The 72089-nt window shown below is 41.0% G+C and overlaps 1 protein-coding gene across 1 annotated transcript; it reads left to right on the top strand.

Moving 5' to 3' along the window:
* The first annotated feature begins 23822 nt into the window (after positions 1–23822).
* Positions 23823–71614, top strand: ndst3 (N-deacetylase/N-sulfotransferase (heparan glucosaminyl) 3). The gene is made up of 14 exons (XM_085355941.1): positions 23823–24829; positions 35250–35337; positions 37656–37810; positions 39130–39315; positions 46289–46417; positions 59655–59837; positions 60370–60466; positions 61317–61440; positions 61920–62094; positions 62504–62674; positions 63202–63311; positions 67938–68040; positions 69116–69226; positions 71585–71614. The coding sequence occupies exons 1-14, from the start codon at positions 23831–23833 to the stop codon at positions 71612–71614; spliced, it is 2661 nt and encodes an 886-aa protein (XP_085212067.1). The 5' UTR covers positions 23823–23830.
* The last annotated feature ends 475 nt before the right edge of the window (positions 71615–72089 follow it).

Here is a 72089-nt window from a genome sequence, read left to right as displayed (position 1 = left end):
TCCACACTATTAAAGTCTACTATGCTGTTCTTGATAGTTTCTTGCTTTCTTGCTTCACTGCTTCTCTACTCTGACTTCTAATGGACTCCAGGAAATTTACCCATATGGAAAAGAAAAAAAAAAAAACCCTCATATTTCAAATGTTTATGTTTTCACATATAAGTCTTATAAGACTGTTTGTCCCTGCTATGAATTACTTTAAGGCATTCATCATATGAACTCACAGCGATACATAGCTGTTTCATAATATGTGGCAAAAAAGTCAAACTGGACACATTTTGGGTTAAACCATAGTACAAGGCTGATGGGGTCGTGTAAACACGTGTGAACCATTAATTTGATTATGCTTTACTGCTTACTATTGTGCTTTGTAATAGATTGTATATGATTGTATATACTTTAGGTGACACCTCAAGTGTCACGAATAAAAGGCCACAGCTGAGCATACAGGGAGAGCAGAATTATTAGGCAAATGAGTATTTTGTCCACATCATCCTCTTCATGCATGTTGTCTTACTCCAAGCTGTATAGGCTCGAAAGCCTACTACCAATTAAGCATATTAGGTGATGTGCATCTCTGTAATGAGAAGGGGTGTGGTCTAATGACATCAACACCCTATATCAGGCGTGCATAATTATTAGGCAACGTCCTTTCCTTTGGCAAAATGGGTCAAAAGAAGGACTTGACAGGCTCAGAAAAGTCAAAAATAGTGAGATATCTTGCAGAGGGATGCAGCAGTCTCAAAATTGCAAAGCTTCTGAAGCGTGATCATCGAACAATCAAGCGTTTCATTCAAAATAGTCAACAGGGTCGCAAGAAGCGTGTGGAAAAACCAAGGCGCAAAATAACTGCCCATGAACTGAGAAAAGTCAAGCGTGCAGCTGCCAAGATGCCACTTGCCACCAGTTTGGCCATATTTCAGAGCTGCAACATCACTGGAGTGCCCAAAAGCACAAGGTGTGCAATACTCAGAGACATGGCCAAGGTAAGAAAGGCTGAAAGACGACCACCACTGAACAAGACACACAAGCTGAAACGTCAAGACTGGGCCAAGAAATATCTCAAGACTGATTTTTCTAAGGTTTTCTGGACTGATGAAATGAGAGTGAGTCTTGATGGGCCAGATGGATGGGCCCGTGGCTGGATTGGTAAAGGGCAGAGAGCTCCAGTCCGACTCAGACGCCAGCAAGGTGGAGGTGGAGTACTGGTTTGGGCTGGTATCATCAAAGATGAGCTTGTGGGGCCTTTTCGGGTTGAGGATGGAGTCAAGCTCAACTCCCAGTCCTACTGCCAGTTTCTGGAAGACACCTTCTTCAAGCAGTGGTACAGGAAGAAGTCTGCATCCTTCAAGAAAAACATGATTTTCATGCAGGACAATGCTCCATCACACGCGTCCAAGTACTCCACAGCGTGGCTGGCAAGAAAGGGTATAAAAGAAGAAAAACTAATGACATGGCCTCCTTGTTCACCTGATCTGAACCCCATTGAGAACCTGTGGTCCATCATCAAATGTGAGATTTACAAGGAGGGAAAACAGTACACCTCTCTGAACAGTGTCTGGGAGGCTGTGGTTGCTGCTGCACGCAATGTTGATGGTGAACAGATCAAAACACTGACAGAATCCATGGATGGCAGGCTTTTGAGTGTCCTTGCAAAGAAAGGTGGCTATATTGGTCGCTGATTTGTTTTTGTTTTGTTTTTGAATGTCAGAAATGTATATTTGTGAATGTGGAGATGTTATATTGGTGTCACTGGTAAAAATAAATAATTGAAATGGGTATATATTTGTTTTTTGTTAAGTTGCCTAATAATTATGCACAGTAATAGTCACCTGCACACACAGATATCCCCCTAAAATAGCTAAAACTAAAAACAAACTAAAAACTACTTCCAAAAACATTCAGCTTTGATATTAATGAGTTTTTTGGGTTCATTGAGAACATGGTTGTTGTTCAATAATAAAATTATTCCTCAAAAATACAACTTGCCTAATAATTCTGCACTCCCTGTATGTGTTTCTCTAGTCTTGCTTGTCACAACTTCTGACTAGCTCAGAGAAACGTAGCCCTCAAATTTGCACACACCAAGGACAAAGAACTAAAGAAAAATAACACAAACATAAATACGAAGGCAGTGCCCACAGTCAAACACAGACTGCTTATATCAAACACTTCATTTGCGCTCTGACAGCTAAGTACATGTCTTGGATGAAAAAAACTGACAGTTCAAGGTGTGTGATGTGAGCTTTGAGCACTGGATGTGTGTGTGTTTATGTGTGAGAGAGAGAGCAAGAGGAAGAGCGTGAGCCCACATGTGTACGTGTCTCGTCTTTTGCGTGTGGTCTAGGTAGGGGGTAGCTGACAGGTGTCCCTTCTTCTTAGCCATGCAATTTATCAACCCTCTGGGGGTAGCAACCTTTGCCCGAGTGCAAGTGTCCAAAACTCTCATGCTTCCCTCTCTTTCTAAACAATTAAACAACAAAAATAGATCAAACATTTCAAACCAAAAACCTTAGGAAGATAATAAGTCACTCTATAATAACAAGACCTGTTTTTTTCTCCCCTGTCTCTCTCTTATTATCCATATGCAGACAATGGCAGCGAATATATTCTAACAAGAAAAAAAGAGGGGAAAAAATAGAAAGAAAGTCACGGCATGCTGAGCAGCCACAGAGATTTTAAATCTTTTGTTCTTTCTGGCTTAATAATAAAAAGTGTTTCAGGGCTCGCTATGAGCCAGCTGTCAGAAATAAACCACGGCTATCAATATCACTCCCCAGATATCATTATTTTAGTTCTTTTCAATTAATTATGAGAGCGTGGTAAGACGGCACTTTAGATCTCATTTCAGGGCCTAAATTGGTTTGCGAGCATAAAAACCTTTATTGTGTGTGCCCCGCGGCACATGCACTGGCGCACAAAACAGTGTGAAGAGTTTAGTTATGGAAGTTAAATGTGGAATTTTGCAGCTGCAGATCACAACTTTTTGCCAGATATCAATCAGTTTATCATCGAAAGTTTTTTTTAGGTAAAGCTCTTAATAGTTTGTTTCACTGGATGATTTTTTTTCTTTTCATTGAAATGCACATTCCTTCACTTTCTCCTTGGTAACAGTAGCTTTCTCTGTGGGGAGCTCCTTGCCACCACCCCCGCCACCCTCCCACACTGTTCCCCTACCCCTCCAGTGCTATTCATTCAGTGCTGCTGTACCAAATCAGCCAGGGGTGAGGGCTTTGTGGGGAATGGGAGTGGGCTAAAGGGTTATGAGGGAAGCATGAACCATAGAGAATAATACAAGAATAAAGGCAGGCTTTAAGATAAAGATCCTATTTTTTTTTTTCTTCCATTTTTTTTTTTTTTTTTTTTTTAGCTTCTCTTGTGTTTTTGTTGCTCTGGCTTTGCTGTCTTCATCTGCTTCATCTCTCTCTCTCGCTCTCCTCTCCCTCTCCTTGGCAGTGGACGGAAGGAGTCAGGGTGATAAATAGGTGGTGTCCGATGTGCTTCTCCTCTCCTGTCGTTCTTCCTCTCCTTCTTTTCCACTCCTCCTCTCCGGATTCGGCTCACCGCACTCCCCAGGCTTACAGCGTGTTCATTCCTGTCAGCAAAAAGCGAATCACGGGAACAACCAGATCTACTGTGCACATGTGCGCACACACACACACACACACACACACACACACACACACACACACACACACTTGTCGGCACACACACAGGAATGAATGAAGAGTCACACACAAACATAGGCCACAGAAGGCCTGATGAAATAGGCCAATGGTGGTATGCTAATGTGTAAAATGTACTCTGATGCATAGAAAGCCACAGTACTTAGCAGTTCTTGTAGAAATACACTCACAGCCACAGTCTATTAGTGTTCACAATGCACATAGTCTGGATGAATTAGCATCACCAGTGGCCAGCATTGACACTGCAGATAACAATTTATCTCAGGCATTTTCATGCACACAGGACAGAGGTGTTTGGGTTATTTTGAAAGAAATTTGGAGAGAAAGAAAGAAATTAGGAAAAGTTGATCCGTAGTTAGAGCCCTGAAGCTAGAGCTCATGTTAGCTTTATTCCTCCTAACACCTACGGACATGTTTCCTTCTACCAGCACCACATATTTAAACCTTGAAGATGGATCAGTCAAGAAGAGGCCCCTTGAATCTTCCACCTGTGCAACTCCTATCAGGACATCTCAGAAAAGACCAACATACCATACTCTGTTTTTGAGTTTGCACTAACACAGCTTGCAGTGTCAACGTACCCTCTCAAAACATCCCCATTGTAGTGCACTTCCCCTGACCTCATGTATCAGTGGAGTTTTATTGAAGAACAATTGGTGTAAGCATCCCCTCAATGGTGCCATGCATCACTTGTTGTATAATTGAAGAGGCTGGGTGCCTTTTAATGATCCCCTGGCTGACCCTGGGCCTGTATTTGCATTGTTTTTCGCTTAGCACATGGCTAATAGCTAGCCTAAAGGTAAGCCGGCCTTACTAAGGATCGAACACCAATTTCCTCCACGCCGAGGGCGAGCTCACCACATCATTTGAAACATAAGAGAAAAGGTGCACGCTCACTCACGTAGCCACCCATTCTCTGCACTGCACAACAGACTTCCGCAGACATGTGCACAAACACACCGTATTACTGCACCTAGCATGTGGCCTCAGGGTGTGTTAAATAGGAACAGTGAAAGGTGCTATTTATTTAGATGATAAGCGTGAACCTGCTAATAGAAGGACTATGGGAGGTAGAACTGTGTTTTTTTCTTCCCCTTAACCTAGGTAGACTCCTTTAAAGAGGTCACAGACGGTGAAGTGCAAAGACAGAACATGGCAAAATAAAACTGAGTACAAATAAAACAGGCTAACACATCGACATGCCACACCCGCTGCCATGCCATTCTTTCCCCAGCCTGAACATGTCTTTAAATTGGGTTATAAAAATGTGTATCTATTGGCCTTATATGAGAATCCAATCTTCCACGAGGAGGGGGCGAGCAACAGAGCAAAGTGATAAAAAACAAATAAATCAATTTAGTTGCCAGATTTATTTTCCGATCAGAGGGAGCAGTGAGTGATAAAAACTGTATTACACCCAATGCTAAGCTTCGCTTGCATTTTTTATTTATGTGAACAGAATCTGTGTGTGTGAGTGTGTGAAATATGTGTGTGAATATATTTGTGCGAGATCGCTGCCTTTGTCGGCGGTGAGAGAAATGTTTTTGTGTGTGCGCTTAAGGTAAGTCACCTAGCAGATGTACAATGTCATAACCAATACACTGTAAGAGCCCACTGGGTTCCATTTAACAACAAAGAAATATCTACTATGGTATGTGCACAGATATAAACAATGTTACAGCTCCATCCCTGGCCCACTGCTGCCCTTATGCTGTGTCTATACTTCACTCTCTTTGTGGTACTTATTATTGGAAAGTCAACAGGCATAAAAGGATAGGGAAGCCCAGCCAATGTTTTCGAGTGTCATTTGGCAGGTGTAGTGAGGAGGATATTGGGAGATGGGCAACAAAAAAATCGCCTCGATTCACAAAACTACATGGGAAATAATTCACTTGGACTGTATGTCTCTAGGCACTCAGCATTTAGAATGGGCTCTGCCACTTTAATTGAAAGGGAAGGGGGAGACAGGGAAAGAGAGGGAAAAGCTGTTACAAACAAGAGCATGATTTATGAAATCCATCCTTCTGTTCGTCCGAGCGAGCTCATTATGTATGCGCAACGGAGAGAGTGTGAGAAGACGGATGAGTCGTCCCCGTGGCGGAGGAAGAGGAATGGCAGCGCTAAACTCCGCCGGTAATCAACTGGTGAAATTAAACATCAAAAAAACAGGAATGATTGTGTGCGGCAAAGCAATTTGTCTGCAATTAGGGACCAGTCGCATAACTCACGCACAGGCACACATAAACACATTCAGTCTTAATGGAACAAGACATGTCACTGGGTGTGTCTTTGCGTGTGTGTGTGTGCAGAAATACGGCGCAGGGTAACCATAAAAATAGTAAGTTAATAAACTCGAGAGACATTAACAGGATCTGGGGCAATTGGTGAACAGCTACGTCATTTGTCAGCAGCTTTTATTGAACGCTTTCTGAAAGGCAGCTGTATTTATGACCTTTTGGCTGTCATTTGTTTACACTAGTTTAGGAGAACTCAGAAAGGGCGTCAAAACATAGCTATATGAAAACAGCTTATATGAAAATGGCAGATATAGTGAAGTTATTTCATAAGGCGTAATATCCGTAATGGCAGGGTCAGCGTCGCCTTTTCTCACAGCTTAGGAGCTCTCTTTATTCCTTGATTGCTCTCAGCAGCTTTGTGCTTAGCTCTTAAGTAGAAACTCTTAGTAACGCTTAGTGCCATTTAGGAGGACTAAGATAAGATGCTTTGTGAATGCCACCATTTTTGTGAAAGTGTTTTATGAATGTATCCTGCATCAGTATTTGTAGAATATCCAAATTACCAACACTCACATATTACCGTAGCAGAGCGTGTTATTTAGTTGTAACTAGATTTCCTTTTAAGGGCATTTTGCAAGTTGTGTAGTTTTTAGCAAACAGGTTGCCAGCTCTCAGATCTTTAGCTTTTTAACTCGAGTGTCCTGCTCATGAGGTCTCAGATCTCTTATTTGTGAATCAAAAACAGTTAGACAAAGTTGCTGGAGGTCCTAGGCCCTGTTTGCACGTATGAGCCAATAATGAATATAGCCTAATGTGTTTGTGTTGTTTTCATAAACAAGACTTAAAAAGCGTTATCCACAGGATCCGTGTGTGAGTCAGAAAATCAGAATACTCGCACAAATTAAAGCACAGTAGCAATAATTTCCTTAATTACTTTTAAATCTTCATTATTCTCAAAACACAGACATGATTGGTCAGAACCCAACGGTAAATCAAAATCTGTGCTTTTCAACACCTCAGAGCTGACACGCTGGTTCTACGTTTTTTTATTTATTTATTTTTATTTTATTCTTTTACACAGTGTCCATTTCTAACATTGAGTCCTAAACTCCATTAAAGTAGTTTTAGTACTGCTGCTAAAAACCTGATCATTTCTCAGTTTTCTGCCTTTATTCAAAATATAATTTGTAGTAGAGATTATGCCACATTAACAAAAAAAAATTACAGACGTTCGCCTTTAATTCACAAATATCATTGCATTAACGTTGTTTAGGAACTACAGCCATGTTTATGCATTTTACACCCCATTGTAGGGGCTCAAAATTTAATTGGACAATTGACTGACAGGCAGTTTTATGACCAGGTGAGCCCTGTTCACTTGTTATTTCATTCCTTCCTCTTAATATCCAGTCGTGATACTTACACAGTACTTGTGGATTGTTTATATTTTCCATTTTGTCTTCTGTATGATCCTTGTTCTGTCATTTGAGTTTGATATTATAAGTTTAGAAGTCTTGATTATTTGCTAATACTCTGTTTGGTTTCTTTATTGTTTAATCTCTATTGTATACGGTGAGTCTTTGGTTCTTTGGTTAGTTTCAGTTGCTGACGACTTTGTGGAGTTTGTTTTTAATTAGCTCCTTCTCTCTTTTTTTGTTTCTCCATCCATCTCATCTTCATTTATCTTTGTCTCCCACTGTTTCCTCATCTCATTCTTCATGTGTGGCAACTCTTATGTTCATGTTCAGTATATTTCTTATAGGTTATTTCTTTCTTGTTAAGTTTCTGTTTTGATTTCTCTGTCTGCTTCCTTTAGTTACTTCCTGTTTTTGCTTTGAAGACTGTGCTCTTCTGTCATATCATGTGTAGTTTTACTTCATGCCTCTGTCCTCTCTGATTCTCAGCTGTTCTTGTTACTGACCTGTTTTCTGTTTGCCCAAATGGCACTAGTCTTCCTCTTTTTTTCTTTTTTTTTTTGTAGTACTCTATTGTATTTTCTCTGACTCTGTAATCAGAGTATTTCTGCCTAGCACACCCGGTGCTTCTGGATTTCCTTATTCTCCTTTTTCTGAACTCTCTGCATTTGGGTCGAACATCAGCTAACTCCAGAACATGACCATACAAAGAGTTTACAATGAAGAACAGGGAAGATTAGACTTTGTCTACCTAACTACCTAAAAATGTTTGGACAGTTCTAAAACAAAATCTTGACAGATGAAATAAAGATTAAGAGAAAAGTTTGGAGACGGAGAAAAACAATCTAGATTCAAAGCATTAACACATTTTCTGTCAAACATGGTGGAGACAGTGTTATGACATGGGCCTGTATGACTTCCATTGGATCTGGGCCATTGGTTTTTATTAATGATTTGACTGCTGATAGAAGTAGCAGTACGAACTCTGAAGTTTACAGATCTGCACTTTCTGCTCTCTGCTGCAAAACCGATCGGACACAGCTTCACAGTGCAAATGGATAACGACCCAAAGCAAACTGGAAAAGCAACCCAAGAGGTCCTTAAAGCAAAGATGTGATATTCTTCAATAGACAAGTCAGTCACCTGATCTCGTCCCAACAGATCATGCTTTTCAGGTATTAAATACAAAACTGAAGGCAGAGAGACCCACAAAGAAGCAGCAAGTAAACATGGCTGCAGTAAAGGGCCTGGCAGAGCAGAGCCCCACATTTTTCTAGTACCATAACTTGCTAGTTATAAATATTAGCATCACACATCCAGTAATTGCAAAATCTGAAAAAATAATCAAAAACAATCACTTAATAATAACAGGATATGCGGGACATCATCAAAGTGACTTTTTTTCCTCCATTCAAAAACTCTCCCTCACAGCATATATAGGTATTTTGTAATCACTGTAAACAATTTGCAGTGTGAGTATTTAAGAGAAACCATTTTCACGCATGCAGTGCACCCTGAACATTTCTCATCATTAACTGGCCGATCTGAATGCAAAAGTCTGAATCTGATATAACGCAGACTTTAGCACAGAGTTCATGTGAGAATACAGCAGCTTAAACGTCTGGAGAATTCACAGTGACAAAGTGGCCATCGGTTGTCTTCTGCCTGCTGCATGCTCTATGCGAGTGCCGCCGTAAGTGTCTCCAGTAGAGAAAATCAGATCCGTGTGATGTGTCTAATGAATTTGCCGTCATGTAATTTCATATTTTCTTCCTCCCCTCTTAATCATTGATTTTGCCTCCCCACTAAGCTTTAACAAACTCCTCTTTTTGTCTTTCAGATCTACTCCTGAGGTTAGTACTGACACATACTTAATACTAAGATATTAGCTGGCTGGGAACCAGCCAGTCAAAAGTTTCCCGGCCGTTTTCTACATACGATACCACTTTATTTCCTGTGCTAAAATAGTTTTCAGTTTTTATATAAATCAGGTTATGTCTGGTCTTTAAAATGAAAACTCCCGACAAGCCTCTTTGGGCATTTTGAGAATTACACACACCCTACAAAGCAAATCATATGAACATTCACGTATACTGGAGAAGCCTCCTGCCCACTGGAAAAGTAGTTGCACAACAAGGTCAGCATATCCTGTCATTTGTTATTCACATTGAATTAACCACTGCTAGTCGAGGCTTATATCTCTGGTTTGCTTCGGAAAAGGGTCGCGATAGGAACTGATGAAGTCATGCAGTCACGCAGCAAATGTGGGTGTCTGCATCACTTCCAAATCTTTCAAAGTTAAAATGAGTCCACAGAGTTACCAAAAGTCTCCATTTTAGGGATCCTAAAGCACTACAGCTACATGGATTTCAAAGGTTTTGCATCTCACACAAACATATTAGGGTCGAGTCAAACAAGACCATCACATTCCTCTGTCCCCTGAACAGAAAAGCACTTCTGTTCAACCCACAGGGGTGCTATGAGGGTGGGGGGCTTCAAGCATCTGATGATTTGTGTGAAGTGCTCGCGCAGTATGTTGGCTCTTCACCTCATGCCAAGAAGCAGGTGAAATAGAGTTGACCCTGATGCTGTTTTGCTGCAACATGCAAAGGAAATGGAATCTCAGAGGGTTCATCAAGATCACACAAACCATAGGGCCGAACCCGAAACCAGATCTACCAAAGTCTCTTTTTTTGGACAATACCCGAACCTCTCAATCTCTATTTACCCCTGCTGTCTTCAATCTATCTTTTCCTCCCTACCTCTGACCTTTTCACTTTTGAGATTCTTCATACCAATCTGCTCTTTCATCATGTCGTCTATTCTTTCTCAATCCCACCATACTACTGACCTTTCAGTTTCATTCTTCCTACATTTCTCTGCCTCTCCTTTCCTCCTGGTCTAGGCTGTAATTCAGCTTGTTTCAGGGCCAGTTAGGCAGCCAGTGGAGTTAATCTGTCTTTTCAGGTCATAAATCACTGCTTGGCGTCTCTCTCTCTCTCTTCCTCTTTCTCTATCTCTCTCTCTCCCTTCTTCTCTCTCTCCCTTTTCCTTGCTCTTACCTGCTGCTCAGACATAGAGTATACTTTGAGGTTATTGTGCCTGACAGTCAATGCTGGTGTTCTTTGTATGCATGCTTGTGTGTGGTTATCACTTCTTTAACGTCCAACAGATAGAGAGTGAAACTGCATACTCTGGAAGTGCCACAGCCAATAAGAAAAGACTGTTAAAATGTCAAGACCAATCAGAAGTGATGCAACTCTGTGTGTGTGTGTGTGTGTGTGTGTGTGTGTGTGTGTGTGTGTGTGTGTGTGTGTGTGTGTGTGTGTGTACATCAGCCTTTTTGCAAACACAGCAAGAGCATGCTCTGGTAACAGATGGAATCTACTGGCTGAAATTTCAATCAAAAGCTGTGCAAAAAGAAAAACATTTTGAGGTTAAAGACATGCTCTGTGCACGTGCGTGCCCATGTGCGCATTTCTCTGTGTGCACGCCTGCATGTGCTTGCTGACATGTGTACAACCGAGCAGGTGCATGGGAAACTGTTGGCCTCTACAACAGACAAAACCACATCAGGAACTAGAGTGGCGGAATTGATGGGGGAAGAAACACAGAAGAAAGAAGGGGAAGGAGAGAAAACAGATTAGCGTAGCAGGAGGGAGGAGAGAGAAAGAAGGGGAACGCAGGAGGAGAGTAAAGTTGAATAGCAGGAGGGTGGGAGTTGGAGAGCGGGTGAATGAATGTGTTGTGAATCTATTGTGCCCGGCCCCTGAATGGAGTGTTAGTAAGCTAAGTAGTAACCGGTGATTTACTGCTCCAAGTCCATATCAGCTGAAGTGGCCAAACAATGCCCTTTCGCAAGCAACATTTACCAACTAGAAGAACCGTGTAGGACTGACTGAAAACTGAAAATCTGGGAGATTTTAGTGACTTTTCCAGTGCATTGTTTAAGTTCTGAATTCCATAAGAGAACTGATGGAAGATGAAGAGGTGGTTATCATCATATCAGCAGTGTTCACATGTATAACACAGCTGGATTTGTGTGCATTTAGGGTGTATCCCTGGCAGTGGGGATTGTATTTTGCTAATTATATTTTCAACCACACATTTCTCTCGCTCTTTCTCAGCTTCTCACTTTCTCTGTCAGCTTTTCCCTCACACTCAGTAAAAAAAATTGAAATGCCAGTAATTATGAGCAAAACCTCCCAGCTTGGGGACCCTGAATTCAGACCTAGCCATGACATTAGAAAAACAAGCCCTGTGACGAATGAGAGAAAATAGACAAGTAGCAGTGTGTGTTCATGTCGGTGAGTGTGTGTGTGTGTTCATGTCGGTGAGTGTGTGTGTGTGTTCATGTCGGTGAGTGTGTGTGTGTGTGTGTGTGTGTGTGTCCTTAGCTACATGTCTGCCATTCTTATTTGTTGAGAAACGGAGATTCAGTTGACCACTCTGACTCTGTTGCACTGCAGAATTGCAATAAGGAACACACACACACACACACACACACACACACACACACACACACACACACACACACACACACACACACACACACACACACAGAAACACTCACTCACACAATCATTCATCTAATCTCTAGCTCCATTCCTTACTGCACTGCATTGTTGCTCTGCATATATAGTAGACTGCAACCAAGATAATCTGCATCAGAGTTTCTGCAGGAGTGTCACAGGAAAGGGACACTCAGAGAAACATGATCTCTTTCCACACGGAAAAGCACACACAAGTGCTGCATGAGCAACAGTTGGCTCTAACTTGCCACCAGAAACCCCACAAGACCTCCTTTCAGAGACCCCGGAGACCTCAGCCTCCATCCTAATACTCCTCCATCCCTTTCCAATTCATCCTCTCCTCAGTTCTGTCCCTCCCCCTCCTCTGCCCTTCCCGCCCCAGCGAGTTCTCAGGTCTGACAGAACAGTTAATCATACACTCTCTGCAGGGTCTCATCCTAGGTGCGTGCATGAGGCGAGGGTGTGTGTGGGTGCGTGCGCACGTGTGTGTCTGTGTGTGTGTGTCCAGATGTACACCTTCATTTTCAGCAAAGCAGAAGATTCATCTTTCTCACAGCTATTTTTCTCGTTTTATTTCACTTAAAGAATCCTTATGTCCCACGCCTTCATGAACAAGCACATGCAACTCAAACAAAGTTTTTCTTTTCAAATACCGGACGTTACAGCGGAAAAGAAAAGCTCGCCGTTTGGTGAGAATTTCTCTCTGGCTTCCTAGCTGATTGGTTTCATAATTAATCATTCATTTTCGTTTCATTCACAGCTACAGGAGGTTGTTGATTAGATCAAAGAAAGAGGCTGTTGAGCTCGATTCCTTCCACGCACTTTTTCAGAATTTCTGCGAAATTCCACTCAGAGTGAAACATGAAAGCAGCGCATGAGTAATGTTAAATCAATCAATCAATTAATATATAAATAAGGCCTGCATATATTCTTTATCAGGCTGTTATAGTGGCAGAGAGAGTCGGCCGCATGTGTTTGCTGTGAAGTGATTTCGGCGTGTGGTGGAGTGCGCCTTTAATCGGAAGCAAAATGATGTGAAATCTTGTCTGTGGAGGAGGGTGGAGGATGTGGAGAAGTCCTACTGTCTCGAAAACAGAAAAAAAAAACCTGTTTAAAACGGAAACCTGTTACTTACACTGAACGTTGCCACCTTTGCGCGTAGTGCGCGATCTCCAGCAATGCATACCAAGTTGTTATAGGAGGGAGTTGTGAGGAAGCCTGTGTTTTATTTGAATCAGCTCTTGCAAGACTTGGAAAATATCTCAGCTAGTGAAGTGTGAACCTACTGGGCTTATGCTCGACTTTGATGCGTGAAACTACAAATGTGGTGCGAAATGTGTCTCTTTCAGTATGCGGGTTCGATTTTAAGTGGACTTTTATTGGCGCTGTCAGCCAAGAGAGGAGCAACCTGTCGACTATCTGATCAACTCAGTAACAGACCAGAGAATTTCCATTAATGTCTGAACTTTAAAACAGTTTTTGATGCTGCAGCACAAATAAATATCTTCACAGTGTATGATTTTAAAAGCTTTATGGCTTTTGGTTTTTAGAAGAGATCTACGGGATTTTAAAAAATGACTACATTAATTTCAGACAGGCGTGTGCGCCTTTGAAACAAACAGAAAGGGTGGAAAAAACATTCATCAAAGTGCAGAGAGGATGAGCCAGAACAAACATCAAATATCGCCAAAAACCACGTGATTTGCTTGTAATTGTCTCTGGAATGTAAATCTTCCAGTTGCAGCTCTCAGACACACACCTTATGTTTTGGGTATTTTCAGTTAAATTTTTATCAATAAATGAACATAACTTTGATGTGTTTTATAGATTTCGTTCACCAGGCAAACCTGTTACAAGCTTTTATCTCTGCCAAGCAGGTTATGTTTTTGGTAGTGTTCGTGTCGTTCTGTGTGGAAACATGAAAACTCGAAATGTTTTGAATGAATTCTAAAAAAACTTTGTAGGCGTGCTGAGTGGGGCCATGTTAACAATCCACTGAAATTTGGCTTACATCCACGAAGGTCTTCAAGGTGTACTCAACGATTGATTGGTTGAAAATTGACAAAAAGACTTTAATTTAGAAACTATGATTCTTGCTAGTGTGCTGTTTCATTAACATTAACAAAATGCACCCTATAAAGATTTAAAATTTTATGTCACATCTGATCTCTGACCTCTCCCTCAAGGTCAACAGATTGATCAGAAGGTCAAAGTGAAAAAAACCCCTCGCTATTTAATACAGTGTTTCTTACTGCCATTGTTTGTACTGACAACATATAGGCATACAGGAAATATAGATTTATGGGGAGAGATTGAGTAAGAGATTATGACTTTGTTTTATATATTACAGCAACAGGTTATAACCTTTTAAATTAATAACAACTGAATATTTGTATTTTTAGGATAATAAATAAATAAATTTGTTATCAAAAACTTGTCATTACTACGAACCATTAAAACAAATGTACTAAACTTGATTGATTGGTTGATTGATACTAAACACTAAAATGAATGCTGTACTTGTTTTAAATCCACATGAAAAATAACAATAAAAAAAATCATACTACTCAAAAAATATGTCAAATGGATTTCAACAGGGCAAATAACAAAATGCTGCACTTCTTTGCAGTTATGTTTACTGCACTACAAACTTCTTAAAGTTCATTTACAGAGAACAATGAAAAAATATATATAGAAAATACAATAGTACTTCTTACTGCCATTATTTGTATTGACAACATATATGCATATAGGCAACGATATATGTGGATTTAAATCTCAGACTTCTTCTTTAATGTCACGTAAATTCATTACAATTTTTTAAATCAAATTTTCATGATTTTTTTGATCTTCAAAACTATTTTTAAAATTCCACTGCCTTTTTTTGTATTGGTAATATTTAGGAAATACTGGCATATGGAGATTGTAAATATGCCAGTATTATATCGAAATATGATGTCACATTTGACCTCTGACCTCACTTTTACATTTCACATCTGCCTTTCTTTCAAGTTGACCCCAAAATGTGTTATATCTTTAAATAAAGTAATGTCAGGAGAAAGAGAATGAGCTTCCAAGTTAATTAGAAATATATATCAGTATAATATTATATAATAAATTCAAATTATTCATGTCGGGTCATTTACGAAACAGTGCCTACTGTGCATTACCTTCACCTGCATAATGTTTGTGTAATCAAAGTAGACACGTGTCACCTTTTTCTGATTTTTCAGCACTACAAACTTAAAGTACTTTAAAAAAGAACAAAGAAAACTAAATGGATGTATACAGTTTTATTCCACAGTAAATACTGCCCAGGGAGTTAGCAGAGGTTTGTCCTCTCTGAGTGCTTCTAGTTTGGTTATTGCATTGTTGATACTTGGATGCATATGTGCAGATTATAGTTACTAATATTTTCACTCATTTTAATGTTTTTCCTCACGAGAAATGTAAGGATTTAAACCTTGTGAAGAACTGCAGCATCAGAGAAGGCAAACATGATTGTTAAGACCAGTGCAGTCAAGATGACTTTGCTCTTTAAAGTGTATCCGTGAGGAGAAAAATGAATTGCTTTGTTGCACGTAACACATGGAAGAGCGTTTGGATTAACATTTGCTAAAGTAGTCAACCAAAACGCTGAACTTCTCCAGACCACCTTCTCACATTCTCATGTTACATGTCCTCAACTGGAGTCTGCAGGGCAAACCATCTTTCTTCTCCTTTGTGCTGATATAATATGCTTAGGGACACACATCCTCTGCCTCGCACACTCACACACGTCAAACATGCACACACCCAAAGTGCACATGAAAGTGTGGGCGTGAGCGAATATTAAAGTCAGCAATTTTGAGGTGCGAAAATTGCTCTTGCTCTCCGGGATATTTTTAATTTCCTATTAAGCATCATTACGCTTGCATGATTATGCATGAAAGCCACACCTATGCACGTGCTCACACACTCACGCTCCCTGACAAACTCGGCAAGTTCACATTGCGTGACTGACCATGTGATTCTCATCCTTGTCCTTCATTTCATTAGACAGGGGGCTGAGAGAGCTATTCTGGGAGAGAATGGTAACTCTTTGTTGGTTGCTCAGCTGAAGAGACGTCTCCAATAGCAACTGAGACCTATGCCCTGCCCCCCGTGGCGTCCAGCGCTCATACTTGTGGCTGTGAGTGTCCACGTCTGCATGGATTCATCCCTCTGTGTGTGCTGCCTTTAAACTGTGTTCTTGCACGCGTGTTTATGCGTGTGCGGACGAAAACAGCGGCCAACTCGTCTGTCATAGCGGTGCACAGCAAGGGATGAACACGTTAGTGTCAGCTGAAGATGTGAAAGGCGAGCAGAGGACAGGAGTGATGTGACTGTTATTGATCCTGTCTGGTAATTACAGCACGATTTATTACCAGAGGAAGATGGGGGAGGAAGCAGAGGAGGAGGTATCATATTTAGTTTGGGGTTGTAAGTTAGGTTTTTGGCGAGCGTGAACAAGGTCAGAGAGACAGAGACGGATCACTTTACCCTTCCTTCCCTTGAGCACTGTGTGATCTGATCGCTGTTGTGCTTTCTGACATCCTCCCCCTGTACTTTCTCTATCTCTCTGTGCTCCTTCCTAATTTTCTGTTGTTTAAATTCTCATACAACCACATGATATGCGGCTACAACACCGCCAGACTGGTGTTTGTTTTTCTTAAACGCTTGCGCACACGTCTAGCATTACCGCTACTCGGTGGCTTTTTGTCTGTCAGAAACATCACGTCTAATCAGCGCTGAGATGAAGTGTTGATATGATATGAAATGAAGGTGCGCTCCGTCACTCTAACAAGCAACAAGCCTGCCAGTGTTTGTGGCTTGTAAAAGTGTGGGAGTGTTGGGTTGTTTACAGAGATGTGTGGGCGTCAAGCATGATCTTGTGGGTACGTGTGCGCATTTATGTGTGTTTCTGTTTGCGTGGAGGCAATATTGTTCCTGAATTTGTCAAAAAAAAGCCCGTGTTCTTATTGGCGAACCACATCCTGTCTGTCAATGAGTCACACGGAGTAAACAAAGTCTTACCAAAACACACTGCTGCGATGATCCTGCTCACTGTTTGCACTGCTGAGACATGGAGATCTTTTCCACCTGACCACTGTAATCTAACGAGGTTGCATCTCTGTAGTAAAATACTTCCTAGTGATAAAAATGATTACAAGCAGAAAAACAGTCTTATAATGGTTGATGTAAGAGTTTAAAAAATGTAAAAGAAAACCGTTCCCCCCCCCACAAAATCCCCAAGAACACCAAGAAGGAGCTGGATGTAAAATCTGTTTTGCTTCATTTCTGCTGTATAAAATTTGTTGGAGCTGAGAACTTTAATAGCCTCCGTATTTCCCCCCGCACATTATACACAAATCCCGGGAAGCATGGGAGGTAAACAAGTCTCCATTACTGCAATGACTTCTTGCATTTTAACCTTTGCTTTCTATTATGTATTATCTGGTACTCTCTCAGTTCTCTGTTGCTGCTCCAACTGAATTGGCAAACTTCAGTACTTGGGAAAAATAAATAAATAACTGTGAAACACACAAGTCTTTACTTCACAACAAGCTCGCTATCTGACCCAACACTTAATATAGGTTTACTGGGCGTGCAGAGCACTAGGATTAGCTTCAAGTAACATTTTATCTAATGTTGTGTAGGTGCTGTTTTTATTTCTTGATTTTTTAAAAAAGTTTTTTGTGGTGTTTTTTTGGTTGGGGTGAGGGGAGCATATTAAGACTAGAGGCAAAGACAATGGCACACTGACACAGATACCTGTGAAATAGCTGTGAATTTATCTAATCATTAATCAGATTAAATGCTACTAAACCTCACCTGAAAAGCTGTTGCTCCACCAAGTAAACACCTCAGGAGTGACAGCAGAGGGAGATGGCACAGTACTCACGTCGGTAACCGAATTATTCAAGCCTCTTGTTTATTCTCTGATTTACAATTTTAATTCGTCAGGAGTAAAATTCTCTTGTGTTTGCTGGAGTTTTTAGAATTCTCTCTCTGCAGCGGGGATTTGAACATTTTTCCAGCTGTCTGACATTCAAAACTCATTGTTGCCGTTTTTGGTCTTACACCTTTGTAGTGCTGGGATGTCAAACGAATTTTGCATCGAGGGCCACATGCAGCCTGCTTTGATCTTAAGTGGGCCGGACCAGTGAGACTCCAATTTCTGTCATTGCGAATTAGCTCAACTGCACATTTAATCCCTGAGATATCTCAATATAAGTCATCAGAAGTGCAATTTCAACAGTACGTCTCAGATTTTCTACATAATAAAGAAATGCTGCTGAAGTAGTCTGACTCTTTGGGCACAAATTGTTAGAAAGTCATGTGTAAAATTACATAAAAAGTTGTTTACTGTAATTCTAAAACTTTTTTATTGCTAATTCACAAAAATATGCAGTTTTATTTATTTATATATCTGTTTATTTATTTATTTTACTATGGGTACATTGCAAAAAAACAGACATTTCTATAGTAGACAGTTAAGAAAATAGAAACTTTTAAGTAATTTAATTAATACTTCATTACTGTAGAATGAATGGCTGTGGGGGGGGGGGGGGCTTTATCAGTAGGACAAGCTGTAGAATTTATGAAAATACAGTTAAAAGTTCAAAATTTATGTCCTACTTCAAATTTTCCAAAGTCGTCCAGTGGGTCAGATTGGAGCCTTTACCAGGCTCATTGTGACCCTAGCTTTATGTTTGACACCCCTCCTTCAGTGAATACACAGTAGCTGTGGGCTTATCGAATAACATAGCTTCAGGCCTGTTAATTTCATTTATAATTTTTCTGTAAATTGCTCTACAAAGCATCACTGAGCCCTGCTTTCACTCTGGCTTTTTCTTGTAATGAGAGAGAACGTGTACAGTTGTGCTATATGAGTATGTTATATATGTGGTATGAGGCAGGATAAAATTAGCAATTTATCCGTGTTTGTAAAATTAAAAAGAAAAAAAAAACATGTGATATTATTCATAACAGACTATAGTTGCTGCTGTATGTTGCTATGGTAATCCTGCTACTGGCAGCCTTCCAGTGATAGATTGATCCAGGACTGGTTATTCTATACACTAGACCCAAAGATGGGAGAAGAAAATATTTCTTTCTCCGTGTGCGTGTGTGCATGCATGTGCTTGTTTACTGTTGTGTACGCGTATCTTTGGCTTATCAATCTGCGAGTGCTGTATTGATTGGCCAAAAGATATTTCCTCTAATGTGCTTGGGGATGATGGGTAAGGGGGGAGGCAGCTTTCACTTAGCCTCCAAGCTCTTAAGAGAACATCTATCTATCAACATTTCCAGGCAAGGGGAGGGGTCAGGAGCGGGTAGGTAGTTTGATCTTACTCACTTACACACACACACACACACACACACACACACACACACACACACACACACACACACACACACACACACACACACACACAAAGAAGAAGAAGAAGAAGAAGAAAAAGAAAGAGCAGGAATCATTGAAATAGCGCCAGCATCAAGCAGCCAACACACCTTAGCAAAGCGAGCATGTTGTTGTTTACACTGTGGGAGGCAAAGAGCTGATACATCTCAGAGAGCTGCTGCTTAGAGCCATAGATCCTGCGCTTTGTGGAAACAGCCAGCAGAAGAGAGTATCGTTAGTAGTGCCCGGGCACAGGTTCCACTGTGTGTTCAGTGCGACGGTGCAACAATCTGTCCAGTGTTTTGTTGTGTTTTTAATTAGGACTGTATAGTGTGAACGATGCTCTGTGTAGATGCCTGCTGCTCCGACTCTTGCGACTATGTGATGCATCGTGGTGATAACGTCCCCTCGTCCCCCTCCTGCTTTTGCACTTGAGCTCCATTTGCTCTCTTCAGGGCCTCGCACAGGACCAGAGACTCGCAGAGCCACCATTTAGCTCTCAGCAGGGAGAGAGAAAAGAGGGGGAATCGGTCGCTCCTCCTCTCTTATCTCTCACTTAACAAAAGCCTCTGATGAAGACAACAAGCATTCTGCCTCCCGCTCTCCATCTCTCTCGCTCTCTCTCATTTATCTCCATGCTCTTCTCTGTTGAACAGTCAGGGTGCTAGTTGAACATGGCAGCTCTGACACTTTTCACATAGTCCTTTGTTGCGTGTGCACTCTCACATGCATTTGTGCGAGCGGCTGCATCCTTTTGTGTTCCGCTGCGAGTTGGAGACAGCGTATAGTCACACATGTGTGAGCTTAGCATTCTCAGCACTTATTATTCTTGGGGTTTGTGGCAATGGGCAAGTCTGTAATTACCTTTAGGGTTAGCGCAGTCCCGCTTGCACCCTGCACACAGCTGTCTGGTTTTCATTTCTGGCTTATTGTCTCCAACTAGCACCATAGCAAGGGCCGCTTCTTCACTTGTAATGTGGAGGAAATGGGTGAACAGCCTCTCTAATTACACTTCACCCACTGACACTAATTTACATACAAACACAATCACACTCCAATCCAAACCTTCATTATCTCTGGATTCCATTCTGTAGGGCATGATATTTTGGCTGTTATGCGGTATTTCATTCAGGCTCTGTTACTCACCATCACCACTCAGTTATTATGGCTAAAGTGGGAGCCACGAATTGTGGAACTATCGACTCAGAATATGACCCAAGAGTGGGGAAAAAAATTCTCAAAGTGTATGAGAACTCACATGTTAACAGTTTGGATGTGTTTTCCACCGCGCTACTATGTGCACCTTAAAGTTCTTTGCATAAAGTTTCCGGTGAGGCTCTCCTCTCTCTCTAAAGCTGATACATTATCTTTATGCCGTATGCTCTCTGTCGAACACACACTACTACAACAAGCTCCATTGTGATGTGAATGAGGGGCCCACCAGCTCCATGGAGACTTGTGTGAGCTAGAGTGTGTCGCTACAATTAGGTTAAAGAGATTGATGAACTACTAGAATGTAAAAAGGGAACAACTTAAAAAAAAGATTAAAAAAGAAAGAAAGAAACACGAACACTCCCCACCCCACCAATACCCCTCATGGTTGAAAAGCTGTGACTGTTTGATGGACATGTACAAAATCAGTCACGTTGAGGCTGAATCACATGTGGGCAAATATGCATGAGTCAGGGTGCTTTGAATAGTGATTATAAGACATTTCCCGGCACTGGTCATATTCTTTGTGACGCGAACCTGGCTGCAGTCTAAAGCGTTACTCCTTTCTTCTTATTCTTTCATCCTTGAGCACTATAACTTGTCCGATGAGAGCGAGAGAGAGTCGGTAAAAGCGCGCCATTAACTTGCACCGGTGCGTATCGGTGTGTGACATCCCTCATCCAACTAACACCAACTAAAGGGCCGTTGAGCTTTTACCGGGTCCGTGATCGCTGATGCCCGAGAAAAAGGCTGTTTGTGTCAATCAAACCGAGCCCCAACCCACCCCTCCTTCCTTTTCTATCTCCCACCTCCCACCTCCCTCTCTCTCTTTCTCTCTCTCCCTCCCCTAGCTCACCTCCACTCGTGTAGGCGCTCTTAAACCGCGGCGTTTACGCGCGGCAGCCAGTCGTTTACGGGCACCTCTTGCGTCTACGGATATCTACCAGCTAATCTCCACCTTAATAAGATGAGATAAAGGGACAAGTGAGCATAGCTCGCACCGAGAGAGGAGACAGCAGGGGGAGGGAGAGTAAGAGAGAGCGAAGAATGATGAAAGAGGGGAGGAGAGCGGATCATTCCGGCTGGCCGCCCCTACTGCTCTAGTGGAGGGGAGAGAGGGAGAGAGAGGGAGAGAAGGAGAGAGAGAGAGATGGCACAACGCCTCAGCATCCGAAACACACGGGAGTGGTGCGCCACCGACACCGGAGCTCTGGACTCATCCGAAGCAGCGTTGCACACTCACCACTCCCCTCTCCCCGCACGGCGGTGCCTCGTGGTCGGTTAAAGGTAAGTGGGCGAATCGGTTCTTTAGATAAAGTCCAGCGTGAGAAAGCGGATTGGAAAACTCTTTTATTGCCTGCTGTTAAGTTTGAGTTAGCCTTTTTTCATTCAAGCTGCCTGAATCTGTGGTGCGTGCCACCTGCTTTTTTTTAAGAGGTATTGTTGTCTCCGTGGGTCCAACAGACGGAAGACTAAATTTGTGTTTTTTCTCCCACCCTCTTCAGCCTTCCTAATATAGGTAGAAGAACTACACTGTTAATCTAAAGCTTCTTTTTTGTCTTTCGGATTTTAAAGAAAGGTCGCAGATAAAAATATCATCAGTTATAAACCATCAACAGTTATTTTGTGACAAACACCAAAATTCCCTTCTTTTTTTTAGCTAAAAACTGCAGTTTTGAAAAATTCGAAGCTGCACAAACTTTTTGTTTCATATTAAAATTGACAAAATGTGCAAAGCAAGAGCTGTTTCCTATTGTTTTTCTTACTAACGACAACAGCGCATTAAGTTATTTAAAAAGGGGCGAAAACTTCCACATGAGCCGTCCAACTGTCCATGTTAATCCAATTCCAGCGCCCTCCTGTGGTTCCAACAGTGGGGCACATGCATGCATAGAGTAACAGGTTCAATCAGCTCAACCGTGCTGTTGAGAAACTCACCTGTCCCTAAGTCATAGGCGCTTCTTTATCCGCCTCTTACGCTCTGTTTCTAAGAGTATCCTCCGCATTTTTCACGCGGGTGTAACTTTTGAACACATTTATCAGAGCTACTACTCCTAATTCAAGTCCCAGTTAGGATGACATATATTTTTTTCAAGTAAATCATACAACTATCTTCTTCATGTTGGCGTAGAGATAAAAAGAATACATTTTCACATCATCCCTGTTTCATTTTCTGGTGTTATATTTAAAGCCCCCTTCCTCTGCGACCTTCTTGTTTCTCGTGTTCACTAAAAGCAAGGAAGACAGAAGGGTGGAGAACATGAGGAAAGACTATTGATATTCAAAGAGACAGGAGGAGAGAAGAAGAAGGGTGCAAAATGACAGAACTTGGATTGGAGGATGGGGGGGAGAAAGAGTAAGAGATGCTGTGGGATCTTTTTCTCTCCCTGGCTCCCGGCAAATACATTAAGATGCTAATCCTGGTCTTTTTTGTCTCTTTCTATAATTCATTGCATTTTTTTCCCCTCTCCGCTCTTTTTCTCTGTCTCTCTTATTCTTACGCTTTTCTCCCGCTCTTCATTTCCTCTGTACTGTCATGGACTCCCCCCAGATTAGTGCTCCTGGCTAAAGGATTCCGACTCTAATTTTGTGGTATTTCAGATGATTAGGCTCAGAAATGGGACAGAGGTGCACAGAGTTTGGCGCAATTAGATGTATTCTCAGTGGAACTTTATAGGAGTGATTAGTTGAGCCCATATCCACCTCCCTGCACAGCCATATTAACACACAACCAGCTGTTGTTTATTCGCGGGGATTGACTTTTGTGTTGTGTCTGTGCTTTTTTAACTGTGATGTTATTTGTGTGTGTGTGTGTGCCAGAGGTTGGCTAAGCCCTAAGGATGCGAGTTGTTTTCAATCAGCACAGTAGTTACCAGCTGTGCCCTCACATTCCCCAGGGTGGCACAACCAAGGTACACACACACCCGCAAGCAGGCACGCAGAGAACTAATGCATACTATTCAACCTTGCCCGGCAAATTCACTCTTTCTTCTTTTCTCCTTGTCCCCTTTCCCTGCAGATATTAATCATCGCCCACCTCCATCTGCGCACGTGATTCCACTACGAGGACTGGGAGTAGAGCACCTTGGCTACTTTGCTTCAATCAAGACCTTTGTTCCCTGACATCCGGCACAGCTCCCTTATCCGACTGCCATGGTGACATGACACACACCTGAGTGGCTTTGTGGGTTTGCTCCTGTCTCACGCCTAGTCAATCGCTCGGGTTTCCAGAAACGCTCTGTCTCCTGGACTTGCTCGCTAGACTTCAACAAACTACAAAAGACGTCACTTCTTCCTGCGCACGACCCCTCAACAGGTTGCAATGACTGTGGCCGTCCGATTCCGCCGCCATTTACGAAGGCTCTTGCTCTTATTGGCCTCCTGCTGTCTCGTCTCCCTGCTCCTCTCTGCCTATTTTCTCTTTACGAACTCCTCCCCTTCCATGCAGCTCGGACAATCCCCTGAGCCCGCCTGCTCCCAGCCGCTCTCCATGTCCCCGTATCGTCAGCTCCCGTACCCCTATCCTCCCAACCCTCCTCACACACATGTCTACACTGACCAAGTAGTTTTGGTACTGGTGGAGTCCCAGTACTCCCAGCTTGGCCAAGACATTGTAGCTATACTGGAGTCGGCACATTTCCAGTTCCGGATGGAGATTGCTTCAGGAAAGGGCGACCTTCTGCCACTTACAGAAAAGGGCCGTGGACGATTTTCGCTCATCATTTATGAGAATCTGTTAAAGTATGCAAATGCAGACACGTGGAACAGACAGCTGTTGCATCAGTACTGTACTGAGTATAGAGTGGGCATCATCGGTTTCTATCGCTCCACGGAAAACTCCCCATCTACTCTCAAACTGCGAGGACTACCACTGGTGCTTAGGACCAACCAGGCGCTTTGGGACTGTTGTGTGGTCTCTAGTTCACCTCTTCTGCACCTTACCAAACCCGGGACAGATCGAGGACCTTTACCCGGTGAAGACTGGACTTCATTCTCCTCTAATCACTCCACATACCAGGCGGTGCTGCACGCACGGGCTAAGGAGGGTGGAGGCGCAGGCAGCGGTGATAATTCAGGGCCTGGGTTCAGTCAAGGCCTCCAGGCCACAGTGGTACAGGACATGGGACTATACGATGGGGTGAGGAGAGTGCTTTTTGGCCAGGGACTGGCCTACTGGCTCCACAGACTCATCCTGGTGGATGCCATTTCCTACCTCACAGACAGGAAGCTTACTTTGGGTCTGGACCGGCACATACTGGTGGATATAGATGACATTTTTGTGGGGAAAGAAGGGACACGCATGAATGCCAAGGATGTGAAGGTATGATGGTGCTGGGGCATGCGTGTGTGTGTGTGAGATAATGTGAATTAGAGAGAGAAAGATAGGGATAAGGAGGATGAATTCATGTCGGGTCAGTTGAGTTGGATTAGATTTTTCATTCTGGTATCAACTTCTAAAAACAGTAATTGATGGCAGTGCAGCGGTGGAGATAAGGAGGTTTATCCGATTGCACTGTAAGTCACCTCAGCAGAAGATTGTTCCAGGAGAGTATTTTAGAGTTTTTTGTTTTTTTTAGCTCGGGCATGAGTGCTCTGAGGAGATATTTGGAGGAGCTTTTGTATGTGTGTAAGGCCCCTGTGTGTTTGTTGTATCAAGTGCATATTTGTTGGGGTACAACGAGAGGGTATTCTCAAATGGAGATTTAGCCAAAAGGGGCCATTTAAAGGAACAAAGATGTGGTGTGAAAGGGGGAAACAGGAGGGGTAAGAGAGAGAGGGGGAGAGAGAGAAAGAGAGGTAGTGAATGAGCCAGTCAAAAGATGAATGGCATTTATTCCTATTTCCCACGTTCCTCCTCTTAGGAAAACTAAAGGAGAGTCAGCCATGCAGCCTGCCTCTCAGGACAGCTATTGTTTCAAAACACACGCTTGCATGAACAAACACACACATACACACACGCACACACACACACACACACACACACACACATATATATATATATGCAGATAAAGAGCCGTGAACCTAAGTGATGTATGCGTGGCAAAGTAAAATATTTCCAAAGACTTAAAATGTTGAGTGAATGTAATATTTATGAGAGAAAAAGTATTTCATGTTTGCTGGAGGGTGGATAAATCTCCCCAGCAGGAGGAATTTTGTTTGAAATCATTGGTCACATTCTCCCAGTGCGTTCTCGCTCCGAGAGGTTCAAGCAAAATAAATTGTGTTTTGGGGGGTTTTCATGTATAGCAGTGTGTCGGTCCGTGCGACTGTCGGAGGTGTTTGTGTGTGCGTGTCGGGGGAGGACTCTAAGGAAGGTGAGATTTTTGCTGTTATGTGGTTACGTGCATGAGCTAAGAAGAGAAGAGTTTGCTCATCCCCCTGCAGTCACAGGATATATATACGTGATATAGAAATGTGTGTGTGTGTGGTTGGTTGCTTCCTGAATTACTGCTTTAGATTAGAATGTCACTTTCACCTGTCCTGTCAGGCACTGACAAAAAAATGAGGCACCTGTCCGTGGCGGAAATTTGGGCCGGAGATGAGAGGAATGGAGAGGGCTGAAAAAGCAGGAATGCAGTGTGTGGCGAAGTGGAGAGGAATTCCACCCTTGAATATAAAAAAGATGCTTCTATCCAAAAAGGATAAAAGAGTGCATATTCACACACGGTCACACACATGTACCTCCACGCAGCGACGCGGGCACACTCTCGCACACATTGCTGAGCGCATTTGCGCGTTCACAAAATGAACACACAAATGCTCCCTAGTTGGAGTTTTCATTTTAAGTCTGCCTGACTCTTCAGCTTTGTAGCATAAATATACATGAGGATGAACCAGTGCCATAACAGAAGGGCAGGGAGATGCGCACAGAGTAAGCGATGGAGAGGAGGAGATGGATAGATAGAGAGAGATAGGATCAGGAAAAAAAAGGGAGGGATGCCATTTGAAACACATTACCTCCATATTTCGACTCGTCTCTCTATACTTCAGGATAGTTGGCAATTGCAGACAGGAAAGCTCAAGGAAAAGATCAAAAAGGAAAATAGTTTGAGGGCGGGAGGGGGGAGGTAGAGAAAGTTAGAGCGCTGCGCCCAAGGGAAGAGCTAGAAGCTAACTTTGCATTTTCAGAGAAACAAAATGCTGAAGGGAAATGAGAAATCAGAAGGGAGGAAGTAAGGGAGCAGGAATATGATGATTTGTAGCAGCTGTCCCCTCAGAGATGGACAGCCTCGGGTGAAGTTGTCAGATTACAGTATGAGTAAGGCAACTTACCACATGCACCAGCAGCCACAACATTAAAACCACTGACAAATAAGCGAATAACTTTAATCACGTCGTCACAATGCCGTGTTTTTGCTGGGAAACCTTGGGTGTTGACATTCAGCAGCAGCGGCCTACCCCAGCGGGGGTAAAGTGCACACTGCAAAAAGTGGTCCAGTTAAAAAATGACAAAAAAGAAAAAACACAAAGGTGTTGAGCCAGCCAGCAAAAATCGACAGAGCATCTGCAGAATGAGCCAGAACAATCCCGACTGACAGAGGCAAACCTGCTCTTATGTGTTGAAGCCGTTTTTTTGGAGGCAATATTAGGTGATGTTAGGGCTTTAACATTCATAATGATGTGATCCACCCATTCATTTCCCCTGTTTTCTGCTACGTCTGTCACGGTGCAGAGACAGAGTAGTAAAAGCTGTTGCTTAGATTTCAGATGGGCTCTTAAAAACAAGCCCGTCCCTTCGAGCAGGATGTCACTGAAAAGCTGTTGAAAGGGATGACTCATATTAGATGACCCTGTGCGTAATATACATCTGGCTTTGTGTGAAGGTGACAGCTGAAAAAGATGAAAACTAGCAGAATTCGGCAAAATCATTTTAATCACAAAAGCGAGCTGTCTGCCAAGGTCTGATGGAGATAGCTTTATGGAGTAAAATATGTAAATTGTTGTTGATTCAATTTGGGTCAGAAGTGACCGACTGATGACTGTGATGATATTAAAGGGCGTTTTTATCTCCCGTAATCAAGCGGCTCGAAGGTCTGTCCAAGCATTTTTTTTTTTCATATTTCATAATGGTTTCATTCAACCATGTGACATCTGACAGATGATATGAAAAAATAAATGAAAGATACCACAATAACTACTTTTGAAGGACAAATACAATCCTCCCCGGTGCTTTGAAGGCAGCTTATGTTCAACATCGCAGCAAAGTATGTAACACGGAATGTTATCGATCAATTAGTGGAACAAGATGTTTGCAGGAGCAGTGCTCGAAATCCCTTTTTACCTCTGCAGAGCCAGCATTCAGTCTCATGTTCTCTCCGAGAGGAGACTGGAGTGAGACAGAGAGAGAGAGACCAATTAAAATGCCACCCTCCTTCTCTCTGCACTCGTCATTAGTCTCACCCCACGAGTTCATCTGGTGACAAACAATACCTACACCCCCCTCCCTTTCTGTCTGCACACAGACTTACACACACAGCTGTATTTCCTCTATTAAAATGATTCACAGGGAGGCACCCCACGGATGACATTTCTCAAAATGAGGAATGATGCCAGTCAAAAGCTCCCATCAATGATACTTGTGCCAGTGGTTGTGTTTTTTAATTCATGCGTGTAGGTTTTCTCCTCTCCTCCGCCTCAGAGTGGTCCTGAGGGAGGTGTCAGATCCTCATCTTCAGATCTCTCTTTATCACCTCCACCTTTCCACCCTTCCACCTCCTCCTCCTCCACACACCTTCCTCCTCGCCTGAGTCATTGATCACTATCTCTGGCCTATCTGTATTCCTCTCTAAGCCTCTCTCTCGACTCCCTTCTCGTTCTCTTCCTCTCCAAGGTGTTTTCTGTAGTGGCATCATCAAGTTTAGAAGAAACACTAGTGTAAACATGCATCTTGCTTGTGGATTCAGATGCCATGACATGCACACTCTTTCAGAACACGGGGCTGCAGTCATCTGAAAAAGATTGTTTTGGATTGTTGTGATTTGCACGGTTGCCTCATGCCAACACAGAACTTTTCTGTGTTGTATAAACTCTCCCCTCATATTCTTATGCGTATATATTCAATTGTCCAGCGCTAGAAATGTCATCATGTCTTAGGAAACTGCCCACAGTTTGCCATGTTTTATGTACCCCCAGTCCACATCTTGCACTTGTAAGAAACAAATAGTTGAGTAAATAAGATTAAATTGTGTTTACGGAAACAGAACCAGGCAATTCTTTTTTGCCATTTTCATGATTTTTTTTTCAATTTAGCGAGTCAAATAGTTGCCACTTTCATGTGGCCTAATAAACCGTAAAGTACCATCTTGTCTGTAAGATTGAATAGAAGGCCCGGTTTTTGCAGCGTTCCCTGACACAGGGCCGAAAACAATGTGCAGCACGCCAGTTTCAAATAAATAAATGAGCTAAAGTCTTTTATTTTAAAATATCCTTATAATCGCTTTGATTTAACCTTAAATTGAAAACAAAAATGGCATTACACAAAATGAGCAATATACAGATTTCAGTGAAGGTTTTTGGCTTAGTTGTCTCTAATTTATTGTGCAATCCAATTTCTAGTTAATCTTTAGACCCAATTAAGTATGATGCACATTTGCAACTTAAGTCAATCAAACTAAGCTCTTTCCATATCCGTTTGCCAGTTTGCCAAATGCTGTTACGTAACTAATGAATTAAAAAAGACATAAACAGTGGATGAAAAATTAAACAACAACAAAAAAATCCGTGCAGAGCCAAGGAGATTCGAGAAAGAGGATTGATTAGGGTCTTTTGTTACAACAGGCACACAAAGCTCTTTGTTTTTGTCTGTGCTACAATCATTTAAAGCACGTACCCTTTAGGTAAATGACAACATTGCAGGTGGGAAAGAAGAAAAAGAAATTATATAGAGGATGCCAGAGGAGAGCGGGATAACGCTTCCAGCATGATGCATCCTGACATCTGCTCTCACTCATCCCCCCGATCAGGGCGAGAGAAATGATCACAGCCAACCCTGCAGAGAACTTTTGCAGATATGCTATTAGGGAAATGAATTTGCAAGATTAAATTGTCTTTATTTAATTATTTTTTAAGACAGTCACCAGTGTTGTAAAGAGTACTGCAAAGAAAGCATTTACCTATTAAAAAAAACATATATGCATATATATCTTTATAACTCATTTGGTTTAATTAACAGTTGTTGTCAGTGCTCTAGTTTTACTCCAATTAAACTCTAAGAATGTGGCTGCGGGCCATTATTTTCTCCCACAAAATGAGGCAGGTTTTGCAATCACTGAAACTCAAACTCCTTGAGGGGCTGCCAAGTAGAATTTAGCGTGAGTATGGCGATGCCAAAGCAATCACAAGTACCTTGGAAACGTAAATGCAAGTGAATAGATTATTTAGTAAAAATGCTTCAATATAATAGGCTACACTGACTTGAATCTGACAAGTGAGCGTGGAAGTGGAATAGGGACGGGAAGAGTGAGCGAAGGGAAGGCTGGCATTAACTAGTGCGGTTTTCTTTCTGCTCATCAAATAGAGATGCCTGACCCAGTTAAATCTGCTGGTCTAGTGTTAACATTACACGCACATACAGTGTAGGCACAAAGCACTCATGTAGATGAATCAAGAACTTTGACCCGCTTCGTTTTCGCAGAGGAATTAAAACTCGATAAGTGTTCCTCTCTTGTTTGTTGTTTCTCTCGCCTTCGAATTTACTTGTGTGTTAAAAAAAATTCGACTTAAAATAAGTTATTTTATAATTGCTCTTATTATTTTAGATATCCCAGTGAGCCTTAGAGCTGTGGAAAGGAAAAGGAACGGGAGAAAAAGAAGCAGTGCAAATGCAAGAATGACAGAATGGGGATATGGTGAAGAGGTGGTTGCTGTAAAGGGTTTTTGAAAGGCAGTGAGTGCCAGCTGTCCAGATGCCTGTCTACCATCTGTTTGAACTCCAACATCTAGCTGGCAACTCTTCCTCCACACACACATGAAAGTACACGCGCCGACGCACACTACCGCTCGCACATACACAGAAACAACTGGCATCGCTTCTGACACTAGCAGTGTTAGGAAGCAGTGGGATTGGGCACAGAAATTAGTGCTATTGCTCGACCGCTAATCCCAGTGTGTGCGTTTACCTTCATCGCTCGGATTGGAAGGATCTCTCGCGCCCTGCATAGTCCTGCCTCCCAACTCTCACTTTGCCTACCAGAGAGAATCACTTTTGGCCAATTTCAAAACTATTCTCAGGATCCAGCAGACACTCGGGCTCTGTTTTTTTCAGCTCCGCTAAGAAAACCAGCACAAGGAGACGTCTCTGTCCCTCTGAGAGGCAGAATTAAAGGAAGGAAGTGAACTCCCTTTATTATTATTATTTTATTTATTGCTCACCATGTACCCACGCTTCTCCCTGCTCATACCTGCACATACTTTAGTGGTTCATAAACTCTGAGAAGCTGGGTCTAATTTGAAAGCAGTAAACAGCAATCGTTCACCGAGCGCACTGAGTTCTTTTTTTTTGGTTGGTTTTTTTCTGATTAGTGTCTGCTGTGTTTTGTTTTGCTTTGCTATCACCGAGGCATTAACAAAACACTCTGTCTTCTTTGTTTCTTTTCAGCTTTCTTTATTAATTTCCCACCAAAATCTAGCTTTTGAATGGATTTGGAAAGCCACTCGAGAACTGACGCACGGTTGAGAACCCTGTCTCAGTTATTTGTTGCTGGTAAAGGTTTTTTTGTAATTGCCGAGAGTTTTGAAAAGAAAAAAAGAAAAAAACATCACCCTGTCAGTTGCTTCTCTGATGTTTACAATGTGAGAGTTGGCTCCTGAATAGCAGCTTCTTTGATGCAACAATTTGTCAACATCACATTGTCCCTTTCACAGCGCTTCATGTCAGAATAATCCTTTTCAGGAGGACTCAAATTAGAATCCCCAAAAAATGGAACATCAAAAAAAGAGTTTAAAAACACATTCTGTTCACAATTATGCTGCGACACAGTAAAAGTATGTGTCGAGTCAGAAATGGGAGGAAAATATTTAGTGAGACACAGGTTTACCCTTATGCGGGTCTAATCTTTCAGAAGACCTGCATGTAAAGGGTTTCAAAAGCAAAGGAGAAGAGCGATGAGCACTGGTGTTAGTGATTATCCAGCTCTAAAGTTTATCCTTCCACAGATAGGTTCCTTTTTACTTCCCTCTAGATAAGAGAAAACCGTGAGATCCTGAAGTATCTGCACACAAAACTGTCTTTGAGGTCTCTACAGAAGTAAAACACAAGACGAGGACTGGAAGACAGTCAGGTCATCACGCTTCAGTCTCTATCTTACCAGACATGACCCCTTCAGGCCTCCAGAGCAGAGGGATAAAGTCCCAAAAATCCATACGATGAAACAGAGATGCCATGATGCTGACTTTCATAGCCAAACATGCTAAAAGCAGCAAACATTTTCTTTGTGACTCTTCTGTTTCCTCTGTGGATGTTTGGTAACAGAATACAAATGAGACGTTCAAACTAATATACCGCACACTTGGACACACACCTACGCCGAGTCTCACAGTTATCTACACACGCGTTAATAATACATTTTGACCAAGTGCATCAGGCAGTGTAGATTGAGTTACCATGCAAAGCACTCAGCTACAAACTTAATTTAATTCTTAAGTCTTTCTATCCACACGTTGGCTCGCGTGTGCATGTGTGCGTAAGATATAGAGGGTGTCATAGCAGAGTAGACAGGGGATCAGATTAGGGAGTTGTGCACATCTGTCAGCATGCAGCCATCTTCAGCACCATTAGATTAGAGTTAATGAAGACACTCCACGCATGTGTCTGTGTATTTGTTGGTTTGAGAGACACACTCGGGAGGAAATAAGAGAGGGGAAAACGGAGCGCGGGAGTGGGGAAGACTGCCTGGAACCAATTCCTTGCTCTCAGTTCAGCTGTGCTCAGCAGAGGTGGGACCAAGTCATTGTTTTGCAAGTCTCAAGTAAGTCTCAAGTCTTTATCCTCAAGTCTCAAGTCAAGTCTCAAGTAATGTCAGGCAAGTCAGAGTCGAGTCTCAAGTCACTGGTGTAAAAGTCCGAGTCAAGTCACAAGTCTGAAACTTTGAATTTCAAGTCCTTTCGAGTCTTTAAAAAAAACAAACGAAAAAATAATGTTGCAGTTATGCTAAATGTAAATATTAGACCATGTAATTTTTAAATCTGTGTTTTTCTCAACACATGACAAAATAGTGAACTTAGAAAATATACACAAATTGTGAAATTGCACCTCTTTAAAATGCAGCTCAATTAAACCTAGCTCCAAGAATAATTTTCACCGACAGTTCTGAGATAAGCTGCATGTTATTCTTGGATGCGGTTGTAGGACCAGCTTTAAAATCGCATGACAAAAATATCATACACATTAAAAAAAACTGTATCACCAACATAGCCTGGACAACATTTGCTAGTTAGATGAAGTCAGCTATCTCATCTTAGCATATTTATATGCATATTTATAATCATACGGTTCTTGGAGTGAGTGCATACACTCATGAAGTTTAGTAACTTCAGGTCACTGCAACAAGCCCAGGTACAGTTTACCGCCGGATGGGTACAGGACCTTGAAACGCACCGTGTAGAACGAAAGACCATCGTACATATCATAAGTTTACCAGTCTCACAAATTGTCGTCATAAATACACAGTCCTTAACCGTTTATTAATAGGACCTTTGAGCTCAATGGTAATTAATTAGTAGTGGAAATAATTTCTGGTACCCATCACAGAAATGTAGCAGTGACAATAATATTGTATGCTGTAATCGTACTGGGCAATTAGTGATACAAAAAACCTGTTTTATCCTGTGAATAAAAGTATATGTTTTTGTCAATGTACCATAATAACAGAAGCGAAACGCAATATTGTGTCAGGACAATTCACTATTTATGCACAATAAATAAAGGAGCATAGCGCGACAATTTCTGTTCAGCGCCAGACTTGCTTGTAACCTATATCACCAATTATGTTATGAAAATGACGTATTAACTACTAAAAAACACTGACCTTCGTGTAAATGCTTGGAGCAGACTAACCTGTGAGCTGGAGTGTTCTGGGACGTTATATTTGATCTTTGAATGGCTGCAATCCAGGCCATCCGTCGCGTCTTTGTTACTTCGGAAACATGAACAATTTCTCTTCAACGACGTAATCCGATAACAACCGATCTCTTTACCCGTCGGCTTCCCGTGGCTGTCATGCGACCGGCTATTGCAGTTAATAATACAACAGCTTCTTGACATTTTTGTGTTTCTTTTTATCGCTGTATAACTGATTTTAATTGAAAGCCTGCGTGCGCTAGTACCGCTTGCCACGAGTCCCCAGAATCCTTTGCGGTTCTACCCGTGAATGACGTCACATTTTCAATCTCTATATAATATGCATGTTAAATTTTATATTTGGGGTAAAATATCAAGTCTTTTCAAGTAAACCGGTTCAAGTTCAATTCAAGTCCCAAGTCATTGGTGTAAAAGTCCAAGTCAAGTCACAAGTCTTAGAACATTTTTTCAAGTCAAGTCTAAAGTCATAAAATTAATGACTCGAGACTGACTCGAGTCCAAGTCATGTGACTCGAGTCCACACCTCTGGTGCTCAGGTCTCGTAAATCACGGAGGGTTCCTGGGGATCGATTAAAAGCGGCATGACAAAGATTGGTAGTGGAGACGTGGAGCTTATAGCCCAACGGAAAGACCCAGCAGACTGAGATATAAAGAGAATTACAAGAGTTTTAAGTATAAACAAAATATTTGCGGGTGCAAATGGCGAGGAAGTGCAACGATAGCAAGAAGAGTGTGAGAGCGCGGGGGAGGGAGCAGGGGTAGAGGGCTATAGAAAGGGAGAGTGAGCGCTCTTTCCTCCATGGTGCTTTATCCTTCCTTTCAAATTAGAGCAGCCCTGTCTCCTGAGAATGTGACATTTTCACGGAGCAAGCGAGGGAGAGATGGAGTTTGAGAGAAGGGTGGGAGGGGTGGAAGACAAATGGGGAAGGGGGGCAGAGAGGCAGCTGCAGGTTCTCACAAGTGGGAAGATGGAAAAATAGAAGGAGAAAGGGAGACAGAGAGAGGCAGCAGGGATATTCAGGGTTTCACTTGTTAATGTTAGGGATGGATGGAAACAGTGATCAGAAGGGAGGAGATTGTGTGTGTGTGTGTGTGTGTGTGTGTGTGTGTGTGTGTGTGTGTGTGTGTGTGTGTGTATTGGGGTGGGGGTATTAGTCCACCCTCCAGAGGCTACTAATGCACTGACCTTCATTAACTTGCATTACTGTCGGTGTGTGTGTGTGTGTGTGTGCAGAGTGTGCGACTCTCTTTAGTTAACACTCATTACAGAGTCTTTGTTTAAAGGCCAGTAAACTAATGAAGTCATTAAATAAGTGAGGAAAATCCTGATTCGAGCACTGAAACTAGAGATTGCAGAAACTTTAAGTACGGGAACGGAAGACTTGTACATGTAGAAAACAAAAGAGGAGACTCTAATAATGAGACACAGTGCAAGAGCACATTGGTGACTGCTTCCATTGAGCAGCCATAGTTTAAGTACTGACATGAGCATACGGCCATCCTGGCAGCTGTCGAAGGAACAAGTGCTCACTTAAATATACATCACAGAAACACAAGATCTAAAACCAATTTGTATGTGTAGACTCGCTGGGGAGAAATAAACATATTGCTTTTATTTTGCATCTGTCTATCTGTCTGTCTGACTGTCTGTCTGTGTTTACAGGCTCTCCTTGATACTCAGAAGCAGCTTCGTTCTCAGATCTCCAACTTTACCTTTAATCTGGGCTTCTCTGGGAAGTTCTACCACACAGGTGGGTTTTCTCATGTTTTTCTATCTAACCTTTGCAAAATAATTTAAATATGATGAATACAAAAAATGATGTGTACATACTTAAGAGAATCAAATAAAATAGAATAGCATAGCCTTTATTGTCGTTGTACATGTACAATGAAATTGTGGGTGCTCCACACCAACTATTCCTCTCCCCACCCAACCGGTCGCGGCAGATGGCCGCTCCTCCCTGAGCCTGTTTCCACTGGAGGTTTTCTCCTGTTGAAAGGCAGTTTTTCCATACATGAATCAACATGACACAAATACATCTTTATAGTTTAATTAATATTCCACTAAGGTGACTCTAAGAAAGGGAAACTTATTGCAGAGAAGTATAAACTACACTGTTTTGGTACAGTTAGCAGCTGCAATGAACCAATGAATACAAACCCTTTCATCACCATTTTAGGACTTGGACACCAAATAGTTTGGTATTTTTATGATAAGCCTTAGTGACTTTATAAAGAATACTGCAAAAATGTAGGCATAATGTGGAGTAACAAGTGTTCAGTCACAAAGAAGAAATGTGAAGGATTTATTTGAAACTTCAAATGAATGCAAAATGATGCATGTGTAACTATATGCATCAGAACACAGAAAACAGTCTCAGAACATACCACCAAGTACTGTGTAGTCCACTAAAATCACACTACTTACATTTAGCAAACACTTTATTAGGTACGCCTGTTGAACTACTCGCTAATGCAAATATCTAATCAACCAATCATATGTCAGTAACTCAAAGCATTTAGCCATGTAGACATGGTCAAGACAGCCTGCTGAAGTTCAAACTGAGCATCACAATATGGAAGAAAGACAACTGAATGTGGATCTCAGTGCTCCAGGACACCTTTGGGATGTAGTGGAAGGGGAAATTTGAATAAGCAGCTGACAGCATCACGCAGTTGCTGTCGTGTCAGCACGAAGAAAAATCTCTGAGGAATATTTCCAGCGCTTTCCTGAATCTATGACACAAACTATTCTTAAGGCAATAGAGGGTCCAACCCAGTACTAGCAAGGTGTAACTAATAAAGTGACCAGTGGGTGTATTTGTATAGTATATCCTTGTGTCTAATTAGCAGTGACATGGCATGTAGCTGTGGCTATTGAGAACATGTGTTTATTTTTACGAGCACTGACAGTGTGTTGCTGGCCTTGCTCTTTCAAAAATATTTGAAATAAGTTTGAAGTGATTTGATTGAGAACACTAATGCAATACTGGACAGTATTCAGGAAAGTGAGAGATGAAGGGTACTGACACACAAAAGTACACACGGTTTTAACAAGCTGTGGCATTCAAATGAGAACTGCTTCGACACACTAACAAATACTTTTAGCGTTGAAATACGAATATCAGTGAAGCTCGTGTAAAATTACAGCAGTGTGCATAAAAATAATGAGAAAGCCTGATGTCGGTGGGGAAATGCGTTACTGATTTGGGAACTGCGTTAAGAACAGTGAGAATGACGTTTCTGGTGTGAGAGTTGCACCAAAGCGATTTAGAAAAACTGTAATTTTCGAAATTATGGCCATAGTTAGAGACCAACAATCAGAATATGCATTTGGGAATAGCTACCGTATAATTTTCAAGTAGCTGGCATATGACGAATGCACCTCAGTTTCTTAGTTCGATCCACGTATGACAGGTCACACCTGTTTGCAAAGCATCAGGATGGTGACAGGCTTTAGGATGGGACTAACCAACAGAACAGGGTAGCTACATCCATCCTTTACATACAGGAATAACGTGACCCACATGGTTCTAATTATAATTATAGTGTGCATATGTTATCACATCATCACTAAAACCAATATATGTTATTTAATAGCTTTAGATTTAAAGTTGCACAGTAACACATTTAACACATTTATGAGGTTATGACATACTGCATTGGATCCTCCGCTGCCTTCTGGCTCCAAGGACAGTGCTTATTGATTTTCTACTTAAATTGTCTAAATCTGCAGTAAGAGAATGAAGGTGTGGGATTCACTGGAAAAGAAAAATCGAGGTGAGGCCGAACATGATTATAATTAGAAGAAATCTGATGCAGACTAGAACACATCTCCATCGCATCTGTTATTGCTATGGCATCATCTCCATGGTATCGGACTACCATATTTAGTAACACAACCTTAAGACAATTGGGTTGCATAGTGATTCTTATCTAACCCTGCACCAGCAGGAAGCTATGGATAGCACTCATTTGGACGTAATCTGAATCTGCCTGTTGTTGTAAGGTGCTTAATGCTTTATTTCTCCTTTTGCCCTGTTCTGTTTGTGCGTTTTTGTGAGCGTAGGCACAGCAGAGGAGGACGAGGGAGACGATCTGCTACTGAAGTATGTAGATGAGTTCTGGTGGTTCCCCCACATGTGGAGCCACATGCAGCCTCACCTCTTCCACAATGAGTCCTCACTGCTGGAGCAGATGGTCCTCAACAAAGAGTTTGCTCTGGTGAGATGGATGGGCAAGCACGCACACATATTTCTTTCACCGTCTCTGTCAGTGTGGTTTTCGTCTTGTGGGTCCTTGATCATACGAATTTCCCAAGACTGCACTTTTTTCAAGGGCATCTATGTTGACGTGTGGGGCTGAAAATGAAGCCATTGCAAAACTGCAGTTCCTTGCGTGGCCACATGAGGCTGGATTCAAAAGCGAGTCAGTGCCGAAAGATTATTCCCGTGATAAATTGCTCAACTTTAGAGCACATGTAAACATTTTTACAGCCACTTTCAGTCCCTATAGATAATTTCCCTTTTTATGCCAACTTTGCGGGGAATTACATTTTTATAAGTCACCAGTTTGAATTGTTTTCATGCTTAAAATCATGCAATAATATAGGTGTGTCTGGATTTAATAAATTGGAGTCATTAAAAAGTGTATTGGACGTTTTGGTGCCTTTTTCATATTGCGATTTGACATCAAACACGATAACATATGCCATGTAAACTGTGCTATTTTATGTTTGATGATATATTTACAAATGTTTGGGGAGATTACACTTCCTGCTAAACAAATTAGTTGCATATGGGCATGTTTTAACAGACTGAGACTTGGTTGGGGCGCAGCAGCGAAGGAACAATTTTGCTTCCGACAGACAAATAAAATGTAATATCCCTGCTGGGAATGATGCACTTATTTTAAAAGACACCTGAGTCCTATTTAATGTCTCCTGGTTAATCTGAAGCCCTCAAGGTTGAGTGCTTTTTGTTGCTCTGCACTGCTTTATTTTGTCTGCTTTGTTAGTACCTGTGTGTATGTGTTTGTGTTTGTGTGAGCGAGCAAAAAATGATTTGTATGACCGTGCTGGAATTCATTGTGTCACACGCGAGACAACGAGGAGGGGTTGGTTCATGCTGTTGAAGGTGAGCGTGAACATAAAGTCTGATCACTAGCCTCTGCTGTACACACACACACACACACATGCACACTTCACTCCTTCATCCCCTTTGGCCGCCGATGCTTAGCTTTGACAGTGTGTGTAGGTGTGTGTCAGAGCAAAGGACAACACCATCAGTCTTCGGGATGCACCCGGCAACCATCCACCCTCACACACACGCACAAATGCCCGTACAAACTATATATTTTTTTTAATTTCCAACCCGAAGGCCAGCATCATAACAAACACGGTACAAGGCACGTGCTTCATCTGCAAGGTCAGGCTGTTTATGTGCTACAAAGTCCTTTGTTTGGGAGCTGCAAGCATGCCATTATTTCTTTGTTTATGTGTATAAACCTCATTTTTCGTGTCTTTGCACGTCTCCTCTCTCCAGAACCACAACATCCCGGTGGATATGGGCTACGCTGTGGCCCCTCACCACTCGGGTGTCTACCCGGTCCACCTGCAGCTGTATGAGGCTTGGAAACGTGTGTGGAACATTCGGGTCACCAGCACTGAAGAGTACCCCCACCTCAAACCTGCCCGCTACCGTAAGGGCTTCATCCACAACAGCATAATGGTGAGGAGATGACGCAGGCGATCAGCTTCACATTCAGCACATACATGCAAATGCATCCCTCCTTGCTCATGTGGATAAATACACATTGATTAATTGACATATTGCTGCAAATGCATGAAAACCAATTAGGCTCTTCCCATCTACCTGTTAGATATTTATAGCTGAACATGCCTCGTTTTGTGTGCAGCTAAATGCCAACCCCCCCGCTCCAAAAAACAGGCTGTCAAATATCTCATTTCAAAACATGTTTTTTTTTCCTGAAAACATATTGCTGATTATTTCATTATTTTATATTTTCCCTGCTGTTTCTTTCTCCTTTTTTTTTTTTTTTTTGCTATTTTCATCTTCTCTCAGGCTAGAAGTAGTAGTCATTAAGCTTGTTGTTGCGCAGCTCTGTGTTGTGGCGGGTTCCTCTTTGATAGAAGTCAGAGCTGGTGCTGTGTGCAGACATGTTTTTAATAAAACACTTTGGCCTGGCAGACCATGCATAGATGTGCATTTTCTAGTGCTGTGTGACGCTGCCGATTTTGGTATCGATCCGATACTAAGTAAACACAGGGCCAGGATGGCCAATAACGATACTTTTAACTTATAAAGGCAAGTTATCTAGAGGAGATCAGTGTGTCATAACTTTTGCGATGAATCATCATCAATTTGGAAATTCTGAACATATTTTAATGACCACTAAATTACTGTGATTTTTAATTTCAACAAAAGTACAACAAAACAAATCAAACACATCTTTCAGTTTTTCGTGTATTTTTTAAACTGTAAATGTAAATGTGCCCGTCTCTAAAGGAATTTGGTTCGTGTAATAGTCTATAAATAAAACAGATGTGACAGTCAACACAAAAAGGTTCAGATATTTTTCATAGAGCACATTAGAGGTATAGTTTTCATCTTTCAAAAAGTAATTAATTTAACACAATTCAGTTAGAGTTACAACAAAGTATCGATCATATCGTGCTAGCATAGATCCAATACCAGTATTGGTGTCGGTACTATCAATATTTCGATTGATCTGCCCACCTCTAGCATATTCTGACAAAAGCTGGTGAGTCAGGTTGGCCAGATAAAATGATGACTCTTCTCTGAAGATGTTATTCTGTGGGACTGACTCTAGCACTCAAGGCACATTAACAAGTGTCCTTCCCTGCAGATGAAAAAAAATAAAGAAATAAATATTAGATCTGACTGGAATTAAAACAACAGATTCTAAATTTGTGGAGCAGCTGAACTTAAAAAAAGCTTAAATCTGTTTGAATGTTTTGCTTTGTGGCTCTGTTCTTTTATCCTGCTTTGAAAAAACCCGCACGACTCCCGTCTGTGTTTAAATAAGTCTTTGCTGAATAGTAAATTGCGTGATGATTGTTTCTTGCGGCCCCCTAAACAAAAAAATCAATGATGCTGTGCATGGTGTGTAACCTCTGTGTACGCAGAGGTGTATGTGATATGAATTCTTTGACCTTGTCTCACCGCATGCTCAGCTTCACGTTAATTTAACATTTAATGGCTTCCCAGTGCAGTCGACGGGCTGGGCTTTTCTTTAGGTTTATTTTCTATATGTGCAGGATGTACCGCAGACTAAAAAGGTTTGGTAATGAGAGCATTTTTAGCACTTTTATGCTCCAATAAATAATTCATCAGTCGCCATTTGAGACGACAATAGAATAAAACTTTTGTCACCCATTTCACCTAAGCAAATTGCCTTCATCCCTCCCCCTGCCTCCCCCTCTTTTCTTCATTCACTTGTCAGTCAGGCTCTTTGTCAGTGTGCATAACAGTTCCCCTATTGACAAAAGAACCAATCACATCTGACACCAAAATTACCGGTCCGTGTTGTTCTGTCATATAAGGGTCTCGAACAAACAATTTGAACAGACAGCTATGTCAATTTCTAATCAGTCCCTGAAGTCTTTTATTTTCTCATGACAGCATCATAAAAGACATCGACGTAATCCTACTTCCTCTCATTACAATGGCACGCTCACTTTTTGACAGGCTATAATAAGTTATTGTGCGTGATCAATAGTAAGGATTTATGAAAACTTATGAATCAATGAATTCAATAAAGAGAAAAGCAAAACATGAGGGGGGAAAAAGCGGATACATACCTGTTAAACAATTTTACGAAACAACACATCGCAAAGAAAGATGGAAAAGAAGAAAAGCCACAAATAAAATTGTTTGTGTTTTATGTCAGAAGAACTTGAAAAGCTGCTGACAGAAAAACTGAAACAATTTCAGATGCTCAGAAACAAAACAAAGAGATTTCCTGTCACAGTCTGGCTGGGGCAGACCGTATGTGTTGCAGAGGAGGACTCAAACGCAGACCAAAACGTAGTGTGGATAAACAAAACAAGCCGTTTATTGAGGCTAGCAATGAGGGTAAAAATAATCGGGCATCGGTGAAAACTAAACAATAACCTAAACTGGGTGAACTAATAACAAAACATGAAAAAGCTTAACCATAGTGAACTGACATGGATGAGCAGACGACCTGACAACAAATGACTGAAAGCACACGGACTAAATACACACAGGAGGATGATGAGGGAAGTGGGAACACATGGGGAAACAGCTGGCACACATGAACATAATGACGTCACAGTGGGAGAGTAAAACTGAACACGATGAACACAGAAACACCAGACCTCTTCACAATAAAACAGGAAACATAATGAGACATAGACATGACAACCCGAACTTGACAACGTAAGACACAGACATGAAACGCATGAAGAGCAGGGGAGATTTAACATAGTTGGAAACACGAGGGGGAAATAATAAGAACTAGAAACACCTAGGCATGATAACAAATGAACTTAGGAAACCTGAAGGGCTTACATAAACTAAAACTCAAAACGCTGGGTCAACAGACCCAGGATCATGACATTTCCGTGCTTACAGCTGACAGGAGTGATATCGCTGTCCAAGCGTTGCCTTTGAAACACTTGTTCCTTTTGTCTTTCAAACCTAAGTGAAGGCTGTAATGACACACTTTTGAATAGTGAAACAAACTTGTTTTGTGTTTTCTCAGTTGGAAATATTCATCCACATTGACAGTGGGCAAGGACATATGCAAATTAGATATATTCAGCTGAGCTCAGGCAGGAAATGAAGGGACTGATTTCCTGATCGTGTTGCTTCCACAAAATCAGACCGCGGACCGATGGACTCGCCCGTCACTGCTAAGTACAGACTCTGCATTTACATGTTGGAGGAAATGGTATTTAAAAAAAAAACATGTGGTGACATTGCCTCCGGCATCCTACACTAAACGCAGGTCTGTGAATCAGAATAATCTGCCACTGGTGATCTACGAGGTAACCCAAACATGCTGTGACTAAATCACTCCTATAGAAGCCTTCAAAACAATGCACATTAATCGTATAATATATTAAAAAAAGCTCAATTTAACCTCATTAACACTGTGTTTAAAGGAAGTAGTATTATTGGATGTCTTAAAATGTTCATTTTGATGAACTTGCCCAGCTTTTGGTTTTTGGAAAAACACAGTTTAAAAAATTAATCTCGCCTCGAGGTGAATTTATTAGCTGTTCTGAAGCTTTTTTTCATAATGTAAAGTACTTGCATTTACATAGCGCTTTTCTAGCCCTACACCCCACTCAAAGCACTGCAGACTACAAGTCTTTTATCCACAGAAGACTATTCTGTGCATTTAAAGCACTTCCATGGCCATACCTCACGTCCATCCAATCAGCCAGTTTGCCTAACATGCATGTCTTTGGGAGTGTGGGAGGATGCTGGAGTACCCGGAGGTAACCTACTGTACTGGAGGAACATCAAAGCTCCTCACAGAAAGGCTCCAGCCTGGGCTCAAACCGCTGCCCCGACACGCCACCCATGCACCCGTGTCACACGAGCTTCATCAAGATCTTTATTAAGATCAAGTGATGTGACTGAAAGCTACACGACAGCTACTTAGGCGACATTACTGTGGTGACATCAAACTGTGTTTAAAGTGTAACCAGTGTGTTGAAAAGGCCCATCTCTCGCTCCAAGACATTGCACGCTACACTGACTAAATAGCAAAGGGAGGCCAGAAAAAACAAAACAAAATCAGAGCATAGCTCACGGAGGCAGAACAGTTTTTCTGAGAGGCAGCTTGTGTGGTGGTTCATGTGTATATAAATGTGCACCTCCACGCGAGTTAAAAATGAAGTTTCGAATGAGCTCACCATAAATTAGCTGATGAACTTTAAGATTCTGATGCTTCATCTCGCTTCCCGACCTATTGTCTTGCTATTCTGGGACATCACTCACATCCTTCCCGTTGTCTTTACCTTTCACATTTTTCACTTCCAATTTTTCCCGCAATTTCTGTCGATTAATCTCTTTCTCCTCTGCCGCTCGCTCCATCTTTGTTTGTTCCGAGGAGGACAGGAAGTTGTCTTAAGGCTGTAAAATCGGCGTGCGCGTGTGTCTCTGTCAGCAGATTGAGAGCCACCCACTGGACCCACAGTATCAGAACAAATCACACTGAGATATGGGGCTGTGCTGCGTGTGTGTCTGCGTGTTTGTGTGTATGCATGCGCGTGCAGATGTGCAAACATGCATACTTGTGTGTGTGTGTGTGCATTTCTTTTTAAAATGTACTATATCAGTTTGAGCTATAGCTCTGTGGATAATTGGTTTGGTGAAATAGTGCTGAGTGTCTGTGGCTCTGGTGGCCTTCTCTCTCACTCTCTCCGGTTCCATCTCTCTTTCTCTCTCTCCCTCTTTCTCTTTTTGACTCTACAGTGTTTTATAGATAAACCAATATCTGTGCTTCCAGCCTTTTACTCTCTATTTCACACAGAGAAGTGCTTCACAAGAAGTTAATGCACTTATTTTGAAAGACCCTTTCTCTTGTCTTGTCTTGTCTTGTCTTGTCTTGTCTTCTCTTCATTTAATCATTTAATGGACTAATTAAAAGACATTTAGTTTATCAACCATTAAAACCCTCGATCTGGCAACCTCTCATTTTCCCCCATTGTTCCATATCTCCGCAGGAAAATCATTTAAATTAACAGAAATAATGTTTGTTTGCATGAACAGTCTAACTTCTAGTACTTCTTTTGGGGGTGAAAAAAACAGTCTTTACTCAGTTCAGTTTTCTGACGTTTTGGACCAGTTTTTGTATGTAGGTTCCTAGCTACACAGTTTGTACAGGGTGTGGGGTGTTTTTATTATGTATTTTTATGGCCAAAGGTGCACAGTGCACCTGCTTGAGGTGGGGTTAAAAGTAATCTGTTATCATCTCCTCCTGCTTCAGTAAACAGCAAGTTACCAAAATACCAAACAGGTGCAGGTGAGGTGAAAAAAACTGAACAGTGCCTGAGGAAGATTTAACTAATCACCAATGCCTTGTGCTGCACACCTGCATGAAAACAAGGTCTCTGTTGCTTTGGTGAAGACATCTCGGCTGGATAGCACTTTAGGACACACAGCTCAAGCGCACTTGATGCAGGGGGTGGTGTTTCTTTTGACACCATTAATTGGGCTCTGATAAACCTTTTTCACAGTCGGCATGTTGACTTGTCATTACGAGGAAAGTAAAGGTAGAGCTAAGAACCTAATAATAATAATAATAATAATAATAATAATAATAATAATAATAATGGCTCTATTATGGCTACGTTCCAGTTAGCCAGCACGGACAATACCAAAGGGCCTGGAAGTGGAACACCTGAATTGAATAAAACCATTAGTAATTACGCCTTTCCTTTTAATCCTACGCCAAGTCAAAGCGCTAGTTGTGAATAAGGTCTGTTGAACTGCGCAAGACTGTGACTTGAGCCATCTGCAGATGTACGCAGTTAACAATGCCATATGCTGTGTGACACATCAGAATGACCTGCTCAGATGTCTGCATTTTCTGTTTGGATAACGCCACACAGACACACAGCTGCACATTTAATCTTATCATCATTTAATCTTTACATCCGTCATCCGAGTCATTGCTGTTATTTTTTACGCCATCTTTGTACCTGGTTTGTTTGTATGTTGCATTTGAAACGGATGAGTGATCTGTAGTTTAAAAAAGAAGCTCACATAGGACCAGCTGTTGTAGCTTTTCGATTTCAAATCATTGCATCACGTTGGTTTCATATGCCTCTTAAATGGGAATTCCCTCACTTTAACAAGGTGTGATCACAGGAATATTGAGATCACACCATATTACAAAAATATATATATAAAGTGCTTTACGGTTTGATATTGGATAAACTGCTTAAAGAGATGTCATATGAAGATTACAAGTCTGAAAATGAAAACCAGGTCACCAGATGTCTGTAGCTTGCTCCTCATCTGTGCTTGAAGCCAGAGGCTCAAGGCTACATTAGCCTCTACAAAAAATCAGAACTATTTTGCTGTCACTTTTTTCTGATGCTCTGTGAAAACTGTAAGCCCAAATTCACCCATTAGTCATTATTATAGTGGTCAGAGTGAATTCAACATTTTGTAGTTTTTTTTAACATCAATATAGCCTAAATGCTGCACTAAAGGTATCCAAAACTTCATTGAGAAAAGGTTCACATAACATCTCCACCCAAGATTTGCATGCAAACCTGGAAGTTTTCTATACATTGATTTGGGCGAGTACCCTCCGAAAATATGTATTTAGCACAAAAATGCATTTATTTTTTTTTGACCAGCATTGTTGTGCCATGTTTTCATGGTGCAGTGTTAGTTATATAATTAACAGAATGACCCAAGTAGTGTCAGAGTTTCTTTATTTTGCCAGTAAACTGACTTACACATACATCCAGTTCTCAACATAAAAACCACTGAAAAAGGAGCTGGGAATACTGAACGAGTGAGCCCAGGAGTCTAACAAGGCTAGAGATGTCCCAATGTCATTATTATTGCCATGAATTAGTGCTGGATAATGATATTTGTCTTATTTATTCGCACTTTTGACTTAAAATGAAAATATATCATATGTCTGTGTCTGTGTTTTTGTGTGTAGGTGCTGCCTCGCCAAACGTGTGGCTTGTTTACTCACACCATCTACTATAAGGAATACCCCGGAGGACCAAAAGAACTGGACAAAAGCATCCGTGGGGGAGAGCTGTTTCTCACCGTGCTGCTCAACCCAGTGAGTCAGAGAAAACACGCCCACAATCAAACACACAACTTCTCATGCAAATGGATATAGGGAGGGAAAGACAGCACTTTAGTTAGGTTTTTTTTTTCACCTTATAGAACCAACAGGGCTTCCTGCTCTCGCTCTAAAGGTAGCTTCCTCTCTGTCTGGTTCATTCTGTTTTATTTTTGCTGTGTGTGTCTGTCTGTCTCTGTTCCTGTCAGGGGCTGCTTCTCACTGTGGAGCTGTGTTCATCTCCCCACTTTAAATTAGGTCTCACCACAGGGGGGTTGCTGTCTCACACACACACACACACACACGGGCGTGCATGCACGCACACTCCGCGCACGCATCCTCCCCCTCTCACTTACCCCTGCTGTGTATGTCAGCTCAACTCGATTTTGCTTTGAATTAAGGAACAAAATTAGGTTTTGGTGGCAGTTAAGATACTCATCCATGTGCACATCCTCACGAGTGCACGCACTCACACAAGAGAAATTCACAGGAATTGTCCCCAAACAATCTCTTTCTCTCTCCGCCTCTGTCTCAAGCCACACGAGCGTGCACGTGCACAGACGCACACAGCGACGCTCATAGACCAGCAGTAGGCTCTACTGAAGTGTCAGGTAGGGGAGCGCTGAACTAGAGGAGCTGTCAGAACTCACCGAACATCAGAGAGTCAAGTGCGGCTCCGTACAACAACCCAATCTGCCTCTTTTTTTTCTGTCTCTGCACCGCTTTGTCTCCGTCTGTCTTTCTTTTTTCTTGCTCAGGTTTTCTTTCTTCTTTTCTTTTCTTTCCTTCTTTTTGTCTCATTTTCTCTGTTTTTCCTCAGTACTTCCCGTTTTCTTCTTTTAAGCACAAAGTCTGAAGTGTTTAAAAAGGAAATAATGCACGACGTTTCCATTGCAATAATTGCTGCTCTGCTCTCAAATGACACTTAATAGGAATCAGTATGTATTGAGTTCTACATAATTTTTATAATTGCTTTGAATCAGGTAAGTCTCCAGCAAACATGAAGTGTTTTACATTTCCCCTTGCAGCAACAATAGCTTTCTAATAATAGACAAAACTAGGTGGTTGGCACGGAACAAATACTAGAGGGAGCACAATTTTTTCTGTCTAACCAGCATCGTGATTAGGGGCGCTGCTTGTTATGTATTGTTACGATGAGTGAGACAGATTGTATTAATATACTGAGTTAGCAGGAAAAGTGTAGCAGCAGAAAGGGTCACCTGTGGCTCTAAAAGTATGGCCACTTTGAACATGTCACATCAGTCATGTTAATTACATGCTATTTAGCAAGAGCCTGTCTAATTCATGCCATGGCTTAAATTGGAGCCCAATTGATTCAGGACTTTTGGGTTTGATGCTGAGAAATCTTTTCTGTTCTGTGAAGACATCACTCCTCACCTGCATCCACACCTCAATTTGGCTCTATTGTTTCTGTCATGCCCAGTTGTGATGCTACTCTTCTACGTGGTGCAGACATACTGCTGTAAATACTGCAGACTATAGAGTTGGGACTGCTGTACTGGACAAACTATGTGTTGACATCCCCCCGAGCATCTTTTATTGCATTGCTTTCTGTCAAAAGAAAAGGATAGCGGTAAATGCTGGATAATGCAAACAGTGGCACGAGTATGTCTGTGATAAGCCAACATCAGCTGAGTGATATATGGGCTGGCTCCAGCTTATAAATTCGACTTTTCCCTGATATCTGTGAAATTGAACTGCTTAGGAATCTATGATGATGCCAAGAAAGTACCTGGTGCTTGTTTTTATTAGTTTCAGTGTTAGTTTTACTCTTTTTAATTATTATTGAATGGAGGGCATATGTCAGAGGCAAGATTTAGAACAATCAGTGCAGGTATTACAATAGAATAGAATAGAATTCAACTTTATTGTCACTGCACATGTCACAGGTACAGGGCAACGAAATGCAGTTTGCACCCATCCAGAAGTGCTTTAGCCATGATATAGATATATTACAAATATATATAACAATAATATAGATATGTAAGTATATTACAGAAATGGCTCTATTATGGTATGTTATAATGTACACGGTATGAAGTACGTTATGAATATGCTATAACTATAAGTATGTACAGGCTGTAGTGAGTACAAGCTATGTACAGTTTCATAGATCGTCCACAGGCTCCTAGCACAACCTAGGACTCGAATGAAGCCGAGAGGTGACCAGGCCTTTGCATCCGTGGCACCTAGACTCTGGAATAACCTCCCTGTTCATAGTCGTACTGCCGAGTCGATCTAGTCTTTTAAATCACGTCTTAAAACTTATTTTTTTTACTTTGGCTTTTGATTCTGTCTAGTTGGCTGGTCTAGCTTGTTGTGTTGTTACCTATTGTTTGTTGTCCTCTTTTATTGTTTGTTTTAACTGTCTCATGCTTTTACTGACTGTGAAGCACTATGGTCACTATTGTTTTAATATGTGCTATATAAATAAATTTGGATTTGATTTGATGTACAGGCTATGAACAGGATATAAATATGAAAAACTATAAAGAAATATGAGATAAAAAAACTATACAGAAATATGAGATAAAAAAAACTATACAGAAATATGAGATATACAGCTATACAGAAATGTGAACTATGCACGTTATAAACAGTTGTAGAATTAAAAATGATCGTATTTTACAGAATGATTATTTATACAGAATTATACAGTAGTGCAGTTAAGATAAGTGAGATATGTGGGTAATTTCTACAGAGGCTATATAAAGTGCTAGTGGTTGTGAGTGGTGGTTCAGTCCATGTTATTATTGTGTGTCTGAGGGTACAGTTGTCCATTGTGGGTGTGTGTATGTCCAGTCCGTGTGTTAACGTGGGTCAGATGTCAGATGTCAGGAGGCAGAGTTCAGGAGTCTGACAGCTGTGGGGAAGAAGCTGTTCCGGTACCTGGTGGTCTTAGTCCGGAGGCTCCTGTAGCACCTCCCAGAGGGAAGGAGGGTGAAGAGTCCATGTGCTGGGTGACTGGGGTCAATGTAAACACAGAACATTAAAAAGCAGTTGACTCACAGGCTTCATCGACATCGCGAGTCTCAATAATCTCGTCCATCAAAGCCTCATCAGGCAAGTTGTGATAAAATTTTACCAAACTAACAAATACTTAACAAATGACAGATCCTTTTTTTTTTTTTTTAGATAGTTTTACAAGTTCACAAAAATGTTTCAATTTCTCCTATTTCTATTTCTATTTTAGGTGATCAAAAGTATTTTTCACATCTAGTGTAAGTTTTTAGTTTTGATTCAGTTAGCTATGACAGCCTTGCTCTGCTGTGTAACGGTTTACATATTTCCCTGACAAGTGAAAGGTTGCTGGCTTGATTCTTGCCAGAGGAGCAAATCCCTTCCGCATTTGCTTGCTGATGGGCATCCTCTACCAAATCAAACCATGTGGTCACGCCTTGTGACAAGGGAGCAGCTGAAAGTAGCTTTACTGAGAATGTGCCACCTGAAAATGAAAAACATCACGGATTTAATCATATTTTTTTAATTGCCTCCATGATGATGGAACATTTTGACGACTCCTGAGTGGGTTGGAAGATTGGAGGTTCGCTTCCTCAAGTCTTCATGTCTGTGAATGTAGTAAAAAAACACTTTGGGTGCTCACTAAGAGTAGAAAATTACTATGAAAATACTGGACTACTTACACAATTCCCTAGTAAACACAGGAGTGCAGCGCTGTTTGACGCAGTAAGGCCGAGCATGTCGTCAAACTGACATGCTCCAGATTTAGGCCCTAATTTTTGTCATGTAAATTCTGACAATCCTCATTAAAAATGTATTAATGTCATGCTTTAATAGCAGTATACATTAATACAATTGTGTAGCATTAATTCTTAATGAATATATAACACAAATAAACCAACCTCCAGCATATTCAGGGACACATTGAAGTAAAATAAATAATGTGAACTCAGCATAATCCGAAAACACTCTGTCCTCTTTGTCCCTCTCTTGTACACGCACACACACACACACACACACACACACACACACACACACACACACACACAAGCTAAATGCACCCTCCCAACCCCCCCTCTATTTCCACTATCTTTTACTATCTTTTGTCCTCTCTTTCACTTTCTTAATTAGTTTAAAAAGGGAGATGAAACTCTCCTCTTGTTATATCAAGAAAAAAAAAAGCAATTTTCGCTCTAAGTGGGAGCTATCTGCCATGAATACATCTGCACACACACAGTCCATACACATACAGACTGATAAATCATTTTCGCTTTCTCGCTGCTATGTTTCCATTTTGCAGACGTAAAAACGTAATTAGTGTGTGCACTTTGCCCATGTAATCAATAGCGTTCTCTAGCTTTCTGCTTTAGTCCCCGAGGGTTTCCTATTGTTCGATGATCTGCACATTGGTAACATTGACACTTTCTGTGCAGTGACTTTAACTGACCTTTTGTAGCCGTTCACTCCTGGCAACAATCAAAAGCACGCATGTGCGTGCGTGTGTGTTTGTAGGGTCTGGATACTTTTGCGTCAATCCAGTCTGCATTAACGTTTACTGAGCTCAACTCTCATATACAGTAAACAGTACACTCAGCAATTGATTGGACTCTGCAAACAGCCAATAGGCCACAATTCATTCCCCAATAAATGGCCAGAGAGATGTCGAGAAAGATGGGAGGGAGAGAAAAGGGGGAGCAGGGTGAGAAGGTGGCAGACAGATTGAGATTTAATTTTCAGGTCACGGCATCTTGTGTCACTTGAGAATCCAGACACATACAGGGAGGAAGTGATGCACATATAGGGTCTCTCTCTCTCTCACACACACACACACACACACACACACACACACACACACACACACACACACACCGTTGCAATGTTTGTGCATCCAAGGCATCTTACTGCAGTACGTGTGTGTGTGTGTGTGTGTGTGTGTGTGTGTGTGTGTGTGTGTGTGTGTGTGTGTCTTTCTTTCTTGTATAAATGTGTGTCGAGCTGGCATAAGCAGAGCTATAGACATATATCAGGGCTGACATTTAGCGCTTAGCTCTGCCACTAAGCTTATTAGCCAAACACCAAATATCAGCACAATCTCCCTCCCTCCTAGCCCTCTGTTTTACCCACTTCTCACCCTCACATGCTTCTTCCTTCTACTCCTGTCAGGCTGTCTCGAGGCCTCCCTTCTCTCTTCATCTTATCTTTTTGGTTTTTTTTCTCTTTTTCTAATTTTCAACATTTGCATGTTGACTGTGCTCACACATGTGAATCTTTCCACTCGTTTTCCTTTTTGTCTCATTTCCACTCCTTTCCACCTTCCCTTTTTCCTGCTGATTGCAACTGAAGGCTTTGGCAGCTCGTCAACACATCAAGCCCCTCAAACACACACATGCTCACACAAAATGAGCCACAGTCCAAACAGGGAGAGAAATTACAAAGTGAGAATAAACCTGTGAAAGATGCCAGTATGGACGGGGCCAGTAGATGTTGACTCGAGCGGGCAGAATAAATTGAATTGAAATCATTTGCTGTATTGATGTTCAGCTTTCAATTATCCACTGATGAGGCAGAGACAGTGAGATGGCCTGTGAGACGGGAATAGAGAGAGCCACTGCGAGAGCAATAAGAAGAGAGAGGATGATGGCGAAGAAGGAGGAAGAACTGGGGGTAGGGATTTAGGCTTCTGTTTAGTAGCAATAACAGTTCAATCAGGGAGGAATGTATGTGGAACTAAGTGGTCTGTAATGGGAAACAGGCTACTACAGCTACACATTTAGGAGAATAAAAGCACCAGAGATTGGTTGTGCTGGTTTGGAAATGGTTGAGGGGAGAATAACACACAGACACACACACATATACACATATATATATTCAAAATAATGGAGTGGGTCTGGGAGAGCATGAGTAAACAGAAGCAATTAAGGCTGCATAAATCATCAGTAGACCTATGGAGAACTTAGGTGAAGTTTTACACAGTTTTTCAAGGCACTTCTACGCTGGAAGGTTTCTGCTGTTTGAGAAGCTTCTGTTGGAAAGTGTGTTCACAAAAGAGGTACTGATCTTATTATTTTCTGTTTACTAAACTTAATATGAAGTTAACTGTTAGATAAAAACGTAACATTTTTAATTAGCGACCACTGATCTTTTACAAATGTGTCTATTGCTGTATTTTCTCTGCGAACACCATTGCTGTGTTCTGACGTTGCCTTTTGATACCAAAATTTTATTTAGTGTGTGTGTGTGTGTGTGTGTGTGTGTGTGTGTGTGTGTGTGGGGGGGGGGGGGGGGGGGGGGGGGGGTTGTTTAGTACTATGCAGGATAGTTGACACACAACTTCACATGGCACACATCTTAACCTCACTAGCAGCTAAACACATGAACAGTAGCACAACAAACACAGTGAAACATTTTAAGACTGGCACTCCTGTCTTTGTGCAGAATTCATGAGGTTGGTGAAGCTTTAAGTAATCAAGTAAAATTAAGAAAGAGGAAATGGGATAAATGTATTTTTAAAAGTGACATTGTTAAAATTGTACATTATGATAAATAATTAAGGTGTCATGATCAGATCAGAGATGTTTTCCAGACAAAGTGTGCAACGTGAACGTCTTGAAAAATTCCTAAAGAAAGTGTGTTTGAGAGACAAAGAATTCGTGTGACACATGACAGATCACAAAATTAACATGAGTAAAGTGTAAACTCCCATAATCCCTTATTATTTAAATAATAAGGGATATTTATTATTATTATTTAAATAATAAGGGATTATATCCTATTGTTGAAAGTATATGTAGTTTTTTGATATATCAATATACTCCAAAGAATAGAGAAATTGTTGTTTAATAAGTGAAAGAAAGCAGAGATGTCGATTCAGTATATTTTCTATAATCGTCCTAACAAGCGATGGCTCAGAAACACATTTTATTCCACATCTCAAACAAACGCTACTCGCCCAGTACGCAAATAAATGAATGAACAAAACAAGAAATGCTGCCAGCTGGCTTAACGTTAATGTTGAGGAATGGCGGTGAACAAAACTGTGACATTCTTCCAATAAGACAACATTTCAGAGCTGCAGAAAAAGTAACTTTCACAAAACCAGCAACTTAGACAAAACAAGGCAGAGTTAAATCTGCAGAATTTGAGTCTGTGTCGCTTTCTCTGCATGAATTTATAAACTTCAGCTGCTGTGGTCACCACCAGTCTTATCAAGGGGCCTTGAATGACAGACTGTTTAGTCAGGCAGCCAGCCATTATTATAGCTTGCTTAAAGTTTTACACTTCCTTCTCTGTCACCTTTATCTCTCTCTTTCTCCTCATCCTGCTCTTTGTGCTGCCTGCCACCACTATTGTCGGCAGTGATGGTGGTGACAGCCTGAAAAGGGCCTGTAGCATGCACATGACTGTTTTCTGCAGTTTCAGCCATATTTGCCTGAAGGGTCTATTTTTTGGGGCCCACAGTCTCTCCCTTGCGTTTTTTCATATCCATTTTGGAAATCTGACTTTGTTTATTGGTGTGCATATTAATGAGGGGATTAAGCCAAAAGGGGAAAGGTTTTAAAGATGGGGCTGAGCCAGCCCAGTGTCAGTTTTACTCCCCAAAACATTAAATTATTCCATTGTGTGACTCATCAAAATCTCATCCTTCCACAGCTCTGTCATCGAGATGCACCGATTGCAGTTTTTCTGGCCATTGTGATTTCTGTTTTTTGTGACCTGCCAATTCAGATTTTCTTCTAAGAACTATAACATGACAGCTTTTACAAACAAACTAACAAAACAAAACAACTTTCATTCAATGCAAAATATTATTTTTACAATAAAATCAAATATTAAACTTTACAATTTCCCTCAAACTGCAATAACTTATCGGCTCTTCTTGTACTGAAATAACTGAAAAGAGGTGCTGTACACCTACCTTTACCTGACATCTTTACACTTCCAAACAAATAGATTTATATCACATAACAGATAACTGGTTCTTACATCATTTCCCAGCAGTTTTTTATGAGTTCACCAGATAGCAGGCCATCAGCCCTTTTCTCTTCTTCTCTCCTTATAAATTTCCTTTAGCTTTGATCCTTCGCTCATACTATGGCTTCTGGCTTGTGGCTGGCTCTGAGCTCTGGATAGCTTCAGCTATCACTCGTTAGCTTCTTTTAAATGTCCAGCTGTGTGAGGGTGATTTAAATGTCTGATTAGGTTTGAGGATGGTCAGTGTTGTAATACTGCACGTAACGCACTTACAAAATCCTTTCCCCTTTTGGCTTATATAAAATTTTTTAATTTATTTTATCAACTTTTCTTCTGACGATGCTGTCTGTGCGCTCAGTGGATCTGCACTCGACTACTCCGCCTAGGCTGCACTGTCCAGCGCAGATCCACTGAGCGCAGCGCAAGCTAGCAAGACAGAAGCTAAGCTTGTTGCAACATGGAATATTGAACCTCCCTCACCCTCATTCAGATCTGGCCTTTGGAACTATTTTGGTCTTCATGTGAAGTTTGACCCTGAAAGTAAGCGTGTCATGGACAAAAGTAAAACAGTATGTCGAATGTGCCACGCAATGCTCAATTGGTGGGAACTACTGCGTTAGCGCAGTTAGCTTGTTAACATGTTGACGCCGTCCAGCCCCATGCACGGGGCGATCCACGGTAGCTCGTTAACGGAGATTTGCCGTGTTGTGGCGTTAACGTCATTTCAGATTAACGCTGACAGCACTAGTGGGAACACAACGAATATGACTGCACATTTATGCCGACATCATCCTAGTGCAAAGACAAGTGGAAGCAGACAAAAACAACAAGCACGCATGCTACAAACTTTACCCGAGTCGTTTAGACAGCCATTAGCACATGATTCTCCTTATGGGGACCTGATATGTTTAATATGCTGCTGAGAATATAGCCCAGAAGAAGCGTATAGTATAGCTTTTATTTTGGAAAGAGCCATTTCTCTGTAATAAACTCTCTTTTCCAAAGATGAGTGATTCCTCAATCAGATAGATTTATTATTTTATCCCTTTGTTGTTTCAGCAACATTAAATTAAAAAACTGTACTTTTGAGTTAAAATATATATTTATAATTTTAATAAATGACAAATTAAAAAAGCGTGAACATTTTTTTGTATTGAAAAAATATCGAACCTTGACACCAAAGTATCGAACCAAACCGAACCCTGAATTTTGTGTATCGTTGCACCCCTAATAAATATATATATATTCTCATAAATAGATACAACGTAGATACAAAGATAGATAGATCAGTAAAACAAGTAATTTCTTCCAAAATGCAATAATGTTCAAGAAGATTGGCGCATGTTACAAACCTAAAATACATGACCCATAATCTTCTAGGACATGGTATTTATGTTTGTACGTGAGTGTTTCTGTGCCCGCGTGTTCATGTGTGCATGGGGTTTGAAGAACATCACTCCATGTTGGACTGACACGCCTCATCAGATCATCTAGGTCAGCATGAGATTGGAGAGAGGAGGGGGAAAAAAAGATGATGAAAAAGTGACTTCTTTAGGCAGATGAGAAAGTGAGAGGAAGACATTAAATGGATGGGAGAAGAGGAAGGAAATGAATGTACGTGGGGGGAATGAGGGGAAAAAGACAGGGGACAAAGATTAAAAGAGGGAGACCGAGGAGTTGGAGTTTTATACTTCTCTTCCAGTCTAGCGCCGAGTACGATTCAAGGCCAATTCTGCTGTTAAATTATTAGGATAGTATTCTTTATTAAACGCACATATGGGGCTCAAAGCTATCCAGTATTCAGGAAAAGTATCCAATATTCAACAAGAAAAGGTTTATATGGTTCTGGTAATTGAATTCTTAGCCAGAGCGAGCCCTTCCACCGAAAGGGTTTGGAGGTTTTGCTGTGTTGGGAGATTAACATTCTCTCAAGTGGCTTTTTTTTTGTTGTTTTTTAATTCAGACTCACCTGCCAAGGTTACTCCTGCTGTCTCCTTCCTTTGTTAGCCCTCTCTGTACTTCTTCTCTTTTTCTGCAGCTCTCCAATTACAAACACAAATCATCTTTCCTTTCCCCCTTTGTTTAATTTGGCAGCCAGTGCTTAAGCTCCATAATGAATAATTTCCATGTTCAGTAACACTGGGATTCTCTCTCTTGCTCTCTTTGTCTTTCATGCATATACACCTGCACATACGCCACACACACACACACACACACACACACACACACACACACACACACACACACACACATACAGCGCAGCCTGTCCCGTTACAGCCATCATAGGCTATTGAGTGGTGTGAAAGGAACATAAATCACTTTTTGATCATCTTGCCTTGCTTTCAAAAAAAAGCACAAAACAACACAAAAAATGAGATTTTGAAATCATTCTTATTTACACAGGTAGGATTTGCCTGCACTCAATTTATGCCACTCCAAATCCTCTTCATTTATATTCGCAACCCACACGCTCCACCCTAAATACTGAGCCACAATATTCATTCTCAATCCCAAGTGGGGCTGTTTCCAGTGAGACATGGTTGGATTTAATTTTACACTATTCTAAGAGTAGTGCTTCAGCTATGGTTTTTTTTTTGTTTGTTTGGTTCATCTTCCAAGGAAAAGGGTTTTGAGGTTTTCACATTACAATTCATTGGAGAGGATGAGCTAGCAAACAGTTTTTAGTGGAGTGCCTTTCTGTTGTTGTTCCTGGCTGAGTGCTCGGTGATGCCTTGACAGTGGTTCCACATTGTTGCTCTAACATCAAGTAGATTGATATGAAGCAGGCAAGCCTGGGTGGTGCACTGCTGGCTGCTTACAGTGAGCACAAGATAAGAAGACACCGGCGGATGCACTCAATTGCGTTGGAATGCACAAATGCATAAACATTTGCGGCGGCACACACACATAGACACTCGCGTGCACCAAAAAAAAGGAAAGAAAAATTTGTCTGACGTGGATACCATTGCATTCTCACACAAGTATCCCACAATTCATCTGTTCCCCTTGTCTCCTTTCCACTGTGTCTCTCATGCTAACACACTCACATCAATGTTCAGAGGCGATCAGTATTCTGAGCAGCTTTCCAGGTCAGCCGGATGCTGATCCATCAAACCCCCGACACTGTGTCGCTCTGTATCTACAGCAACCTTCGCCGTTAGAGATGAGCAACAACAGTCCTCTGTCATCAGGAAATTCACTCTCTGTGCTTGAATGAGTCGTTGTATGTTTGTGCATGTGCACGAACTACTTTCATTTTAGGAACAAAAAAACCCATAAGGTCAATATTAACATAAAGGGGAGGCAAGGAAAATGGTACTGGTAGGGTCCGGGTAACTCCCCAGGGAATGAAAGTGGATAATGCAATGTAACTCTGTAATGTGATGTATTTTAAAGGCGAGGTTGTTTTGAGGTTGTAGTAAGGTTCGGGTTATGGTTGGGGTAAAGAGAGGTTTTAATTAAGGCAACACTTTATAGCTATGGTTATATCATAGTTATTGTTAGTCTCCAAGAAATCAATGTGGTCTAAAGAAATCATAGATACATGGCTGTGTGTGTGTGTGTGTGTGTGTGTGTGTGTGTGTGTGTTCTACACAGACACATTTATTCATCCATACTGACACACAAGCTCACATTCAACAAATAATTCATACCTTAACCCTTTAGAGCCGATCGGAGCGGGAACGCTCTGTTATGCGTAACTATTTTTAAATCCCGGTAGCACTGCAACCACGTAAGCTAGCGCAAAAATTTTTTTTGCATATGAAACCGGAGGAGTTGTACTTACATATTGTGCCATCAGCTTGTCCTAGGTCACGGTTTCCTTCCACATAAAGCTTTGCAAAAACTGCATAAAAAGCGCTTGCAGGAACAAAAACATAATATTCCAGAAACACGCTTTGCCGGTCCGATCAGCTGTTCAAAACACTTCCTACGTTGGAATAGACGTCAGCGCGAACTTTTGCATTTCCGCCATTACCTGGCCGAAACCGGAAGTGACGTCATTTTCGCGGAAATGTAGTCTTTTTTGCGATCAGGGCCTCAGGGCCTATACTGCTCTTTTTAAAAGTTATCTTTGACTTTATGACTTTCTGTGTCGTTTCTGGGATGCTTAGGACTCATATTGCACTGCTGGAAATAGTTTATTTTGATGCATATGCTGCTTTTTTGCAAATTTGCAGTATAATATTTATTTTCGTTTTTCCTGCAGTGTATAAAAATTGGTGTATTTCAAAAATAAAACTATGAAGACACTCAAAATAAATTTCCTGTGGTGGGAAACTATTTTGTGCAACTTTTTTGTATTTACAGTTTTGAGGGATAAGCCTCTTAAATTTCTCTAACTACAAATATATGTTAAAAAATCAAAAACGATTTTCAATTTTTTTGTAGTTTATTGCACTTTTTTGCAATTTATGTAATTACTATGCACTTAATGAATACATATTATTAAAATCTGGGCTATAATGGTTGTATTGATGTATAGCAACTTGAAATGCTCCCAAAAATGGCTCCACAGCATGTAAAAATATAATATAAGCTCTGGCGGACTTGGTTCTATGGTAGGTCTTAAAGGGTTAATGGCTGATGTTACCGTTTCATCCGGACACATTCTCAAGCTCTGTGCAATCACAAAAGAAGCATGTGTGTGTGAGTTTATGTGCGCACACTGACTCGCGTGCATTTGTCTGTAGCAGCTATCTTAGCTTGTCTCTTTGATCAGCCTATAAAAGCACTGAGCCGTGGACAGATAGCCCGGACCAGCACACTATCGCTCCTTCGCTCCCTCTGAGTCTTACCTTCTTCCTCACAGACATTCACTGTTGTGAACACAATCTGAAACACTCCCCCATGTGTAGGTGCATCTTTCCGATCACCCGGTGGCTACGAGGAGCATTGTGCTGCCTCCTCAGCTTTATCTAGGAGTGGTGAATACATCAGTTTCACTTTATCTGTTTGCCTCTTTGTACTTGAAAGCAGCGTTGTGCTAAAAGTTAATGTACAATCTTACATAACAAAAGTGACTGTGTCACTTTGCAAAGTGATAGCAAATATTTATACTTGCTGGACAGCTGCTCTGTTAGGGAATTTAAAGCCATCGCACTCTGAGAAATAATCTGTTTGCTTTCCACTGCACCAACATCAACAAACATGGGGAACTTGGGAAATGGTTTTTTGACTTTATCTCAATTTTACAAAATATAATAAGTACATATTTCCCACTCTCTATTTACATCCTTTCCCTCTCCACCACCACCTTCTCTGCCTGTGTCCTTTCCAGATAAGTATATTCATGACCCACCTATCTAACTACGGCAATGATCGACTGGGGCTCTACACATTTGTCCACCTGGCCTCCTTCCTTCGCTCATGGACGAACCTGAAGCTTCACACCCTCCCGCCGCTCCAGCTTGCACACAAATACTTTCAGCTCTTTCCTGAACAAAGAAACCCACTCTGGCAGGTGTGTTTGCTATGGTATTTTCCTACAGGTATGGACTTGTATTGCTCCTTGCATTTGTACGGTTTTATCGGTGCTGTTGGGAGTAATAAGATGTTCTTATTACTAAGATTAAAACATATTCTGGAGGACAAAGAAAAAGAAATCCTGAAATATTCAGATGTACAAATGATCTGAAATTAGATTAGTAATGTCATGGTCAGAAAACACTACTTAGGTGGTATTTGCTTTGGTTGATTGTAATTGTTTTTGCTTGCGTATGATCATGATTTTTGTTTAAATATTACAAATATCAAGGTTTTTTCTTCAAATATGATGCTTTTAATAGTACTGTTTGAGAGTGTACAGTATATAAGCTTACACAAATTTGTAGTGACTTATGAGCAGTATGCATAAAACAAAAACAAATGCTTATCTCCTCCTTTTTGTGCTGCAAATCCTCTGTGGTATGGATTTTCAGGGGCATGTTTGTGTTTCTGTGTATAATATGTGCATGATTGCTTTAACCTCTAATCCCTTTTTTTCTGTGATGTAGAACCCGTGTGATGACAAGCGACATAAAGACATCTGGTCTAAAGAAAAAACCTGTGACAGATTACCCAAGTTCATGGTAATAGGACCACAGAAAACAGGTAAAGATGCAGAAAAAAAGCCCACAATCAGACATGCACAAACAACAAAGAGACTGCTTCTGTGTGCCCAGGTGTCTGGAACTACCACATCAGAGCCTATTCATTTAATCCCCCCTCGCTCTTGTGGTCCTGTCAGAGGCAGACAAAGGAGGAGGCTCTTACCACCTTTCTTCCACCCACATGTGATCTACTTTAGATGCACAGATAGAGAACCTCTCCCTTTTTTCCTTTTTCTTTCACTGGGGGTCCTTCAAAGACTTAAAAACAAGGTAGTGTGTATACATTACACAAGTCCTGAGTTAAGTCCTCTAATTGCTGCTGTTTGGTGTGAAAGGTTAGGAGGTTCTAGCCGCTCATTAACCAGGTGATAATCTCCCAAATGGGAGGAGGGGGTCATTATAGCAACATTAGCAACCAAACAACAATAATTACAACCCTCTACATCCTCATTTTGTTAGAGGGTAAGTCAGAGATGTTGGAACAAACAGGAAAAAAGACTTGAAGGAAAAATAGCAGGATTGTGCATGAGATAGTGTGAGGGGGACTGGGTGAAAAGAGCTGCTCAGGGCGAGACAGAGGGCACGACCAGAGCCCCAGTGCTGATTGGTGTCAAATGGTTTTAGATCATTTGATGGGAAGGCCTATGATCACTACACACACACACACACACACATTCACATAATCAGTTCTCAGCAAGATATAAATCTTGCGGAGGGAAAACTCATCCAGTATGGATCAGTGGATGACAGCTCTCACACACACTGATGAACACACACACTCTCACACACACTGACTACTCTCTCCTGAGCTGAATTAACAAGCCAGTTATGAATTATGCCCTTTCTTCCAGGAACGACAGCACTTTATCTCTTCCTACTCATGCATCCCTCCATCTCCAGCAATTTCCCAAGTCCAAAGACTTATGAGGAGGTCCAGTTCTTCAATACCAACAACTACCACAAAGGAATTGACTGGTAAGAACAAGCACAAACACACACACACACACAAGCCTTTTTGTGAAGTTGTTATGGATTGTCCTATGTCTTGCAGACTCGAGTGATCCATTAAGCAGTTTAGCAGCGTCTTCCAAATGATCTTTTTAAGTCTGCAAACATAAGCCAACAGACATATGGCTGCCTAAATTGACCCATAAATGGGTTGCTTAGCTGACAGAGACACAGCTGGTGCATTCTCCAAAGTCATCCATAAAGACCTGACTGTGAAAATTCTTCATTAAACACAGTTTAAAATATATCGTGTTTATTTCAGGATCATTGTCTGAGCTGTAAAGGCTGTAACTTTGTGACTTTAGAAGTGACTTTGAAAAAAAAACTGCTTAAATGCGGCTGGGTGAGTTTGCAGTGATGATTAATGCTTGTGCATGAGGGGTACGTCTTGAGTGTGTGCATATGTTTATATGACTACTTAATTTTCCCTGTGTCTACTGCCTCAGGTACATGGAGTTTTTCCCCGTGCCCTCCAATGTTAGCACAGACTTCCTATTTGAGAAGAGCGCCAACTATTTCCCCTCAGAGGAGACCCCACGGCGAGCTGCTGCCCTGCTACCCAAGGCCAAGATCATCACCCTGCTCATCAACCCTTCTGACAGGGCCTACAGCTGGTATCAGGTAAGTACTGTGCACAAACACACACAGAATACATTAGATGCTTTTGCCTGCTCACTTATTTAAAAAAAAAACTTGCTACAGTTGCCTGCTTCATCTGCTGCATCTCTGTATTGATTTAAAATTGAGTTCTTTATCCAAGACTGTGCTTGGAGTCGCTTGCATGCACAGAGTTAATGAGCCTAATTATCGATATATTTATCTATGAATATCATTACAGGAAATGTCACAAGATCCCGATATCTTTTCCTTAAGCCTGCTTAATTAATGAGATATGAATGTCAACTATGTGCCAGCGTAAATGTTATATCACTGACCACAATGAAAACACGCTCTCACACAAAAGGTGTGAACGTATTAATCGTCCAGAGTATTCTGTGAAGCTCATTTGGGAGTTGTGATCCTTCTCCAGCATCAGAGGGCTCACGAGGACCATACAGCCCTGCGCTTCACCTTCTATGATGTCATCAGTGCGAAAAAGGGTGCGCCAGCCGAGCTGCGCTCCCTGCAGAACCGCTGTCTCATCCCTGGTCTGTACTCTACACACCTAGAGAGGTGGCTCACGTACTACCCTGCTAACCAGGTATGCAAAGACACAGACACAGGGCTATGCACTTGAAAAAAGTAAATAAGAAGTGAGATTAGCTTCTTAACAGTTCTCTGTGAATTGTGATTGTCGTAAAAAGACATGGCTGAAACAATGGTAGTCGTGTCTTCATTTTAGTGATTAGATTTTGCTTTGACAAAATGAGAAATTATTGATTCAGCTTATGAAAAAAATTTAAGTAAATTGGTCTTAACCCCTAAATGCCTAGTGTGTCATATTTGATGCATGAATAGTAAACAAATAAAAGTTCAAAACTAAATAAATTGCATAAGACATTTGCAAAAAAAAGAAAGAAAAAAACTGCTGGATGTAGCGAATATGATGCAATTTAAAATTCATATATGCTAATTAACATATGATCATTTTTTATTTGTCAGAATTAAATAATAAATAAACATTAAAAAAATAAAAATTGAATTTTGTGGCAACTATTCTATGGTTCAAGCTTTAAAGTGTTAAAAGTCAGAGTTCAGATCTGAGCACATGATTGCATCTGTGTGTAGTTGATGATCATAGATGGCCATCAGCTGAGAACTGACCCTGCAGCAGTGATGGATGAAGTTCAGAAGTTCCTTGGTGTCACTCCCCATTTCAACTACTCCCAGGCCCTTACGTAAGTCTCTCCCACAGTATCTCGCTGACTCTCTGTTTTTTCTTAGTGTCAGTCATGACTGTCTTCCATCTCTGGCATGCTGGAGTAACCGAGTGTGCACCGAGGTGGAAATATTTAAACAAATTAAACCCATAACAAGACCCTACTCCAAATTTGTGTGAAGCCTGACATCTACTGGTGAACGGTGGGGACAGCCTGCCAAGTGGTGTCATTCTCTGAAAAAAACACACAGTGACATCATATGCCTGTTGCTTAAGAGTCATTAAAGGTCAACCTTGGAGTTTGTGTGCTTATTAGAGAGACTCCAATCCAGACCACTGGACAGTTTTGGAAAATGTGAAGCAGGGAATCGATTTTGGACTATTTTCACGAGTTTTCCTGTTGATAAAGACCTCCACCATGGCTATGCATATATATCAACAGAATTAAATAACAGATAAACAATTAAATGATACTCAACATGAATGTTTTTCACTATCTAGTATTGAAATTTCAATTTTTTACACTGTACCCACAGGAAAAAAAACGGAATTTTCGCTGAATTAACAAAAACTTGCCATTTTATAATTACAGGACAATCAAGTCAGTGAGCTACAAGAATTCATTTCTGTAATTTTAACACAGTTCATACAATTTAGCCCCAAGCTGATAAACTGATAAATGTATTTGGTTTGCTACATCAGCATTTCTTTATGGTGTAGAAAAGAAATAGAGGTGGGTTTTTACACTGAGATATTTTTATAAATTATATTTCTTTTCATGGACAGAAAGGGGACTTTGGTTCAGCCCGCATAAGATCAAAGTGGGATACATTGGCTCACGTTACAAAATGAATTTGACATCCCTGGTGTATGAGGATATGTGTAGATGGACACAAGATATAAATGAGAATGTAAACCTTAAAGAGTAAAATGGCAGTAGAATGATAGAAGAAGTTTATGTGCATAAGAGAGAGGTGAATACTTTTTTAGTGCAATGGCAAATTAACAAATAACAAAATATTTTTAATGCTTTAAATTTGTTGAGGAAGTCTGAAATATTCTGATTTGCAAATACTATTAGATGTTTACCTTTGGGCCACACTTAGTGATATCACACCCCATCATTGGGTATATTAATGTCTAATTGCATTACTTGCATTTTGGAAGTAATGCAATTAGACATTAGACATGAAAGTATTGTGTATGTATATTTCTGAACAAGTATGTAAGAATTACATAATCACTGTGTACCACATTTCTAGATGTATTTGTGCAAGAAAGAAGGGAATAATTAATGCATATTTTTGGTAAAAGCTATTCAGCTGGTGAAGCTTCCACCTTCTTTAAACACAGGACAGTAGCTGTCCTCACATACTGTATCTGCTGCTTGAGTATTTTGTGTTTCAGCTGCCTGAATAAAAAAAAAGGGTAAGTCTGCTGCACAGTGTCAATCCAAAAGAACTAAAATAGCAACGACAACAGTGCCAGTTACCAAGATAAATAATGAACACATCCATTGCAGTCTTTCACAGCAGATAAAAAAGGCATGTGCACCAAGCAAGTCAGAAAGATGGTTTCAATTGTGTAGCCAATGCATGCTGTTTGCAACCTCAAATACAGCATGTTACACGTATGTGCTCAAATTTCTTTTCACGTGTAGTCACTAAAATGACCCCAGGTTCATTTTTAATCACGCAGATCGATATAATACACTGCATATCAAATGTTTTCAGAGACGAGTACATCTAATATGTTGGTTGAGCTGCCTAAAATATGTCAATCGAACTGGGATAACAACACAGGCTGGCTGGATGCAATCTGGCCCACTAGATGGTTTTTAAAAGTGTGAAAATCGCAGAGAAAAAAAGCATCATTTCTTTTGGACTTCTTACTGTTTTGTTTGTTTGTTTGTTTGCAGCTGGAATGATTGTGCAGAAAAACATTAAGAAATGATCAAGAGAGCAGTTGTGAGAGCTGACTTATTATTGTGGCAAAGATGTTGCAGATGGTTTGCCATAGCCAAAGAGGGTCCTTGTTGTGTTGCTTTGTAATGATAATAGAGTGGCACTTTTCAAGACATGTTGGCTGTTCAGTAACATCCATCCATCCACACTTCCATACAGCTTCTTCCACTTAACCAGTTGAGGATTACAGAGGGGCTGGGGCCTATCCCAGCTCTCACAGGCCTAGAGGCAGGGTGCATCCTGGACAGTCCACTATCATATAGTGCCTGTTTTTCAAAATAGATTATTCATTAAATAATTGATTTTTGTTAAATTATTATATAGTAGTACAACTGCTCCAGCCCACTTGAGCTCAAATTTAGTTGTATGTGGCGCGTGGACAAAAATGAGTCTTAATGTACATAACTTAAGAGAATTAGCTTCCGCCTGTGGATGCTCCTGTTTCAACTCATTCTCCATTAGAGATGTTGCATTTGACCTTTATGTTTTGGAGGAGCGTTAAACTGTTTATTTCTCAAGCACCACTCATCAGAATGCAATCTGCTTGCAAGCCCTCGAGTCTACAGACAGGGACATCTAGAATTTGTAGCTCAGATTGGGACAGAGTGCATCTGTCTTGGATCACACACCCACATGCATACAAATAATTTGTAAAGAGATGCATTTTGACAGAATAATAAGGAAGCTGCGTGTGCGCTTGCGAGGTTGTGTTTTGGCTGAAGACCGACTTACACAAAAGCCTAATCTTTCTTTTCTCCTTCTCATTCTTTTGACATGGCAGCAGTCTGACAGATCCTCAACGCTGGAGCCTATTTATTTAATCCCCCTTTCATTTCTTCCTCCTGTCCTGTCAGAGGAAAACTGAAGAAGAACCACTTAACTCTTTTTTTTTATACTTCTATACCCGCTGATGCATGCAAATAAAGAAAATATTTGCATCTTTCAATCATATCCACATTAGCCCTGATCCTCCGTCTGTCAAAAGCAGTTAACAATAATATGCATCTTGTTTTAAATTTATCTCCTTTTCACCTCTTTTATCTCTTTATTTGTGCTACTGTAATCGACAAAAATCTTCCATGAAACTAAAACGATCTAGTATTGTTTTAAAAAATATATAGTTCTGACTGGTCAGGTTATGGACACAGGAATCCTTTGGCAGCTGATCCCATGTGTCCTGTGCATTGTGGGGCAGGTCTATATGAAGTGTGGAGGCTAGGACAACACATTGGGTTTTATTGTGTTACATGATCTTCTGCTGGACAGTTTTGCGGGGGTTATCATGTTGGATTGGCTGGTTTTAATGTTATTTGAATCTCAAGATATAAGTTCCTTATCGGTAAATGGCCACATTGACAAAATTGGATGTTTTACTAATGTTTTTATTATTATTTGAAGAGCTATAAGATTAGACATCAGGTAGATTAATATGAAATCTACCTACTTCTGAGATAGGTTGCCATCAGTGGTGTACATGCCCAGATATTGACACGTGCCAAACTATCAAAAATATCAGAATCTTTGAGCCATACAGTCAAGGGTTCTGATGGCGTTGTTATGCTATTATCAGCATAATTTGTATCTACATGCCCCTTACAGGAAAGAGTCACTGCAGATCAATATTCAAGTTTTTCTGTGTATTTGATGAGTCATTTTTTTCCTATTCTGGTGGAAATTGGTTTCTTTCATAGTGATTATACTCCTGTCCAGAGCACGAGGGGTCCCTGAATGGTTTGATGGATCGTACGTTATGGCATGATGTCAACCCAGTTGAAGATCTTTGCCTGACGCCTCAGAGAGCACGCTCCACCACCACCATCAAAATCTATTGGGGAATGAGTTTTGCAAAAGTAGTCCAATCCCTCCAGCAGAGTACAGTAATTCACAAAGGCACTTTGCTGTGAAGGTCACCCACTATCTTCTTGTATTAAAAAACAGGGAGGGGGTGCAATGCTCTTTTTTTTCTCAGTGTTCTAATTTCAACAAAACTCACAAGGAAAATGTAACACAGGGTGGAGAAATGATACTGAGGTCACAAAGTGGCCAAAAGCAGCACATTCATTTACCTGTGACACTACCTCTTCTATCAGATTGCAATTAGCCACTCTGTGCCTGATCATTTACCTCTTATTCATGGCAGTCAGGAACGTCTTGCAGTTGTCCTTGCAGTTGTTTCTGTCACAATGAGCAAGTATTAGCTGTTTGCTGCTGAATATAAGACACATGACATCTTAAATGCAATGCCATAAATATGGATTGGTTAAAGTGGATTAAACAAACATACCATTTAATGGTTCTAACTTGCGTGCTCCAGGGCCTTTTCTTTTTTTACGTAGAAAACAGAAACCGTTCCAGTGAATAAACAGGCTATAGCCTATGCATATTCCCGTATTTCTTTTTCCACCGCAGAAGAGGATTACTGTATTAACCAATCAATAAACTGTACTTCTTCCTACTGCGTGACTCCGTTAAGACGACGAGAGAGCAGGAAAGGTGAAGAGAGAGTGGGCATAACATAGATGATGATGACAGAAAAGATGTTTAGTTTGTGCGAATAAGATGTGTCCTCTTTTTCAGCTGTAGCTGCTAAAAAATGGAGCACTTCTAAATAGGATGGCCTTGACAGCAGCACTGAGGTTTATTTTTTTAAGTATTTAATTTTTTTTTTCCTATTGTCACAGCTTTGACCCTCAGAAGGGCTTTTGGTGCCAGCTCCTGGATGGAGGAAAGACTAAATGTTTGGGGAAAAGCAAAGGAAGGAAGTACCCCTCTATGGAGCCAGAGGTAAGATGGTTTTTACTTTAATTAGAACATATTATGCTCATGAAAGTACTTACATACTCCCTGAATGAAATGTTTGAAAAAGATGTACAAAAAAGAAAAAAATTGCTGCCAGACTGATTGACAGTGACAGCCCACAATCCCCTCTATCATTGTGGCAAAATTTCCCACAGGACTCAGCATTGGATGGAAACTGTCACCCAATCAGATCTAGCCAGAAACTTACAACCTAATCATGAGGACTCGATAGTGACACAACCTCTGTGTGTGTGTGAGAGAGAGAGAGAGAGAGTGGGATGAAGGTGGAAGGAGAAAATCCAATCCATAAATCTTTGTCCTGGCTACTGATTCCACAGAGGAGACCAGACCTGCAGACAATGAATCACACATTTGCTCTCACGTGAAGACAAACACATAGATGCAATTTGTCTTCCCACATGTACTCACACATGGCTAATGGCTGCGCCTCACTGTCGCCTATAATTAAACTGTTTCTGAGTTTCCACCAGGGGGACGGAGGTAGAGGGCAAAGCAGGGATGGGGAGGGAGGAGGTGGAGGTAGCACTGGGGAGACAAGAGAAGTAGAGAGATGAGGAATTCACACAGGGGGCGAGAGAAATAATGGATCTCATGCATCCTTCATGTAATTTTCTTCCCTTTATAACTTCATTTTTTAGCTCTGTTGGTACCACTTGGCACTTAGTGGCCCTAAAGTCCTACAGAGGAGAAATAAACTGATCTTGGTGTGTGGCTCATCATTAATCTCTCTCTATATATATCTCTCCCCCTGTCTCGCTTTTATTGTTTGTCTCTTCCCAAAATGCCTCTACATATCCCTCCTTTTCAACCCCTTTTCCTCCTCTTGTGCTTCTTTTCCTCTTTTCACCCAATACCTTTTCTGCTTTCCTTCCTATTTCTTTATTTTCCTGTGTTGTCTTTCCAATCTACAACGTATCGAATCCTGATGGACCAACTGTTCCTATTTGTGTTGCTGCCTCTTTGTCTCCCTTACTCCCCCTTCTCTTGGTCTTCTCTATTTTCATTCTTTCATCGTCTCTCATCGTGCTACTCTCTTCAGGCACGGGCATATCTCTCCAGGTACTACAGAGAACACAACGTGGAGCTGTCAAAGCTGCTGCACCGGCTCGGACAGCCTCTTCCCTCTTGGCTGAGAGAGGAGTTGCAGAAGGTCAGCAGATTGCTCATCTCACCAGACTACACAATATATGTTAGTTAAAGAGTCTGAACGAATTAATAGTGTATTAAACTGAGCAGTGAAATATACAGCAGCAATTCAAGTTTTATAGTTTTTTTTATTGATTTAATTTTAATTTTACAGTTGAAAACACTGCACACTTAAAATGCCCAAGGCTAAAATGGGTTAACTTTATTGAGCTCCCATGTTTAGAAAACTATTCAAGACAATGGTTCACTGGACTCTGTGTTGGCAGAAATGTTAATGTTGGGGTTAATCAAACAAACTAAAACTAAATTGTTATAACATGGTTGTACATTTAGTCTGCCAGTCACAGTTTTGTTTGTCCTCTGCTCATCATTTACAACTTAATGATGATACGAAAACTTGAGTATAAACCTGAGTCAGAATAATATGTAAATATTGAATATAAATATCCACACCAGCCCAGTTTTAAACAGGGAATTTTTAGGCAAACACAAGTTCTGGAGGCCAGAATTAGCAAGGCAAAAACTCCGATCTGGTCACTGGATGGCAAGTAGGGCATAAATTTTGAGTTTTCAGATGTATTATCAAATGTTTTACACCCTTTTCTTCTGATAAAAACTTCCCTCGTGCCCATTTATACAACACCAAAGTAATTGAGTTTATAATTGCAGGGCAGTCTTGCCAATGAGCAGTTTTACACATTTCTTTCAATTTACCCCCAACATGTAAAATGAGTTTTACCTCATGGCTTTCGAGTATGTTTAGAGGTGATAGTGCTGAAAGCAATCAACAGTCTTCAATGATTTCAACAAGACAGAACTCAGCACAAACTTATATAACCAGTTGTAATATATTTTGGGGGAAAATGTTGTCACAACCCCCGTTTAACAAAAGACATACTTTTTTCATCTCAAAGGTGGGAAACACCTTGAGTACAGCAGTTATACCTAAGGTATACACAAATATGACAACAAGCTTAAATAAGATCAATAAAACGGAACACAACATGACCAAAAATAATAATAACAAGATAAAAATTAACCTGGCATCAGTATAAATACAATAAAGTTGAATAATTGTGAATATTAAATATCGATCAAACAAAACTGGATTTAAAATGGCCTGCAGAATGTAGTTGAAACAACTATCAGATGCTCAGTATAATCCGGTCTCTAAGTGATGACATGAAACCTGCTTCCAGGCCTAAACTACTAAGGCTGTTGTGTTTTTAACATGGTTTAATGCTTTGCATCTTGTTCTATTTAATCTCAACAAGCCCCTAAAAACAGTCAGTGATCACTGTCGGCCTCTCTCGGTTTTTACTACATGCTATTCATTCATTTTTCCACGTTAACTTGTGGAAAAAAGTTAGTGTTCATCCTCCAGCTTCACTGTTTTTATGTTATGCTAACATAGCTATGTCGCTAGCGATCGTGTAGTACATCATTGTATACCAGCTAGCCCAACTTCAGTAACCCTACAAAGCGTCACTGCAGTTTAGTCTTCATTTATGTTCTCTGTGATAGCAGAGCTGTACGTTTTAATTTTTTCAGAAACCCCTCAGTCAGAACATGATATATCATGTTTAGGTGAAAACTAGCGAGCTAACTTCCTGCTAACTTCTACCGCTGTTAAATTTAATAAGTTCTCTTTTCATGGATGGCTGGGAAAAGTACAGACATTCTGTACTTATGTAGAAGTATAGATACTACTGTTAAAAATACTCTACTAAAAGTTGAAGTACTGATTCAAGTTCTTTACTCAAGTAAAAAAGTACTTGAGTACTCGCAGTGATAAAACAATAACTACCCCCAACAGCGTTAAAGCAAAAGTAATGAGTAATGAGTTGAAAGTACAGATATTTGTTTAAAATGTAGGGAGCAAGAGGAATAAGTTGACAAAAAAAACTTCTCAAGTTAAATACAGATACCAAAAAATTGCACTTAAGTACAGTAACAAAGTATTTGTACTTTGTTACTTTCCACCCTGGTAATGAACAATGCAGTGCAATAAAAATGCTGAGTGTGTGTCACAATTTGTGACGTTGCCCTGCTGAAAAAACCCCAAATCAATCCAATAGATATTCAAAGCATAGAAGATACACGAAGCTTCATAATGTTGTTGTTCTCTTTTTTTGGCACACTTGAATGTGCTGGATTTTCTCACGGTTTATGAGTCAAAGGCAGTCAGCCACATGACATAAGTTTTCTAGTCCACTGACAGCATTCACATCATGCTCCCGTTCTATTAACGGTCAATAAATCAACAAAGTGCAATTAAATTACTTTATCCCATTTCTTTCCCTCGTCTCTGCATTTCCCTCTGAATCCCCTCCCTCTCTCTTTGCTGCTTCCTGAAGGTTAGATAACCTTTGCATCCATGAGCCATGGTTAAAAGTCTTGGGGTCAGGGACCAGGAAAGCGACCAGGAGCACCTAACCTTCAGATGCACTGTCTGTGGCCTTTTAGTGCACCCTGAGGTGAAAGCGAGGACGGAGCGCCTTGGTTCACCGAAGAGCTGTGACCCTGCTGAAGGGACCAGAAGTAATGAAAGCGCAAAGAAACTTTGTGAGCTGATACAGAACTCTTGGATGGATGGGTAGATGGGTGGGTGGATGGATCTGTCAGGTGAATAGACAGCTCTGAAAAAATGGGACTAAAGGAAAGAACCACATGACAACAGTGACGCAAACTGTGGGGGACAAAGAGAATTTGGAAAGTCTTTGATGCCCAAACCCTGTTCCGGTGAATTCTCGTGCACACCTGCAGTAAATTCAGTGATCAATAATTTTTATTTTATTATCACCTTAAATTATGTTGCCAGAACAGCGCTGGTCAGCTGTGCGTGGTTCTCATAGACGTGAGTTTGC

The sequence above is a fragment of the Diplotaxodon limnothrissa genome, linkage group LG6 (genome assembly GCF_057381915.1).
Source record: "Diplotaxodon limnothrissa isolate DT_005_m linkage group LG6, D_limnothrissa_male_GT1.1, whole genome shotgun sequence".
Lineage (NCBI taxonomy): Eukaryota > Metazoa > Chordata > Actinopteri > Cichliformes > Cichlidae > Diplotaxodon > Diplotaxodon limnothrissa.
Note: the sequence above shows the minus strand (reverse complement) of the source record. Positions and strands in the feature narration are given on the sequence as shown.

Bases quoted from the DNA above. Each gene is read 5' to 3' on its own strand.
- ndst3 (XM_085355941.1), top strand. From the start codon at position 23,831: ATGACTGTGGCCGTCCGATTCCGCCGCCATTTACGAAGGCTCTTGCTC. The intron at 39,316-46,288 runs GTGAGGAGATGA...TTTTGTGTGTAG, and splicing joins TCATCCACAACAGCATAATG to GTGCTGCCTCGCCAAACGTG. The intron at 61,441-61,919 runs GTAAGAACAAGC...CTACTGCCTCAG, and splicing joins TACCACAAAGGAATTGACTG to GTACATGGAGTTTTTCCCCG.